The sequence below is a fragment of the Bos indicus x Bos taurus genome, chromosome 18 (genome assembly GCF_003369695.1).
Source record: "Bos indicus x Bos taurus breed Angus x Brahman F1 hybrid chromosome 18, Bos_hybrid_MaternalHap_v2.0, whole genome shotgun sequence".
In the NCBI taxonomy this organism is placed as follows: domain Eukaryota; kingdom Metazoa; phylum Chordata; class Mammalia; order Artiodactyla; family Bovidae; genus Bos; species Bos indicus x Bos taurus.
The window spans coordinates 1,215,899-1,287,152 of record NC_040093.1 but is presented as its reverse complement, the minus strand read 5'-3'; the positions used below and the strand labels follow the sequence as shown (position 1 = coordinate 1,287,152).

The window sequence follows — 71,254 nt, the reverse complement described above, 5'->3', positions numbered from 1 at the left end:
GCTGGCATTCAGGAGTTGGCACTTTAAAAAATGGGCATGTTTAAGGACCAATGAATTTCCAGGAGTATTACTGGGCTCTAAGTGGGGTTGTATAGTGAGGCATTCGCTGATTGGTTGTTACCTTTTAAGCTACGCTGGGGCCTGAACACTCCTGGCTGAATTCTAGAAGGTTGGCACTGTCAATTATTCGCTAATTTCTGGAAGCTTGACTTTACCGGTGTGAGGCTGTTGCTGACTGGTTTTCACAGATTATCTGAAGTTCTCTCTAATAAATTGTGTTTTCTTGTTCAAGATTTTGGAATTTGGCTGAAGGAAGTCTTTGCCTTCCACTTATGAAAAATAAACACATTAATTCTCAGTCCCCTCTTTTGTTCTAACTTAGCCAGACTCTCAGAAGAGACCATAAGGCATTGTTGAGAAGGTTGTTTATGGAGACATGTTTATGAGCTAATGTTGCCCCTAAATTATTTACTTGGCAATTACAGTGAGAGAAAAATAGCTCTAACTGCTAACTTTTTGTAATGTTAAAAAAAAAAAAGGTGAAATCAGAATATTGAGGGTGTTCTGACAGTACCAATACAGGACACAGAGCATGTGCTCTCTACACAGAGCAGCCGGGAGTCTTATTTCCAGTGTGTGTCATGCAGCTGCTCTTGTACCCAAATCCTTTTCAGTGCTGACTGAACACTTATAGGTTAGGATGCTGAAGCAGAAACTCCAGTCCTTTGGCCACCTCATGCGAAGAGTTGACTCACTGGAAAAGACTCTGATGCTGGGAGGGATTGGGGGCAGGAGGAGAAGGGGACGACAGAGGATGAGATGGCTGGATGGCATCACTGACTCGATGGACGTGAGTCTGAGTGAACTCCGGGAGATGGTGATGGACAGGGAGGCCTGGCGTGCTGCGATTCATGGGGTCGCAAAGAGTCGGACACGACTGAGCGACTGAACTGAACTGAACTGAAGTACACAGCAGCACAATTTCTTTATTCATTTTTACCTATCTGGCAACTCTTTAAATATTGTCTTTACCCTTCCCTCCAAACTGTTAATGCATCATGTTTTCAAATATGAAAATAATCACATTTTTAAACCGAACTCTGAGTGTGTCTAAGGTTTCAGCAAGCCTTGAGGTCTTGGCTTCATTTTCTGACTTCTCAGACTCAGTGACTCTTACTCACACTTGATCTTAGCCAAAAGGCCGAGAAGCGATCAGTGACTCTTACTCAAACTTCATTGATTTCTTTTCACCCACTGTCACAAATAAATTTCTCTAGAACCATTTCTGCCACTTCCCTTGAAAAACTATAAAATTATTAATAACATTTAATAACATCCATTTAACAAGTATTTTTCCAAAGACAAATCTCAACTGCCTGTGTATATACTGTTGCAGTAATTTACAGGTGAGATGATAAACCATTTCCCAGCAAGGAGATGAGATCATGGAATCACAAACCTTTACATCAGGGATAAGCTGGCCCCTTTGCACACATGGTCAGATTCTGAGGGGCATACACTGTCCTGGCAGAAGATGGCACGAGATAAGTTCTGCTTCTGTTAGAGAGGTTTCACATTCTTAATAACTGACTATTCAGGCAGGAAAGACATTTTCTGTGGGAACCAGGGGCACCTCATAATCCTTTTAAGCTACTTTGGTGATTGCAAACATCCCTTTTCCACATTTCCCATCCTAAGCCCCTTTGGGGGCTTTTCATATTGTGTTTGAGTGAACCTACTGAAACTCATGGAAAGCAGAGTGTTCATGTTTTTGACAAGAAACAAGACAGCTGACAACTATGAGACGATGCTGAGTAGCATTGCAGTATGATGGGTCCCTTTCTACGTGCAGTCATTGGAAGTTTGCTACGATTCATGCAGTCTGAAATAATAGGTCTCGAAACATTTATGTGACATGCCCTAGATTACATTCCAAGGAACTCTGGGTATAATAAGCCCTTTGAGAGGCAGCAAAACCCCGCTGGCTTTACAGCTTCAGAACCTCCTTTCCCAGAGCCCTTTCCATCCTCCCTTAGCCTTTAGCCACATTCTGGAACTACCAACTTTGAGAAAGTGCAGGTAACTAAGGTAGTGGAAACTACTCTGTCCACAAGGTTGTGCAGCTATGACCATGCACCAGAGAGACTTCTGGGTAATGTAGCTTCCCCCTCTGCCAACACTACCTACCAACACTTGGAGATAAGTCACTTCCTACTGGACCTGTAAAAGCCAAGAGGCACCCTCAGGGACACCAGGAAAAGAGTTCCCTGCTCCAGCCATGGGAGGGCCTTCGGTTACTCTTAAGTGGGATGCTCCTCAATTTGTAGAGTCTTGGAAAAGCCCACAAAGCTTAGGGACCTGTAATTTCAGATAGCAATATATTTGTAATAGTGGTAAAGAACCCGCCAGTCAATGCAGGAGACATAAGAGAAGCAGGTTCGATCCTTGGGTCAGGAAGGTCCCCTGGAGGAGGGCACAGCAATTCACTCCGATATTCTTGCCTGGAGAATCCCATGGACAGAAGAGCCTGGCAGGCTACAGTCCATAGGGTCGCCAGGAGTCGGACTGAAGTGACTTGGCATGTACACACGAACCACATCTAGTTCTAATCTACACACCAAAATGGACACATCGTATGGCACTCTATGTCCACTCATAGCTGTCACCTCTCTTGTTGCCTGTAAAATACATGTAGACTAAGTTTTTAGACACTGTTTTGTGACCTTCAACATGCTAAAGACCCCAGACAGGGCATGAGGGAGAGTTGGAGAAGGGGTATCTTTCCTGCCTTGATAATGAGTGATCGTGGTCCAACCTAGCAAACAACACTTATTGAAATGTTTATTATTCTGAGTTTCTTTCAAAAACTGAAGCCCAGCCCTAAAGGAGAGCAAATTATTGTACACCATTTCCTGCCAGGATACATCACTAAACACTGAAAGATGATAGATGACAAATTTTATGTATATTTCACCACACCAAAATGATTAATGATAAAAAAAATGGATAAGAACTTTTATGACACAAACACATAGCTGAAAAACACTACAAGAAAAAAAGCCAAATAAGAAAAATAAAGAAAGACAGGCCAATGGACGCTTGGCTCAAAATTTTTTAAGATATTAATTTCCTATGAAACAATTTAACTTTCCTTAAACTTCACTTACCCACTTTAAACAACTTTTTCTCAGAGTGATTGTCAGAAAATGCAGCTCTAGTATATAACAGGGCCTTGTTTATTCCTGTACTATGGCATGCTTTTGCACACACAAAATATTAAATATAATACTAAAAATACATTTTAAATATATACAAAAAAATGCATTTACTGAAAGCAGCCATCCTTGAATAACAATAAAGTTCTAGAAAATATAAACTGTATTGGGAATCCCCTGGCAGTCCAATGGTTAGGACTCTGCTGTTTAACTCCTGAGGTCCTGGGTTCAGTCCCTGGTAGGGAAATTAAGATCCTGCAAGCTGCATGGTTTGATTAAAAAAAAAAAAAAATCACACTGTAATAGCTCCCTGGAGATGGCAGGGTGGCTAGGACTGAGAGAAAGAATACAAAGGAGTCAGTGGAAATTCTATAAGTAATGGACATGTTCATTATTATGATGTTGGTGATGGTCCTCTTATGCACTCGTGTGAAAATACATTTTACACTTTCAAGAATGGTTTAATATGTGTCAGTACCTCAGTAAATATGTCAATAAAATTTGGATTTCTTCCTCTACAAATATCTGGCAAAGTATTAGTAGTATTGACTCCATCAGCACCCTTCCCTATGGCTTAGGTGGGTCAATTCTGATTCCTTCTCAAAGCAGAAGGAAGTACTAACAAATGTCAACATGGGGACATTATGCTAAGCTAAATAAGCCAGTTGCAAAGAGATGAAAAATGTATGATTACACTTGTATAAAGTATCCAGAGTAATCAAATTGATAGAGGCAGGTCTGGTAGGGAGGGCATAGGAAGAGATCTTGTTTAATGGGTGTAGAGTTTTATTTTTGCCAGATGACAGGAATTCTGGAGATCAGTTGTGCAAAATGTGAATTTTTACACATACTAAACCGTACAATTAAAAAGGTAGAGGGCTAATTTTGTTACATGTATTTTACCACAGGCAAAATTGAGCAGATATTTTGCTGAAGTCTTTCGCCATTTGCAACAATCTGCTGTGAACTTTTTGGTGCTGAATGAGGTGGAAGTTTTGGCTGAACTTACTTTAAATTGCTGCACAAATAAAGTCTTTCTCCATTGTGAAATCTCTGATGGGCAACAGGGCTAAGTTTCACCTAAAGACTTGTCCACACTCATTGCTCTCAGAAGGCCTTCCTTCACTGTGAACTCTTGATGTCTGAGAGATGTACCAAAAAATTTCCCATGTTTCCTGTACTCTTAAGGTCCACTCCAAATCAACTCATAGGGTGCTTCTCCAGTGTACAGAGTTTGGCGTTCTTGCATGCTAAGTTGCTTCAGTCTTGTCCAATTCTGTGCAGCCCTATGGACTGTAGCCTTCCAGGCTCTTTTGTCCATGGGATTCTCCAGGCAAGAATACTGGAGTGGGTTGCCATGCCCTCCTTCAGGGGATTTTCCACACCCAGGGGTCAAACCAGCATCTCTTGTGTCTCCTGCATTGGCAGGCAAGTTCTTTACCGCGAGGAGTTTGGAGTAGCACCTGAAGAATCTACCATGTTCTCTGAATTCATTAGGTTTTTACCACTGTGAATTCTTGCTCAGTGAGGTTGTTCAGTTCAGTTCAGTCGTTCAGTCATGTCTGACACTTGGCAACCCTATGGACTGTAGCACACCAGGCCTCCCTGTCCATCACCAACTCCCTGAGTTTACTCAAACTGATGTCCATTGAGTTGTTGATGCCATCCAACCATCTCATCCTCTGTCATCCCCTTCTCCTGCCTTCAATCTTTGCCAGCATCAGGGTGTTTTCAAATGAGTTAGTTTGGCCACGCATCAGGTGGCCAAAATACCGGAGTTTCAGCTTCAACGTCAGTCCTTCCAATGAATATTCAGGACTGATTTCCTTTAGGATGGACTGGTTGGATCTCCTTGCAGTCCAAAGGATTCTCAAGAGTCTTCTCCAACACTACAGTTCAAAAGCATCAATTCTTCAGTGCTCAGTTTTCTTTATAGTCCAACATCCATACATGACTACTGGAAAAACCATAGCTTTGACTAGACAGATCTTTGCTGGCAAAGTAATGTCTCTCTCTGGTTTTTAATATGCTGTCTAGGTTGGTCATAGCTTTTCTTCCAAGGAGCTAGCGTCTTTTAATTTCATGGCGGCAGTCACCATCTGCAGTGATTTTGGAGCCAAAAACAATAAAGCCTGTCACTGTTTCCACCATTTCCCCATCTATTTGCCATGAAGTGATGGGACCAGATGCCATGATCTTAGTTTTCTGAATGTTGTGCTTTAAGCCAACTTTTTCACTCTCCTCTTTCACTTTCATCAAGAGGCTCCTTAATTCTTCTTCACTTTCTGCAAAAAGGGTGGTGTTATCTGCATAACAGCAGATTCTCCTGGCAATCTTGATTCCAGCTTGTGCTTCACCCAGCCCAGCATTTCTCGTGTACTCTGCTGTTGTGGTCCTTTAACGGACCGGAACCTGGTGGTCCAGAGTCGATGATAAGAAAGTGAAAGATTGAAAGAAGCTAATATTCCCTGGTTTATGCAGAGAACCAGTAAAACCCTAGAACAGGGCTTGCACCACTCACGAGGCCACAGGGCCCCCCTCTCGAGGAGGTCTTGAAAGCCCAGGCAGGAGAGTGAGCTTGGTGGGTTTCCACGCTCCAGAGAATTAGCCGGAGGGAGGGAGGGAGGGGGAGAGCGAGAGAGAAAGACAGACACGGGGACCCAAGCCTCTGGTGGAGCAAGGGTGCTTTAAGATCTTTCTAGGAGTATATATACAGGCTGTGTACAAGGAATTTCTTTTGACAACGATCAAGATCAGAAAACCACACGTACAGCAACCCTTATCAAGGGAACAAGGGCTTAACAATGGCCAGGAGACAATCCATATCTCAAGAAAGAGGATTGAGACTAAGCCGTTTTGTCGTAAGAATATTTACTGAAGGATTCATGCATGTGTTTCATTCTACGACCTCAGTGCTGGGAGCGGCGTGCTGTTCCACTCATTCCTATTGCCAGGAACTGATAAGGAACAGAGGATTTATGAGAAACAGCACGCAGGAATCCTCTTGTTAAACGTTCCCTGACACTCTGCATATAAGTTAAATAAGCAGGGTGACAATATACAGCCTTGACATACTCCTTTCCCAACTTGGAACCAGTCTGTTGTTCCATGTCCAATTCTAACTGTTGCTTCCTGACCTGAATACAGATTTCTCAAGAGATACCAAGGGAATTAGAGATTAATATTAATGTAATTAAACTAGAGATACCAAGGGAACATTTCATGCAAAGATGGGCACAATAAAGGACAGAAATGGTATGGACCTAACAGAAGCAGAAGATATTAAGAGGAGGTGGCAAGAATACACAGAACTATACAAAAAAGATCTTCACGACCTAGATAATCACGATGGGATGATCACTCACCTAAAGCCAGACATCCTGGAATGCAAAGTCAAGTGGGCCTCAGGAAGTGTCACTATGAACAAAACTAGTGGAGGTGATGGAATTCCAGTTGAGCTCTTTCAATTCCTAAAAGATGATGCTGTGAAAGTGCTGCACTCAATTTGAGAGCAAATTTGAAAAACTCAGCAGTGGCCACAGGACTGGAAAAGGTCAGTTTTCATTCCAGTCCCAAAGAAAGGCAATGCCAAAGAATGCTCAAACTACCGCACAGTTGCACTCATCTCACTTTCTGGTAACGTAAAGCTCAAAATTCTCCAAGCCAGGCTTCAACAGTATGTGAACCATGAACTTCCAGATGTTCAAGCTGGTTTTAGAAAAAGCAGAGGAACCAGAGATCAAATTGCCAACATCCGTTGGATCATTGAAAAAGCAAGAAAGTTCCAGAAAAAACATCTACTTCTGCTTTATTGACTATGCCAAAGCCTTTGACTCTGGGGATCACAACAAGGTTGGGGTTGTTCCTAAAGAGTTCTCCACGTTAAAGGCGCTTATATTGTCCTCATTGTGGGTTTTCTGGTGATGTGGGAGGTGGGACTTCCTAACGAAGGCCTTTTGACATTTTCTGCATGTATAAGGCCTTTCTCCAGTATGGGTTTTCTGATGCTGAAAAAGTATATTCTTGTGGCTAAACACTTTGCCACAGGTTTTCTGATGCTGAAAAAGTACATTCTTGTGGCTAAACACTTTCCCATACTCTCTACACTCATCAGGCCTCTCTTCCATGTGATTTCTCCAATGTTTAATGAAATTGGAGTGGTACTGAAAGAATTTACCACATTTGCTACATTTATGAGGCCTTTCTCCAATATGATTTTGCCAATGGTTAACAAGCTTGTACTTGTACAAGAAGAATTCCCCACATTCACAGACTGGCTTATAAAGAACAAAACAGAAAAATCATAAGGCTTTTCTACAGTAGGAGTTCTTTGATATCCAGTGAGTGTGGAGGTATACCAAAAGAATTTCCCACATTTCCTGCACTCATAAAGCCTTTCAGTGCCATGAATGCTGATGTTTAATGAGGAGGGATGTGCACCTAAATAATTTTCCACATTCACTGCACTTGGCCTTTCTCCAGTATGAATTCTCTCATGCTTAATGAGTGTTGACTTAAAGAATTTCCCACTTTCACCACACTTATAAGGCCTTCTTACATTGTGACCTCTCTGATGTCTGATGAATGTGGAGCTGTACATGAAAGTTTTCCCACATTTGCTTACTCATAAGGGCTTTCTCCAGTGTGAACTCTCTGATATTTTATAAAGTAGGCTTTGTCCTTGAAGCATTTCCCGCATTTGCTGTGCTCATAAAGCTGTATTCCAGTGTGGATTTTTTGGTGCTCACCAAGTATCTGTTTTCAGCTGAAGGCTTTCCCACACTGAGTGCACCTGTAATCACGGGCATGGCTACTAGTAACTGAGCATTGTGGCAAAGGCTGTTTCCAGAGCTGTCAATACCTGACAGCAAACGTGACGCTACATTCCAAGAGCTATATGCATATGTGCAGACCTCAAGGCACCTCATGTACAGGTCAAATGTAGAAGACGCAAAGGGTCCAATGAAATGGAACATGTGACAAATGAAGGCCCCTACTGGTGTGCTTAGAGTGTGGCAACAGAAAGAAAAATGCAGAAGAAAAGGAAGAAGCAAGGTGTGGCCAGTGGTCGTAGCATGTCAATGGTGAACACAGAACAGGTTCCCAGCTCTGACATGACACCCTTTCCCAGGATGTTGCACCAAGCCCGGGTACTTTTAAGTGTCTCCTGCCATCGATGCAGTAATGTCCACACTCTCAGGTACCCAGGGTTCTCTCTGCTGCTCCAGGTGAAAGACAGAAAAAGGAAGGGCCAGCACATGTCCAGAGAGATTCAACACAGGGCATCTGATGTGCAAAACCTGGAAAATCCTGCCAGAATTGGAAGAGTTTGGTTCATGAACAACCACCAACCTCAGGCTATCAGCCAAGGCCTGATACCTGTGCACCCCTGTCCCAGCACCCCATTCCCACCAGATATGACAGAACCAACAGTTCCCTTCACATCCCACCTCAGTATCACTTGCAGCTGTCTGGACATTCTGCATCCTGTGGCCAGGACTCCCTGCCACACCTTCCCCCATCAGTTGTCAGAAATGGAAACATTCCATATAACCCAGGACTAAATATAGGGTTCTGGGCCTGGTGAGAGCACATGGTCTACATATACAAGACAGAAAAAAGAGACAGAAGTCTTGGGACACTACCATTTCCTGAGGGCATATATATCAGGATGATAAAACCAGCAGGTGATAATTAGTATGGGTAAAAGGTGGGACCCCTCCACTCACCTGTACAGGGTCCATGCGCATCTCTGCTACTGCCATGGGGACCTGGGGAGAGAAGGAAGCCACGAGCAGTGGACAGCAGTGGTAGGATCCTACAGCAGAGCTGGACCTCCACCCTGCCAAGCCCTGGTGTAGTGGGATCTCAGCCTGATGGTCTAAGCTCAGTTCCTCAGAAAACAGTACTGTCTCTTACCAGCGGGGAGAAGGACTGAGCCTCAGGAAAAAGAAAATGCTGCGTAAGATATGAATGCTTCCAACCTCACAGGGCTCATCTTGGTATCTAACGTAAGGAAGACACAGCGTGTATCGGCTATGACTGTCCACAGGAACAAGTTTTTGTTTTTAGTATTTATTTATGGTCATGTCAGGTCGTATTTGTAATGTGCGCAATCTTCTGTTGGGGCGTGCAGAGTTCTCTGGTGGCATGGCAGCTCCAGAGCTCGCAGGCTTAGGAACTGCAGTCTCAGGCTTAGTTGCTCCGTTCCATGCGGGATTTTAGTTCCCTGACCCAGATCAAACCAGATCACCTGCACTGGAAGGCAGATTCCTAACCATTGGACCACCGGGCGAGGTCCCGTGATCAACAGTTTTGTACATATTTTCAGTGCAAATGAAGTGGCAGAGTGTTGAAACTTGGGGGTCTTCACTTTTACTGCTAAGATCTCAGAGGATATCATACACGAAACTCTGCATTGTAAGCAAATAATATCTAGAGGTAAATCAATAAGCCAATTATAAAGTGTCTGCATAAATTTAAGAGTGAATAGGCTCATTTCTAATTGCGTGTGTATTTAGAAGAATATTGATTAATTCGTGTTTAAATTAATTTTCACACATTCTTAAGTTAATGGGTCACAGAGGGACCCATTAACGGGGAGGGGCTGGGCAGGCAGGTCACCTGTCAGTCTATTCAGCGAGCAGACCCGTGAGCAGCTTCTTGGGAGCCCTTGACTGAAGCAGAGTTTCATCCCTCCTGCCCTGAGGGGTGAGGTGAGGCAGGTGCTCTCGTCCACGACCCACTGGCTGCAGCAGCCTGGCTGACCCTTCCCTCCTTCCATCGGGGTGTCCCTGAGGGTCAGCAGAGCCAGCAAGCAGAGAATCGACTCCAGCACCCACAGCAGGCTCCACAGAAGGGAAGCTCTTACCTGCTCCGGCCTCCCTTTCTACACAGGTCAGAACCCTTCCTCCGTCAGGTCTCTCTTTTCTGAGAGGCAGCACCAGGGTTGCCAGCACCCAGCCCTCATCCTGCCCTCCCGACCCGTATCACAAGGCCTCCTTGTGATACGCTCCTCCACCTGGTCCCTCCTGGCCCAGTCCACACCCTCCACTCCTTCGATATCTCCAGCCCCACCTCCTTCCTCGGCTTCCAGACATTATGTTCGCCTCCGCATATGCCATCTCCATTTGGTGACACCTCCATCTTGACAGCGTCAGGATCAACATATCCAAATACAACAAGGATCTTCCCCCTGGAACCTGCTCTCTTGCCGACTTCCCCATCTACATATTTTCAGGCCAAAAAATCCCTGAGATGGCCCTTCACTCCCTGCTTCTGCTCACAGTCACACATGGCACATCAGAAAATCCTGTACGCTCTACTGACGAAACCTACCCAGAGTCTCACCCCATCTCCCGCGACCTCCCTGGTCCAGCCTCTCCCATAGTTCTCCTGGGGTCTATCGCGGTGGCTTCCTTAGCAGTCTCCCTGCCTCCATTCGCATCCTTTTCTCCCAATTTTTATCTTCTAACTCTGGACACGGTTTTCCAATCCCCACTCCCTGCACAATCTTCCATGGCTCCCACCCGCTCAGGCTGCCATTTCAGGTGAGTCACCTCGTTCCCTTCTGTCCCAGAAAAAAAGTGACCCCAGGTTTCCCCAAGGCTGCCGACTCGGTAGCATCTGCAAGCCGTGCACCATCGCCCCCGAGGGAACTCTCTCCCTCACCCTGGCTCACTGGCTGAAAGACGACCGCTCGCAAGGCCGGCCTCAGTTCTGGATTCTATGGCTGACCGGCAGGGATCTGAGCGGGCGTTCCTCGGTCCGGATCTGGGACTCGGGCCAGGTGGGGGCCCGGGAGACGAAGAACCCACGTGAGCCGACCTCATCCCTGAGCCTCTCCTCCCGCTTTTTTGCCACCATCACTTGGGTGCCCGACGAGGGACATTTAAGCCTTCACTGTGGCCTGCCAGGCTCTTCTGTCCATGGAATTCTCCAAGCCAGGATACTGGGGAGGGAAGACAGGAAGAACTCCGGAAGTTCCGGCCCAGTGGATGCGCACGCAGCCACTCTCCCACCTCTAACCTCTCATTGGTCCAGCCGCCGCCTATCGCCGGGTCAGTGAGGGTTCAGCAGGCCTATGTTTTCGTCCACATGCATTCAGGAGCCGGGCTTAACGGCTTCTATGAGCCGGCCGGTTTTCGTGCTGTTTTCACCGTTCTTAGGGCTTTTTCTGGGTGGGGACCGAAGTGAATGGATCGCGCGAGGAGAGACGTTGGCCCGCTGTCCATAGCCGACTGTGAGCCCCCCACCCCCACCCCCGGAGCCCACAATCGACGGCGCTGCCCTCGTTGCCGCCCGCGCTTGCCTCGGTCACTGGCCGTGGGGAAAGCCGGGTGGGGAGAGGCGGCTAGGTGGCCAGTGCATTGATACAGAAAATCCTTTAGTTGCAGCTCCACACTCATTAGACATTGGAGGAGTCCCACTGGAAAAAGGCCTTTTTAGTCCCGTTAATGTGGGAACGTTTTGTAGTTAAAACTCCAGATTCAGTAAAAACTAGCGAATTCACGTTGATGTGAGGCCTTTTGAGAACAGCGGATATGGGAACATCATTGCATGCGACTCCGGTCTTAAACATGGTTGAATTTACCCTGGAGAAATGCCTTCTGAGTGCAATGAATGTTGGAAAGTCTATACCAAAACTAGCCAAACTTCATTTAGCTCCAAAAAATTCACACCAGAAAAAGATATTAGGAAGGAAGCAAATGGGGAAATAACTTCAGCCAAAAGTCAGCTCTGATCGGTGATGTGAAGTACGTATTATGTACTTTGTGAAGTACCTATTATGTACTTTGGGGTTTGTTTTCTTTCTTGTCGTGTTAAAACACACATACATAAAACTTGACATCTTAAGAATTTTAGTGTGCATTTAAGTATTGTCAAGTACATTCTTACTGTCATGCAACTAACGTCCAGAGCTCCTCTTCCTCTTGCAAAAATGCAACTCTGTACCCATTAAATAACATGCTCCTCTCCTCCTCCATCCCCTGGCAACCACTATTCTACTCTCTGAATTTGACTGCCCTAACTGCAACATCCGCTGGATCATTGAAAAAGCAAGAGAGTTCCAGAAAAACATCTATTTCTGCTTTATTGACTATCCCAAAGCCTTTGACTGTGTGGATCACAATAAACTGTGGAAAATTCTGAAAGAGACGGGAATACCAGACCACCTGACCTGCCTCTCGAGAAACCTATATGCAGGTCAGGAAGCAACAGTTAGAACTGGACGTGGAACAACAGACTGGTTCCAAATAGGAAAGGGAGTACGTCAAGGCTGGATATCGTCACCCTGCTTATTTAACTTCTATGCAGAGTACATCATGAGAAATGCTGGGCTAGAAGAAGCACAAGCTGGAATCAAGATTGCCGGGAGAAATATCAATAACCTCAGATATGCAGATGACACCACCCTTATGGCAGAAAGTGAAGAGGAACTAAAAAGCCTCTTGATGAGAGTGGAAGAGGAGAGTGAAAAAGTTGGCTTCAAGCTCAACATTCAGAAAACTAAGATCATGGCATCTGGTCCCATCACTTCATGGCAAATAGATGGGGAAACAGTGTCAGACTTTATTTTTTTGGGCTCCAAAATCACTGCAGATGGTGACTGCAGCCATGAAATTAGACACTTGCTCTTTGGAAGAAAAGTTATGACCAAACTAGATAGCATATTAAAAAGCAGAGACATTACTTTGATAACAAAGGTCCATCTAGTCAAGGCTATGGTTTTTCCAGTGGTCATGTATGGATGTGAGAGTTGGACTGTGAAGAAAGCTGAGCACCGAAGAATTGATGCTTTTGAACTGTGGTCTTGGAGAAGACTCTTGAGAGTCCCTTGGATTGCAAGGAGATCCAACCAGTTCATCCTAAAAGAAATCAGTCCTGGGTGTTCATTGGAAGGACTGATGCTGAAGCTGAAACTCCAATACTTTGGCCACCTCATGCAAAGAGTTGAGTCATTGGAAAAGACCCTGATGCTGGGAGGGATTAGGGGCAGGAAGAGAAGGGGACGACAGAGGATGAGATGGCTGGATGGCATCACCGACTTGATGGACATGAGTTTGGGTGAACTCCGGGACTTGGTGATGGACAGGGAGGCCTGGCGTGCTGCGATTCATGGGGTCGCAAAGAGATGGACACGACTGAGCGACTGAACTGAACTGCCTCATGTAAGGAGAATCATACAGATTGTGTCTTTCTGAAGACTTCAGTTAGTATAATTTCACATTTCATCTGTCACTTCATATTTCAGAAGTCCCTTCTTTTTTAAGGCTGAATAATACTCAATAGTATGTGTACACCACATGTTAACGCATTCATCCATTGATGGACACTTATTTTCTCCCCATTATTTTGGCTGTTGTAAAGAGTGCTACTGTGAGAATGGCTGCACAGATATGTCTTTGTGATACTGCCTTCAATTCTTTTGGGTGTATAGCCAGAATTGGAACCGCTTGTCCATTCTGTTCTTGTTCTATGTCCATTCTGTTTTTGATATTTTGAAGTTTCCTCTATTGGATGTACCATTTTATGTTTCCATCAAAGGTTCACAGAGTTCCAGTGTCTCCACTGCCACCTCAACATAATTTTACTTTCCATTTCATGTTTTGTAGTAGGTGTCCGAATGGATGTGAAGTAGTGTCTGATTGTGGTTTTATTTACGAGCATATAGTTCTTGGCCATTTGTGTGTATTCATTTTTAAAACGTGTTTGGACTTTACCGGTGGTTCCGTGGTTAAGAATTCACCTGCCAATGCAAGGGACATGGATTCAATCCCTGGTCCAGGAAGATTCCATGTGCCACAGGGCAACTGAGATCTGCAACCACTGAAGCCTGCATGCCTAGAGCCTCTGTTCCGCAAGAGAAGCCACTACAGTGAGCAGCCTGCACACCACATGAAGAGTGACGCCCACTCGCTGCAACTAGGGAGCCTTGTGCACAGCAACGAAGACTCAGTGCAGCTGTAAATTAAAAAATTGTCTATGTTTACCACTTTTAAGTATTTTTTTAGGTTATTTTTCTCATTCTTGAGTTGTAGCAGTTCCTTATGTATCTAGATACTTACCAAATATACAATTTGTCAATGTTTTTCTTCCATTCAGTGGGTTGCCTTTTCACTGTTAGTTGTGTCTTTGCACAGAACTTTGTATCTTTATTTTTCCTTTTGTTTCCTATGCTTTTCATGTCAACACCAAAAAAACTTTCAAATCCAGTGTCATGAAGCGTTCCCCTATGTGCTCCCCTGCTTTATGGGTTTACGTCATACTGTCAGGTCACTGATCACTTCGAACTCGTTTTCGGCCGTAGTGTGAGAGCCCGACCTCACTCATGCAAGTGCAGGTTCCACTTTCCTCCCGTTTGCTGGAGAGACTGTCCTCCCACTGAAATGTCTCGGCACTCCTGTCGGTTATTTCTTTAAATATATTGGCTTCCAGTTCTGGGCACTCTGTTCTGCTTCCGTGGTCTAAAAGTTTGCCTTTATGACAGTACCACAGTGTTTCATTACTTTTTAAATTTTTATCACAGTATTGTTGACTTTATTAAAATGTTGTTAGTTTCAGGTGTACAGCAAGGTGAATCAGCTGTACATGTACACGTATCCACTCTTTTTAAGATTCTTCTTACAGAGTATTGAGTAGAGTTCCCTGTGCTACACAACAGGTGATTACTAGTTATCTTGAAATGTAATTTTATGAAAATACTATCTTGATCCACTTTGAAGTCCCTGGCTTTATGCTAGTTATTTCCTCTTTTGAAGCAGCTGATTGAGTCCACACCCAATCGCTGTCCATATCAGACATTCACACTCTGGACTGCCATACACCGTCCCTTATGTTCCAGGGCCAGAATACCAGGCAACTGAGACAGCCTCTGTACCCTTTCTCCTTGAAGTTATTCCAACTAGGTCATTATGGGGAGCCTGGGAATCCTAGCTAGCCGCACAGCACTTGCTATATACAGGGTGCTCCCTACAGTGCAGGTTGCTTACCGTGTCTCTGTACAGCCTGTTGTGTGCCCCACCTGATGCCCTTATCCCATTGTAAGCCTAAGGAACACATTTCTGCCTTTTATCTAGCCAAGTGTCATCAAAAACATTTAAATCTTACAAAACGACTGCACACCCAGAAGAGTATTAGGAATGCAGTGAACATTGAAAGTTATTCAGCCTAAACAGTTATTAGCCTAAACTGAAACAGCACTCAGTTCAGTTGCTCAGTCATGTCCCACTCTGTGACCCAGTGGACTGCAGCATGCCAGGCTTCCCTGTCCGTCACCAATTGCCGGAGCTTGCTCAAACTCATGTCCATCAAGTTGGTGATGCCACCCAACCATCTCATCCTCTGTCGTCACCTTCTCCTTCCTGCCTTCGATCTTTCCCAACATCAGGGTCTTTTCGATGAGTCAGTTATTTGCATCAGGTGGCCAAAGTATTGGAGTTTCATCTTCAGCATCAGTCCTCCCAATAAATATTCAGGATGAATTTCCTTTAGGATTGGCTGGTTTGATCTCCTTGCAGTCCAAGGGACTCTCAACAGTTCTCACAACACCACAGTTTCAAAGCATCAATTCTTCAGTGCTCAACTTTATAGTTCAACTCTCACATCAATACATGACTACTGGAAAAGCCATAGCTCTGGCTAGATGGACCTTTGTTAGCAAAGTAATGTCTCTGCTTTTTAATATGCTGTCTAGGGTGGTCAGAGCTTTTCTTCCAAGGAGTAAGCATCTTTTAATTTCATGGCTGCAGTCACCATCTGCAGTGATTTTGGGGATTAAAAAAAAAAAAGTCTCTCACTGTTTCCATTGTTTCCCCATCTATTTGCTATAAAGTGATGGGACCAGATGCCATGATCTTCGTTTTCTGAATGTTGAGTTTTAAGCCAGTTCATCAAGAGGCTCTTTAGTTCCTCTTTGCATTCTGCCATAAGGATGGTGTCATCTGCATATCTAAGGTTATTGATATTTCTCCTGGCAATCTTGATTCCAGCTTCTGTTGCATCCAGCCTGGCACTGTGCATGATGTACTCTGCATATAAGTTAAATAAGCAGGGTGACAATATACAAACTTGAAGTACTCCTTTCCCAATTTGGAACCAGTCTGTTGTTCCATGTCTGGTTCTAACTGTTGCTTCTTGACCTGCATACAGGTTTCTCAAGAGACAGGTCAGGTGGTCTGGTATTCCCATCTATTGAAGAATTTTCCAGTTTCCTGTGATCCACGCAGTCAAAGGCTTTGGTGTAGTCAATAAAGCAGAAGTCGATGTTTTTCTGGAACTCACTTCCTTTTTTCAGATCCAATGGATGTTGGCAATTTGATCTCTGGTTCCTTTGCCTTTTCTGAATCCAGCTTGAACATCTGGAAGTTCACAGTTCACATACTTTTGAAGCCTTGCTTGGAGATGTTGAGCATTACTTTGCTAGGATGTGATATGAGTGCAATTGTGCATAGTTCGAGCATTCTTTGGCATTGCCTTTCTTTGGGATTGGAATGAAAACTGACCTTTTCCTGTCCTGTGGCCACTGCTGAGTTTTCAAAATTTGCTCTCAAATCGAGTACAGCACTTTCACAGCATCATCGTTTAGGATTTGAAATAGCTCAACTGGAATTCCATCACCTCCACTAGCTTTGTTTGAAGTGACACTTCCTGAGGCCCACTTGACTTCGCATTCCAGGATGTCTGGCTCTATGTGAGTGATCACACCATCATAGTTATCTTTGTCATGAAGATCTTTTTTGTGTAGTTCTTCTGTGTATTCTTGCCACCTCTTTTTATTTTTATTTTTTGAAAAGCACTTAACATTTAATGAATTTCCCAGCATGTGGCTTCAAGCCACCAGGACACAAGCCGCACCTACACCCTTAATCTTCTCCTCAGCTCTTCTGCTGAAGAATTTGGCCTTCACGATGACAGGCTGCTTTGGGAGCGTTCCTTTCCCCAGAACTTTGTAGTAACCTGATCGCACCACATCAGTGATAGGAGCAGCTCCTGTCTTGTTCTTGGCAGCATTTACTCGTGTCTGCTCACTAACCAAGGCCCACAATTTATCAAGGTTGATAGTCGGGCAGAAACTCTGGTTCCTTAAAGAGGATCCTGGGTGACACTTGTCGACGTTGATCCCGTGATGATGCAGCCACCAGCATTACCTCGGCCTCCCGGGTGTTTCCGGTGTTTGCCGATGCAGCCGTGGCCGTGGCTCACGTGGCCCCTAAGTTTCCGGGTCTTCCTTAGTCTGGATGGCAGGGCGGCGGCCTAGACGAAAGAGCACCACCTCTTTTTAGTATCTTCTGCTTCTGTTAGGTCCATACCATTTCTGTCCTTTGTTGTGCCCATCTTTGCATGAAATGTTCCCTTGGTATCTCTGATTTTCTTGAAGAGATCTCTAGTCTTTCCCATTCTGTTGTCTTCCTCTATTTCTTTGCATTGATCGCTGAGGGAGGCTTTCTTATCTCTCCTTGGTGTTCTTTGAAACTCTGCATTCAGATGGATGTATCTTTCCTTTTCTCCTTTACCTTTAGCTTCTCTTCTTTTCTCAGCTATTTGTAAGGCCTCCTCAGACAGCCATTTTGCCTTTTTGCATTTGTTTTCTGGGAATGGTCTTGATCACTGCCTCCTGTACAATGTCAGGAACCTCCATCCATAGTTCTTCAGGCACGCTGTCTGTCAGATCTAATCCCTTGAATCTATTTGTCATTTCCACTGTATAATCATTAGGGATTTGATTTAGTTCATACATGAATGGTCCAGTGGCTTTCCCTACTTTCTTCAATTTAAGCCAGAATTTTGCAATAAGTTCATGATCTGAGCCACAGTCAGCTCCAGGTCTTGTTTGCTGACTGTATAGAGCTTCTCCATCTTTGGCCACAAAGAATATCAATCTGATTTTGGTATTGACCATCTGGTGATGTCCATGTGTAGAGTCTTCTCTTGTGTTGTTGGAAAAGGGTGTTTGCCATGACCAGTGCATTCTCTTGGCAAAACTCTGTTAGCCTTTGGCCTGCTTCTTTCTGTACTTCAAGGCCAAACTTGCCTGTTACTCCAGGTATCTCTTGACTTTCTACTTTTGCATTCCAGTCCCCTATAATGAAAAGGACATCTTTTTGGGGTGTTAGTTGTAGAAGGTCTTGTAGGGTTTCACAGAGCCATTCAACTTCAGCTTCTTCAGTATTACTGGTTGGGATATAGACTTGGATTACTGTCATGTTGAATGGTTTGCCCTGGAAAGGAACAGAGATCATTCTGTCGTTTTTGAGATTGCACCCAAGTACTGCATTTCAGACTCTTTTGACTATGAGGGCTACTCCATTTCTTCTAAGGGATTCTTGCCCACAGTAGTAGATATAATGGTCATCTGAATTAAATTCTCCTATTTCAGTCCATTTTAGTTCACGGATTCCTAAAACGTCAATGTTCACTCTTGCCATCTCCTGTTTGACCACTTCCAGTTTGCCTTGATTCATGGACCTAACATTCCAGGTTTCTATGCAATATTGTTCACTGCAGCGTCAGACTTTACTTCCATCACCGGTCACATCCACAACTGGGTGCTCTTTTCACCTTGGCTGATGTCTCTTCATTCTTTCTGGAGTTATTTCTCCCTTATTCTCCAGTAGCATATTGGGCACCTACCTACCTGGGGAATTCATCTTTCAGTGTCAGAAAGACTTCAGAACTTCCAGGGAATTTGACATTGGAGGCCAGTGGGATTTGATTACAGAACTTACACAGGAATGGGAAAAGTCTTGGAGGACACAAACGTTGTGTGCACGAGGCCCCAGGAGAAAGGAGCAGTGAGTCCACAAGAGACTGACCCAGACTTGCCTGTGAGTGTTTAGGAGTCTCTGGCAGAGGCGTGGGCCAGTGGTGGCCTGCTGCAGGGTCGGGGGACTGAGTGCAACAGTGCATGCATGGGATGTTTTGCAGGCAGTCACCATTATCTTCATTACCTCCATCATAGTTTGGTCTCAGGTCAAACAACAGGGAGGGAGCACAGCCCCACCCATCAACAGAAAATCAGGTTAAAGATTTACTGAGCATGGCCCTGCCCATCAGAACAAGACCCAGTTTCCCCCTCAGTCAGTCTCTCCCATCAGGAAGCTTCCATAAGCCTCTTATCCTTCACCATCAGAGGACAGACAGACTAAAAACCACAGTCACAGAAAACTAACCAACCTGATCACGTGGACCACAACCTTGTCTAACTCAATGAAACTATGAGCCATGCCGTGTAGGGCCACCCAAGACGAACGGGTCACGGTGGAGAGTTCTAACAAAACGTGGTCCACTGCATAAGGGAATGGCAAACCACTTCAGTATTCTTGCCTCGAGAACCCCATGAACAGTGTGAAACAGCACTAGTAAATTTAAATCAGGGAAACATCTTAGTTGTGTGGGCCATGTACTTCTTTCCTTGTCCTACATACTCACAGAGCAAGTTCTGGAGGTTAGTCTTTGTGAAGGAGGAATCAGCCAGGAATTGAACTGCAAGCATCCAGACATCCTAGGGAACTTCTCTTAAGTCCCGAGTCCAACGGAGGCTTTCACAGTAACCTCGCCCTTTGGGACCTGCCTGGAATCCTTGCCAATGTGTTAGAGAGCCTTCCCTCCTCCACCACATGGCACGGACGCAGTGCGTGTGAGTCAGTGTACATGTAGAAAGTGACACTTTCACCCTTCCTCTGGAGGGCTCAGCAGCCTCCTGATTTGGGATGTCTCCCTCCCCACCCCCCTCCCCAGTTTTGGGTGTGGTGATATGCAGCCCTGGACCAGATGACTCTGGCTGCTTCTGCAGGCAGCTTGTGGAGACATCCCTTCTTGGTGAGTAGATTTGATTGACTTGTAGTTGTTGGGTTGATTTTTCCACCCTCAAAGTCACCCAGGCCCGGGTTATCAGCAGAGCTCAGAAGGGTCTGAAACTCCTGTCTCCCACATCAAAGCTCTCTAGACACAGGGACCACCACCCTACTCACCTGTCCGGCGACGTCAAGATTCTCCCATTCTCTGGCTCGTGAACTCTGTCTTGGTAACAGAGATGTTTCGTTGCCCGCATCTGCTCTCACGTATGTGTGCCATTCTTAGTGATGCCCTTCTTCCCTGTTCATGTCTCTGGTCCATGTCATCCCACCCCTCAGAGCACGGTGCCTGCTGTGTGGAGCATCCAGACCACCGGCAGCCCCCCTCTGAGTGACCACAGCCATGAAGATGATATAGAGAAAACTGGACGATAGAATGAACCCTAGTGGGCCCTTCACCCATTGCGATGCAGCTCATTCCTAATTCTGGCGCTGGGGGGCCCTGGTCTCTTTACGAGCCCTTGTCCCAAAGCGCTCCGAGGAATGGGAAGAAGAACTCTCTGCTTCGAACCAAGGATCATTTCCTGAGAGTGAATGCTCTGCAATCTCCAACTCATGGATCCCAGGGCTCAGATTCAGGTACAGCTACAACCCAATTATTTTGCGAGGAGCTAGAAGAGCATACATCTTCAAAATGCCACTTTTGCAAAGAATATAGAAACCACGAGCTATTCCTCAGACATTGCACATTTAGCAGGAAAAATGACTATTTTCCCACTAAGAGCTGTATGCGTCCTGTCCTGTATGTGCCAGGACAGAATACCACAGGAGGGTCTGTGCCCTTGGCAGCACAGTGCGCGCATCTGATTGTACAAAAGGCGCCAAGGAGGGCTCGGAGTGAGGACTTGCTGTATTTATATCTCTGTGGACAATACTTTTCTTTAAAACCAAAGGTCACATTGATTATTTCATCCAGTTTTGAAATTAGCCCCAAAGACTTTTCCAGCCATAGGAGGAAATTTGAAAACACCCTGACTGATAAGAGCGTCTTGGGGGCATCAGACTACAGGCGGACTGTGGGACTCACACATGCTACGGGCTCACCCTGGTTTGCCTGGTAAACTTCTAGGCTCTTTACAACACTTCATAGAAACTCCTTTCCTTTTTTTTTTTTCCTGCAAAAAGCATTGTGGTTTCCCTTTGACTGTTTCAGCTTGAGGCTGAACCTTCGGAAGAGAAACGCCCAGTCCAGCCGGGGACCAGCCAGCCTGCGGAGGTTGGTCAGGTGGGCAACCATCTTGCGTTTCACCTGCTTGTGCAGGACGTGGCTCCAGGAATCAGGGAGGGGTGTCGGCAAGGGGAAAGCCCGGGGCCTGGGGGACCCATGAAGGCCTGGTTCAGGTTCTTATCCGTGAGCAGGGCGGTCCCACGGCGTCCGCGGTCTGACCCCTCGACCCCGGACCGCTTCTGCACGTTCTGGAAGAGGGCGCAGCCACAGCATTAGATCTGCATTTTCAAGAGGCTCGGGGACCTCCTGCTTCTCCTCCGTCAATCTGAGGAACCGTGGCCCACCCCCTCCAGAGCCGCCTCGTCGTCGGGGTGGAAAGAGAAGCCCTCAGAGGTAGGGTAGGAGGCCCGTAGATGCATGTTGACCACGTGGGTGACGCGGTCTCCATCTGGGTGGAGAAATTATACCAAATCTGGGAGCTCACAGCTGGCTGGCAATAAGCAGCTCAGCTCAGAAAATGGTGTTGGCTGGTCCCAGAGGTCAAGGACGTTGAGTGGGTGATCCTGGAGGTTACGACTGAATAAAGGTTTGGAGGGTGATCGGAGGCTGAAGGAAGGGGCATCCTGGGTCTGTTCCGACCAAACACTGTGGAAGTTAGACCCGTAGGATCGCCTAGAAACTTTCATGATATTAAGCCGTGAGATTTCTTCTCCGTGTTTGCTTTTCTGAATTTAACAGGAATTTACCCTGCATGCGTGGTTAGTCACTTGTCATGCGACCCTCTTCGCAACCCTGTGGACTGTGGACCTCCAGGCTCCTCTGTCCATGAGATTCTCCAGGCAAGAATACTGGAGTGGATTGCCATGCCCTCCTCCAGGGGATCTTCCCAACCCAAGGACTGAACCTGTGTCTCCCATATCTCCTGCATTGGCCCATGTGTTTTTTGTTTTTGTTTTTGTTTTTTTACAAGTAATGCCACCTGGGAAGCCTGGAATTTAATTTTGCTATGTATTTTACTGGGATTGCTGTAGCTGAAATTCAATACATAGCAAACTTCTCAGGTAGTCTTAGAAATGCTTGTCCACTAGAGAGGAAAGACTTCAAGAAACACCAGGAGGAAGAAAGAATTAGGACTTAGCCAGGACGGCCACACAGGGCGGTGATCATCTCTGCCCCTCTGGGTAAAACAAACCATCCAAACAACGGTTAACACTCCAAACAGTTCTTCCCTTCCCCAAACCGCCCTTAATCCACTGTCCCTGAAACTGACTCGGCACACGCTGGCGCTCCAGTGGAGACCGTCACCTCCCCCAGCCCTGTCGCCGGCTCTGTCCCCTTCAGACTGGGCCCTGACAGCAGGCACTTCCCATAAGGTCTGCTGCCCCTGCGCGTGGGCCGATCGCTCCCGTGTGCAACTGGTCTGCAAACGTGTGAGTCTGCCGGTGAGGCAAGGTGAGCACCGACTCCTGTTCTGAGCGCCGTCAGTGTAGAACCCTAGGCAGAGGTCGCTGGGCAGAATCGGCCCATCTCCATGGCAACCACTGTCGTGGGCCATCTTGTTTGTCATGACCCATACTGTCCCTAACCAGCCAGCTCCCATCTCCATATTAGGTCAAGGGGGCACCAAAAGAGCTCCGACCAATGACTTAATGCCACCCCGTCCATAAGAATTTTCTTTATCCTGAGCCTATAAAAATTGGCCAAAACCCCACAAAGGCGTCGCCTCTCCCTGTCAGGAAGTCAGCCTGCTGTCTTCTCAAGGCCCCTCACGACCTCTTTCTTTCTTTTGCTCTCAGTAAACTCTCTCTTCTAAAATACTATGTCTGGAAACTCTTTTCCAACCCACGCTCAGACTGCCCAACCATCAGCACACCATCAAACCTGCAGGGGCGGCGGTAGGTTGGGGAAGGACAGGGTTGTCTCCCAGCCAGGCCGAGGCTGCCTGGTCACACTCAGTCCATGTGCGTGACTGTGAGCCTGTGTGTGACCCACACACCAGGCTCTGGGGCCTCCCTCTCCCGTGCCTGTCTCCCTGGAGCCTGTGTGCATCTGTGTCCTCACACTCCCATCCCTTCCCATGAGCCTCTGATGTGTGTCGCACACCCTGGTCGTGTTCTTGTGTCTCCCAACTCTCATACACCTCTTCTGTCATGGACATGGAGGAATGTGCGTGTGTGTGCAGGCTTGCGGAGGGGTGTCAGCCTGCAGACCCCACCTGTGTATGTGCACGACCTCCAAGCTGTGCTGAGTGTATCTTCATGTTACTGAGTTCAGCGGTTCCTTCCCTTGGCGAGCATAGCCAGTGAACACGCCAAGGACTTTTGGGTAATTCAGAGGCATTTGTTCCTTGTGACAAGGAGATGGGGAGCTAGCTCGCCAAGCCCTGCACTGGGAAAGAAGTTGTAATCCTGGGGGCATGCATAAATGCATATTCAGGAGAGGCTGGGCCAGGGAAAAGTCACTCGAGTTTGCCACTGTCTGGGAGTCAGTAGGCCCCAGGGTGTTTGTTCACAGTGTCTAATCTTTTGGGATTCACTGTAACCTTCTCAGACCGGTTGGGTATTTGGAACTTCCAGCAGTGGATCTCCTGCAGTCTCTTAGCAAGCCCCTGATGGTAAATTCTTTCTCTGTCCCTTTGAGATACATGGTAAAGCTGTCGAAGTACTTCCCTAGTGGCTCGGAGGTTAAAAAAAAAAAAAAAAAATCCGCCTGCCGATGCCTATTAGGGAATGTTTAACAGGAGGACCCCTACGTGCTGTTTCTCACAAGTCCTTTGTTTCTTTTTAGGCAGAACAGCACGCTGCTCCCAGGAACTGGGGTCATTGTGTGAGACAGGCTTGAATCTCCTTTAGTAAACATTCTCTGAACCACAAAACTGCTTAGTCTCGACCCCCTTTCTTGAGATACGGATTGTCTCCTGACCTTGTGAGCATCACCCTCCCTTGTCCCCTTGGTAACGTTACTGTGCGTTTGGTTTTCTGGTCTTCATCCCTGACGAAGGAAACTCCTTGTGCCACAGCCTATAACTCACAGGAAACTCACTAAAGCACCTTTGCTCCATCAGCGCGTGGGCCCCGTGTCCTTCTCTCTCGCTCTCTCTCTTCAGCTGATTCCCTGGAGCACAGAGACCCGTCTTGCTCTCTCTCCTGCCCGGGCTTCTAAGACTCTCTCAAGAAGGCACTCTGTGCTTTCACCCCCTCGAGAGGGCGCCCGGTGCCTTCGTGAGAGACGCAAGTCCTGTGTTAAGGACTTCGTTGGTTTTCTGCATAAACCAGGGAGTATCAGCCTCTTTCTCTCTTTCATTTTCTTATCGTCGCCTCCAGACCGCCAGGTCCCGGTCCATTAAAGGACCCCAACACCAATGCCAGGTACACAAGAGACGTGGGTTCGATCCCTGGGTGGGGAAGATCCCCCTGGAGAAGAAAATGGCGAACCCACTCCAGTATTCTCGCCCGGCCCATCGACCAGCCTCCATGGGGAGTCGGACAGGGTCTCCCGAGACCGGCCCGACCCGGCCTGCCTGCAGGCAAACCAGAAAACCCCGAGGCTGGGCTCTGCCTCCTTTACCCTGAGGCCCCAGGGTCTGGGACAGCGGGAGGGCCTGGAGGCCCAGACTCCGACGTGCGGGCGGAATCAGGGGCGGCTTGACCTCAGTGTGGTGTTTTTCTTCGCAGGAAACTAGCGGGGTGCCCCAGCCCACCGGTGGCTCAGTGGTAAAGAATCTGTCTGCCACACAGTAGACGCGGGTTGGAGCCTTGGGTTGGGAAGATCCCCTGGAGGAGGAAATGGCAATGCGCTCCAGTATTCCGGCATGTAGGGCTACAGTCCAGGGGAACGCAAAGAGTTCTCACAGCCAAGGGTTCCCCCCCCCCCAATATTTGGAGCCACCTCTTTAGAAAGGGGAACCATCAAGGAAGATGGGGCCTCCAGATCCCTGCCTCCCGGCGCATAACAGCGGCATCATGCTCCAGGATGAGAACTTCTAGCATCCCTCTGGATACAGGCAAGTGGCTCCTCTAGTATCATCTAAATTTCCAGGCACATTCAGGGTAAACTAACAAATGGAGTTTTGTCAAGCCTCCTGTCCCTTGAAGACAAATGAGCGTTCTTCCTGAGTTCCTGCGTGTAATGGGCCTCTAACTGGTAATGGGCCTCGTGGAAAACCACTAGACTATTCATGTATGACCTAAATCAAATCCCTTACGACTATACAGTGGAAGTGACAAATAGATTCGAGGGATTAGATCTGATAGAGTACCTGAAGAAATATGGATGGAGGTTCAAGACATTGTACCCGAGGCAGGGATCAAAATGATCCTCCCCTCAAAAAAAATCCCCAAGAAAAAGAAATGTAAAAAGGCAAAATGATTGTCTGAGGAGGTCTTACAAATAGCTGAGAAAAGAGGAGAAGCTACAAGCAAAGGAGAAAAGGAAAGATATACCCATTTGAATGCAGAGTTCCAAAGAATAGCAAGGAGACAGAAGAAAGCCTTCCTCAGTGATCAGTGCAAAATAGAGGAAAACAATACAATGGGAAACACTAAAGCTCTCTTCAAGAAAATTAAGATACCAAGAAAATATTTCATGCAAAGATGGGCACAATAAAGGAAAGAAATGGTATGGACATAACAGAAGCAGAACATATTAAGAAGAGGTGGCAAGAACACATAGAAAGAAAGTGAAGTCGCTCAGTTGTGGCTGACTCTTTGCAACCCCAAGGACTGTAGCCGGCCAGGCTTCACCAGCCATGGAATTTTCCAGGCAAGGATACTGGAATGGGTTGCCATTTCCTTCTCCAGGGGATCTTCCGACCAAGGGATCAAACCCGGGTCTCCTGAATTGCAGGAAGACTCTTTACCATCTGAGCCACCAGGAAAGCACAAAAAAAGATCCTAATGACCCAGATAATCATGGTGGTGTGATCACTCTCCTAGAGCCAGACATCGTGGAATGCAAAGTCAAGCAGGCCTTAGGAAGCATCACCACAAACAAAGCTAGTGGCGGTGATGGAATTCTAGTTGAGCTATTTCAAATCCTAAAAGATGATGCTGTTAAAGTGCTGCACTCAGTATGCCAGCAAACTGGGAAATTGCAGCAGTGGCCACAGGACTGGAAAAAGTCACTTTTCATTTCAATCCCAAAGAAGGGCAAGGCCAAAGAATTTTCAAACTACCACAGAATTCCTCTCGTCTCACACGCTAGCAAAGTAATGCTCAAAATTTTCCAAGCCAGGCTTCAGCAGTATGTGAACCGTGAACTTTCAGATGTTCAGGCTGGATTTAGAAAAGGCAGAGGAACCAGAGATCAAATTGCCAACATCCATTGGATCATTGAGAAAGCAAGAGGGTTCCAGAAAAACATCTACTTCTGTTTAATTGACTATGACAAAAATTTTGACTGTGTGGATCACAACAAACTGTGGAAAATTCTTCAAAAGATGGGAATATCAGACCACCTGACCTGCCTCCTGAGAAATCTGTATGCAGGTCAAGAAGCAACAGTTAGAACTGGACATGGAACAACAGAGTGGTTCCAAATCGGGAAAGGACTATGTATATCGTCCTGTATATCGTCACCCTGCTTATTTAACTTCTATGCAGAGTACATCATGAGAAATGCCGGGCTGGATGCACCACAAGCTGGAATCAAGATTTCTGGGAGAAATATCAATAACCTCAGATATGCAAATAATACCACTCATGGCAGAAAGTTAAGAGGAACTAAAGAGCCTCTTGATGAAAGTGAAAGAGAATGAAAAAGCTGGCTTAAAACTCAACATTCAAAAAAGAAGATCATGGCATCCAGTCCCATCACTTCATGGAAATAGATGGGGAAACAATGAAAACAGTGACAGACTTTATTTTGGGGGCTCCAAAATCACTGCAGATGGTGACTGCAGCCATGAAATTAAAAGACACTTGCTTCTTAGAAGAAAAGCTAGGACCAACCTAGACAGCATGTTAAAAAGCAGAGACATTACTTTGCCAATAGAGGTCCAGTCTAGTCAAAGCTATGGTGTTTCCAACAGCCATGTATGGATGTGAGAGTTGGACTATAAAGAAAGCTGAGCACTGAAGAATTGATGCTTTTGAACTGTGGTGTTGGAGAAGACTCTTGAGAGTCTTTTAGACTGCAAGGAGATCCAACCAGTCCATCCTAAAGGAAATCAGTCCTGAATATTCATTGGAAGGACTGATGTTGAAGCTGAAACTCCAATACTGTGGCCATCTGATGTGAAGAACTGACTTACTGGAAAAGACCCTAATGCTGGGAAAGATTGAAGGCAGAAGGGGATGACAGAGAATGAGATGGTTGGATGGCATCACCAACCTGATGGACATGAGACAGAGCAATCTCCAGGCGTTGGTGATGGACAGGGAGGCCTGGCGTGCTGCAGTCCATGGGATCACAAAAAGTTGGACACGACTGAGTGACTGAACTGATCCAGTGGACTATTAGCTATAAAAAAGGAACAAAGTGATACCATTTGTAGCAACAAGGATTGACCTAGAGATTGTCATGCAGAGTGAAGTAAGTCAAACAGTGAAAAACAAATGCCACATGATGTCCCTTATATGTCAAATGTGAAAAAGAAGGAAAACAAACAAACAAACAAACTTGTTTACAAAGCAGAAATAGACCCACATATGTGAAAAACAAACTTGTTACTAGTGGGAAAAGCAGGGATGGAAGGGACAGAGAAGTATAAAAATTGGGATTGAGATACACAAGCTACTATATATAAATTAGGGATCACAGCCTTGTCATGGTGAAGTGAAGTGAAAGCCATTCATTCATGTCCGAGTCTTTGCATTCCCCAAGGAAAAAACAGTCCATGGAATTCTCCAGGCCAGAATATTGGAGTGGGTAGCTGTTCCCTTCCAAGGGATTTTCCCCAAGTCAAGAATCGAACCAGGGTCTCTTGCATTGCAGGTAGATTCTTTACCAGCTAAATACCAGGGAATATATATATATATATATTCATGGTGAAGGGGTTTGTATAAGTCAGCAAAGCTATGAGTCATGCCGTGCAGGGCCACCCAAGACAGATGGGTCATAGGGAAAGTTCTGACAGATCACTGTCCACTGGATGACAGAACAGTAGACCACTACAGTATTCTTGCCACTAGAACCCCATGAACAGGATGAAAGGCCAAAAAAGATACGACACTGGAAGACGGGCCCCCAGATGGGAAGGTGTCCAGTGTGCTACTGGGGACGAGGAGAGGGCAACGACCGACAGCTCCAGAAAGAATGGAGTGGCTGGGCCAGAGCGGAAACAGTGCCCAGCTGTGGCCGTGTGGTGGTGAAAGTGAAGTCCAGTGCTGTGAAGAACATCACCGCATAGGAGCCTGGAACGTCAGGTCTGTGAATCAGGGTAAACTGGATGTGGTCAAGCATGAGACAGCAAGAGTGAACATCAACATCTTAGGAATCAGTGAACTCAAATGGACAGGAATTTATTTAATTGAGATGACCCTTATATCTACTACTGTGGGCAAGAAGCCCTTAAAAGAAATGGAATAGCCCTCAGAGTCAACAATAAGAGTGTGAAATCCAGTACTTGGGTACAACCCCAAAACCGACAGAATGATCTCATTTCTTTTCCGAGGCAAACCATTCAACATCACAGTAATCCAAGTTTATGCTCCAACTACTGCTGAAGAAGCTGAAGCTGACCAGTTCTATGAAGACTTAAAGACCTTCTAGAACTAACACCAAAAACGGGTCCTGTTCCTCGTAAGAGATTGGAATGTAAAAGTAGGAACTCAAGAGATACCTGGAGTAACAGGAAAGTATGGCCTTAGAGTACAAAATGATGCCAGGGCAAAGGCTAACAGAGTTTTGCCAAGAGAATGCACTGGTCATAGTAAACCCTCTTCCAACAACACAAGAGAAGACTCTACACATGAACATCACCAAATGGTCATACTGAAATCAGACTGATTATATTCTTTGCAGCCAAAGATGGAGAAGCTTTATACGGTCAGCAAAGACAAGACATGGAGCTGACTGTGGCTCAGATCATGAACTCCTTATGGCAAAATTCAGACTTAAATTGAAGAACATAGGGAAAACCATAGGCCATTCAGGTATGACCTAAATCAAATCCCTTACGATTATACAGTGGAAGTGACAAACAGATTCAAGGGATTAGATCTGACAGACAGAGTGCCTGAAGAACAATGGACAGAGGTTCGTAACACTGTACAAGTCAGTGACCAAATCCACCTCAAAGAAAAAGAAAATCAAGAATGCAAAGTGGTTGTCCAAGGAGACTTCACACAGAGCTGAGCAAAGAAGAGAAGCAAAAGCAATGCAGCAAGAGAAGGATAAACCCAACTGAATGCAGAGTCCCGAAGAACAGCAAGGAGAGGTAGGAAAGCCTTCCTCAGTGACCAGTGCAAAGAAATAGAGGAAAACAATAGAATAGGAAAGACTAGAGATCTCTTCAAGGAAATTAGAGATACCAAGGGAACAGTTCATGCAAAGATGGGCTCAATAAAGGACAGACATGTATGGACCTAACAGAAGCAGAAGAGATTAAGAATAGGTGACAAGAATACACAGAAGAACTGTATAAAAAAGATCGTAATGACCCAGATAACCACGATGGTGTGACCATTCACCTAGAGCCAGACATCTTGGAGTATGACGTCAAATGGGCCTTAGAAAGCATTCCTACAGACACAGCTAGTGGAAGTGAAGGAATTCCAGCTGAGCTATTTAAAACGCCAAAAGATGAATCTGTTAAAGTGCTGCATTCAGTATGTCAGCAAATTTGGAAAAGTCAGAAATGGCCACAGGACTGGAAAAGATCAGTTTTCATTCTAATCCCCAAAACAGGGCAGTGCCAAAGAATGTACAAGCTACCATGATTGCACTCATTTCACATGCTAGTAAAGTCATGCTCAAAATCCTTCAAGCAAGTGTTCAGCAGCACATGAACCGAGAACTTCCATATGCATAAGCTGGGTTTAGAAAAGGCAGAGGAACCAGAGATCAAATTGCTAACATCCACTGGATCATAAAAAAAGCAGGAGAATTCCAGAAAAACATCTACGTTTACTTCCTAGACCACCGTAAAGCCTTTAACCGGGTGGATTACAACAAACTGGAAAATTCTTAAGAGAGACGGGACTACCAGGCCACCTTACCTGCGTCCTAAGAAAACCTATATGCAGGTCAAGAAGCCACAGTGAAAACTGGACATGGAACAACGGACTGGCTCAGAACTGGGAAAGGATTACAAGGTTGTATATTGTCACCCTGTTTGAAAGTCAAAGTATTAGTCATCCAGTTGTGCCCAATTTTGTGACCCCATGGACTTTAGCCAGTCAGGCTCCTCTGTCCATGGAATTCTCCAGGCAAGAATACTGGAGTGGGTTGCCATTCCCTTCTCTAGGGGGTGTTCCCGACCCAGGGACAGAACCTGGGTCTCCTGCATTACAGGAAGATTCTTAATCATCTGAGCCACCAGGGAAGCTGTCTATTTAGGTCACCCTGTTTGTTTAACTTATATGCAGAGTACATCATGCAAAATGCCAGACTAGATGAAGCTCAAGCTGGAATCAAGATTTCCAGGAGAAATATCAACAACTTCAAATATGCAGATGAGACCCCTCTAATGGCAGAAAGTAGACAAGAACTAAAAAGCCTCTTGATGAGGGTGAAAGAGGAGAGTAAAAATATCCGGCTTAAAAACTCATCATTCAAAAAACTAAGATCATGGCATCCAGTCCTATCACTTCATGGCAAATAGATGGGGAAACAATGCAAACAGTGAAAGACTTTATTTTGGGGGCTCCAAAATCACTGCGGATGGTGAGTGCAGCCATGAAATTAAAAGACACTTGCTCCTTGGAAGGAAAGCTGTGACCAACCTAGACAGCATATTAAAATGCAGACATTATTTTGCTGACAAAGTTCTGTCTAGTCAAAGCTATGGTTTTTCCAGTAGTCATGTACGGAATGGAGAGTTGGACCATAAAGAAGGATTAGCCCTGAAGAATTGGTGCTTTTGAACTGTGGTGTTGAGAGGACTGTTGAGAGTCCCTTGGACTGCAAGGAGATCCAGCCAGTCCATCCTAAAGGAGATCAGTCCTGAATATTCATTGGAAGGACTGATGCTGAAGCTGACGCTCCAATACTTTGGCCACTTGATGTGAAGAACTGACTTACTGGAAAATACCCTGATGCTGGGAAAGGTGGAAGGCAAGAGAAGAGGACAGCAGAGGATGAGAGGGTTAGATAGCATCACCGACCCAGTGGATATGAATCTGAGCAAACTCTAAGAGACAATGAAGGACAGGGAAGCCTGGTGTGCTGCAGTCCATGGGGTTGCAACAGTTGGACACAACGTATCAGCTGAACAACAACTATATGTAAAATAGCTGACTGATAAGAGCTTATTGTTTACAGCAAAGAATTCTACTCAATACTGATGAATCACACGGGAAAAGAATCTACAAAAGAGTGGATGCATCTGTCTGTATGTGTGATTTACTTCCGGTACACCTGAAACCAACATAACACTGTAAATCAGCTTACTCTAACCAACATTATTTGTAAAAGCCCTCTAAACGTGTGTATGTGTGAAGCTGTAAGTTTATGTACTGTATAATGAGTGTGTATCAAAATCTACAAATGCAATAGATAAAACATAGGCAATAATATATAATAATTTCATTCATAGAACTAAGTGAACACTAGTAAGAGAGAGCAAAACAAAATTAAAAAGTGGAAATGTACGTTAAAATACAATAATTTTAACACACACATTAGAAAATGCAGGCTGTATATACCCCAGAACACATGGCAGGTATGGCTACAGCAGGAATGTTTATAAATACAGAAAGCAGGGAAAAGAAAAATAAAGAAAAAACAAACCCATAAGCACAGAAGAGCTTTCCACAGGAGTACTTATAAAGACATTTTACTCATATATTCACACCTACAGAATAAAGCACAAGAAAGGAAAAACCGCGTGTTAGGGAACTGTTGACTGAAACTGCCTGCCTTGGCCAAGCACAATGACAACCACTTGTCTGAGCTGCCTCCCAGCTGGGGGTCCTGATAAAGATGGAGGTGCAGTCTATGAAAACTAACTGGGAGATTCCGCGAGGGTCTGAGAGGACGGAAGAGATCTGTCCTGCCTACCTCCCAGAATCCCTCACACTGGAATCCATCTTGGTGGGGAGGTGTGTGTGCCTCCAGGAAGGACCCTGAGTCAGAAAGGTGGGCCAGAGACAACCCGCAAACTGAGCCCATTCCCATAAAACCGGAGCCACGTGGTGGGGCCGTTCTCCTGGGTTCCCTGACCCTGCTGCTTCCCACGCAGGCACCCCTTTCCAATGAAGCCTCTTCTCTGTCAGCACCTGTGTCCCTTGTAACAATTCATTTCCGAGTGTTAGACAGGAGGCCACTCTCAGGCCCAGGAAGGGGTGCCTCTGAGACCCTGCAACCCACATACCAGGACTTGAACTGGCCAGAACCCACATGGGAACTTTTAATTGAGATCACACACCTGGTCTCAGATCTTAATGAAGGGCAGGTTTTTGATGTCTCCTCACAAAAAGAATTCGGTGAGAGATAGGGAAGAAGTGGATTTACTGAGAGAGAAACACTCCACAGAGTGTGGGCCACCTCAAAAGCGAGAGGCCTCAAAATATGATGAGGTTGCTTCTTATGCCCTGGGTAATTTCACAGGCTAATGTGTAGGAGAATTATTCCAACCATTATGGGGGAAGTGGCGCGGATTCTCAGGAACTGGGCCACCACCCACTTTGTGACCTTTCATGATTAGCCTTAGAACTGTCACGGCGCTGGTGGTGTTTCATTTAGATGCTAATGTATTCCACTGAGAACATAACGAGGTTCCAAAGGGCCACGGGAACTCAAATCCTACGCCATCCTGGACTCACTTGGTTCTAACCAGTTTTAGTCACCTCCTATGGATATGTCGTTCTTTTGAAGGCTGCGACCTGTCGCCTTACCTCCTGATTCACCCCTTCCTGCAACAAATGCATGGCCATGAAAAACATGGGTAAAGTCAAACCGTATTGTGCAAAAGAAAAAATTCATAAAACATTCATTTTCATAAAGTTTTAAAAAAGAAAAAAGTCATAAAACATTCATTTTCATAAAGTTTTAAAACAAAAGAGCGACACTAAACAAAAGCGTCAGACGTTCCCACATAACCGGCAGAAGAAGCAAGAAAGGAAAGGAGGGGCTTCCCCGTTGACCCAGTGGTTAAGAATCCGTCTGCCAGTGCAGGGGACACGGGTTCGATCCCTGATCCGAGAAGATTCCACATGCTGCAACTACTGAAGCCTGCTTGACCTACAGTCCGTGCTCTGCAACAACAGAAGCTTGCAGCCCAACGAAGAGCAGCCCCTGCTCTCTACAACTAGACAAAGCCCTTGGGCAGTAAAGAAGACCCAGTGCAGTAAAAAGAAATCAATTAACAAATAAAATAAAGGAAATGTTTACTTAAAATATTAACCAATACATTAGCTTTCTGAAGACAGGCAGAGCTGTTTTGAAAGAACCCCACAGGCAGCTTCTGAGGTCCGATGTATATACCACTTTTGACCTGAGCAGTGAATAGATATTAATTTTACAGCTTATTCAACTGCACATTGAAGTTCTTGGCACTCCCCACCACCGCACAGGTCATATTTCAAAATTAAGAGAGCCAAGGTTTTGGGGGACAAAGAAAAATAACTATAGTTCCCCTGGTGGCTCAGTGGTAAAGAAGGGCCCTGCCAATGCGGGAGACAGCAGTTTGATCCCTGGGTTGGGAAGATATTCCCTGGAGAAGGCACTGGCAACTCACTCTGGTATTCTGGCCAGGAAAATCCCAAGGACAGAGGAGCCTGTGGGCTACAGCACACAGGCCCTAGACTTTTAGAAACCACACAACTTGGGCATGTACATGCTCGAGCTTGTTCAGTCATGTCCAACTCCTTGCCCTCTTCCAGGGGATCTTCCTGACCGAGGCATCGAACCCACACCTCCTCCTGCATCTCCTGCATTGGCAGGCGAATTCTTTACCGCTGAGCCACCTGGGACGCCCCCATGTAATTTAACAAATTAATAAAAAATATTTCCGTCTGAGAATCCTTGGCCTTCTAAAGCATCTTAAAGTTAGCTGGAGGTTGAAAGAAATTTTAGAATCTATCAAATACTTAACCAAGGTAAAAAGACTTCAACAGCAAACACAGATCACTTAAAGGCAAAGGAGCGCACACGCTGTTATCAAAAGCAGTATTCCAAGAAAACTTTGAAGGGAGAAACAGACTCCGGTCTTGTTCTAGTCCCTTCCCAACAAAATCCATTTACCCAACTAGATTTAATCCAACCTAAGAAAATCCTGCTCGTACACAACTCTAAAAACATGGAAACTATCTTCCATAAAAACTTATGGAAACTATCTCAGGGTTGCACCGAGCACCTTCAGTTCCCTAAATAAAATACCTCTTGTCTCCCTCTGTCAAGGGAAGCCAATATTCACTAATTCATATTTCAGTATCTTATTTTCTCCGGGCTTCCCAGGTGGCTCAGAGGTAAAGAATCCGCCTGTCAATGCAGGAGACGCCGGTTCTGGAGAAGGGAAAGGCAGCTCACTCCAGTATTCTTGCCCGGAGAATTCCGTGGACAGAGGAGACTGGTGGGCTACGGTCCAGGAGGTCACGAAGAGTCGGACACGACCGAACGACTAAACAACAGGAGACCCCAGATAAAGAACAAAAGCGCTGGGGAATGAGGAGAGTTGGGGGAGGAAGACGCGGCATTTACCTGAATGGGCTACACCTTCGCCGAGCTGGGGGCCAGCGACGTTTGTTGGCGAAGACGCGGCCGAGCAAAAAGGCACCTCCCGGCCCGAGACAGTCAGCCCACGCCAATCTCAAATCAAATTAAGCAGCGGGCACAGCGTTTCCCAACTCCGGGACCTCAGCGGGCCAGCGATCAGCGGCTCCCCACCAGCGCGCAGGAAGTAGCGCGAGACAACTGGCCTGTAGATCCCGGAAGGCCCGCCCACACCCCGTCCGCTAGAACGGAAGTGCCTCTGTCCCGAGCCGTCATTGGTCCAGAGACGCCGAGGAAAGAGATCCGTATTTTCGTGTCCTGTGGAATTGGCAAGGGGCGAAGCTCCGCACTTGCGGTAAACGTCCCGCCTCAGCACCAGGCTGGCTGAGTAAGAGTCCTGAAGCTCTGAGGACCGGGGTGAGGTTTCACGCTTCCTAAAGAGGATGAACCGAAATTTCCATGGAACGTGGTCTTAGCTGATCACAGAGAGGTGGCCAGACATAATATTTCAGGTGCTTCCAAACCAGCAAAACCAAGTGGGTCCATGATACCAGCTTATCGCTCAGATATAAGGTGCATCCACTTACGCTGTTGTAACTTTTTGTGACCGCATGGACTGCAGCATGCCAGGCTCCTCTGTTCTCCCCTGTCTCCCCGAGTTGCCCAAATTCATGTCCACCGAGCGGGTGATGCTATCTATCTCATCCATGCATAGCTGGGATCTGATAGACATGGTGTTATTGCTCTTCCAGTGGATGTAGGCTAAAGTTTTAGACTCAGTTTATGAGTTGCATTCTATTAGGTCAGAGTCAAGAGAAAAGACTCCAGACACGGTCATGGTGAACAATACAGAGGAAGGATGTGGGGCGACAAGAAGCCGGTGGACCATGTTTTTCTGGTTCCCTCAGAAAACAGCAGAGCCAGTGATGGTGTCCCATTCGGGGAAACCATTTTTGTATCTGCAAAGAAACGTAATGCACACACCAATTACCTCACCTTTTTGCTAACTGACCACCTGTCCCCACACCTAAAAGCACGCTGTCTCTTTGTCCCCTAAATATCACAAGCACCTGGCCTCCAGGAAGGTGGATATGAGACTGTCTCCTGGCTTGGCTGCATTGTGAATGAACTTCCTCCCCTGCAACCCTTTGTATGTCAGCATTTGGTTTCTTCCACCTCTGTTGCAGTAAAAACTTAATATTCATAACATGAAATTGCCCACAATTGGAGTGCTCATATCAGGGAAATTGATATGACCATCAAAAGTGGGGTGGGTATATTTTTTAATACACGTCTAGACATAAAGTAATGAAAACTGTGTTAATAATGAGGACTAGGTAAATAATATTGTGAGCACAAATATTTATCCCATCCAGCAAAGTCACTGAAGAAAAGTTCCAACAGATTTTTGCTTTCTCAGTTACTAATTAAAGACTCACATTATATCATAGACACATACCTGGCAAATGAATGTAAGAAAGAATCATTCGGGAACTGCAATCAGCATAGTGAGATACAGCTACATTTTATTTTTGGCTTCACTGGGTCTTCACTGCTGCACAGTCTTTCTCTAGTTTCAGAGAGGAGGAGCCACTCTTGATTGAGCTGTAAGGGTTTCTCATGTTGCAGAGGACGGGCTCTAGGTGCGTGAGCTTCAATAGTTGCAGCAAACATGCTCAGTAGTTGCATCACGTGGGCCCTAGAGCATGCGAGCCTCAGTAGCAGTGGTGCACTGTATTTAGTTGCCCCACATGAATAATCTTCCCAGGCGAGGGATCAAACTCATGTTCCATACACTGGTAAGCTGACTCAACCACCAGACCACCAGGGAAGTCGACCTCTAAACTTTTTAATGAAAGTGAAAGTGAAGTCGCTCAGTCATGTCCGAGTCTGCAACCTCATGGACTGTAGCTTACCAGGCTTCTCTGTCCATGGGATTTTCCAGGCAAGAATACTAGAGTGGGTTGCCATTTCCTTCTCCAGGGGATCTTCCCAACCCAGGGATCGAACCCGGGTCTCCCGCATCGCGGACAGACGCTTTACCATCTGAGCCACCAGGGAAGCCCTTTTTGACGAGGTAATACTCAAAATACTGGCCATACCAACCAACTGCTAGTGATAAATACAAGAAAACTGGGATGCTCCGATATCGATGGGATGGCAATAGGGTATAATCATTGACTTCAGAGTATGAAGCCACATGGTCATATAATTTTATGTGTATCTTCATGTTAAGTTTATCTATAATAACCAAAATCCCACCCTTTTAAAGATTAATGGAGGGACTTCCCTGGTGTCTAGTAGCTAAGACGCCACACTCCCAGTGTAGGGAGCCCAAGATCAAACCCTGGTAAGGGAACTAGACTCCCCGTGATGCATCTAACAGGTCCCATGGTGCAACTAAATACACTGTGTGCCTCATTTAACACCAGGAACAACAAAATACATAAAAAAAAAAGACAGGTAAACAATCAGTAGGTGGTATATCCAAATAGTGTATTTTTCGGAAAAAAAGAATTACTCGTAACAGCAAATCATTCTCCAAGCAATTATGCATCATGAAAAAAGATCAAAACCACTATGAGGTACCATTTCACACCAGTCAGAATGGCTGCGATCCAAAAGTCTACAAATAATAAATGCTGGAGAGGGTGTGGAGAAAAGGGAACTCTCTTACACTGTTGGTGGGAATGCAAACTAGTACAGCCACTATGGAGAACAGTGTGGAGATTCCTTAAAAAACTGGAAATAGAACTGCCTTATGATCCAGCAATCCCACTGCTGGGCATACACACTGAGGAAACCAGAAGGGAAAGAGACACGTGTACCCCAATGTTCATCGCAGCACTGTTTATAATAGCCAGGACATGGAAGCAACCTAGGTGTCCATCAGCAGATGAATGGATAAGAAAGCAGTGGTACATATACACAATGGAGTATTACTCAGCCATTAAAAAGAATACATTTGAATCAGTTCTAATGAGGTGGATGAAACTGGAGCCTATTATACAGAGTGAAGTAAGCCAGAAGGAAAAACACCAATACAGTATACTAACGCACATATATGGAATTTAGAAAGATGGTAACAATAACCCAGTGTACGAGACAGCAAAAGAGACACTGATGTATAGAACAGTCTTATGGACTCTGTGGGAGAGGGAGAGGGTGGGAAGATTTGGGAGAATGGCATTGAAACATGGAAAATATCATGTATGAAATGAGATGCCAGTCCAGGTTCGATGCACGATACTGGATGCTTGGGGCTAGTGCACTGGGACGACCCAGAGGGATGGTATGGGGAGGGAGGAGGGAGGAGGGTTCAGGATGGGGAACACGTGTATACCTGTGGTGGATTCATTTTGATATTTGGCAAAACTAATACAATTATGTAAAGTTTAAAAATAAAATTAAAAAGATATAAAAGTAAACATTAAGACCCCAATGATATTGTCTAGAAATTACATAGGAAAAAAGCAAATCAATACTAGTTGCCTGGGACTTCTAAAATGGATGTTAGAAGGTGCATATGGGAGTGATGGATATTTGTAATAATGATGATAGTTTTGTGGATTTACACATATCAAAACTTACCAAGGTGTATATTGTAGGGATTTTCATTTCAATGCATACCAACTAAACGGCACAATTTTAATAGAAATTGGCACCACATAAAAATCTGAGTTTTTTTTTTTTCCACAGATGGGTGGCTTGCAGGTCTTAGTTCTCTGTCCAGGGATCAAACTCAGGCTCCTGGAGGTGAGAGAGCAGAGTCCTGACTGCTAGGGAAATCCCTGAAACTGATTCTGAATCTCCTTTTGAGTACCACTCTGGCAACCACACATTAACATCATCACGTCTCCTTGTCTCATGTGAGGGAGACAATCTTCATTGTCTCCCTGTCTCCCTTGCAGTAGCAATGAAGATTGGTGAGCAATGTAAGGTGTTTCCACTTGCGCTATCCAGGAACTCTGCCTGGGTCCTAAAAAATCACATGACCGGACTACAGGATTTTCACTTGCCTTCCCCAGTATCTTGAATGTGCAGAAATGGCTCTGCGTTAACAAGGCTTCCCTTGTGGCTCAGCTGGTGGAAGAATCTGCCTGCAATGCAGAAGACCTGGGTTCGACAGATCCTCTGGAGAAGGGAACAGCTATCTACTCCAGTATTCTAGCCTGGAGAATTTCATGGACTGTATAGTCCATGGGGCTGCAAACAGTTGGATACAACTAAGCAACTTTCACCTTCACAATCTGCAGATACTATGGGATGCTAAAACCTTTAATCACTTTGACAGACTGGGACCTCTGGAGGAGAGAAACAGCTCTGTAGTTCTGAAAAATTTCTGCAAAACCCTGATTATAAACAGCCAAATTCACATTCTTGGATGCAGCTTTAGAAAAGACCCTTTCATACCTGTTTTCTAATCTCTTACTCCCTTTTAATGCCCTGATGGTTTCAGTATGAAGTATGACTCCCTGCTAATGTTTATAACCTAACACTCAGCAACACCAGCCTACCACATTGTGGATATTATGGCACATGACTCTGCTCCACCTACAGAACTTCTTCCCTTGAACTATACTGGGGACAGGATATGACATCCCATGTGAGAAAGAGAACAGTTTATGCTGCTCCAAAAAATCACTGGTGGCTTTCACTTGTCTTCATCTCAGGATAAGTTCAGGACACACCTAAAATTCTCACCCAGGTCTCAACATTAGTCTCAAGGAACCCTGCAGTCCACCCCAGAAGGCTTTGGACAACAATGCAAAGTAGATCCAAACTAGAGTGAACACTATTCTGTCATGATACTATTCTCAGTGAGGAATACAAAGATAGGAACACACACAAATGCAGTGGCTTAAAAAAGTTTTTATTTATTAAAAGAAAAGAGAATTGCTTAGAAAAAAGCAGTTGTCAAGCAGGGTGACTTGAAGATAGAAACATCTGTCATAAGTATGACATGACTCAATGCCAAAGAAAGTAAACCTCTGTCAGCAGCCATCAGAACCCAGAGTGCATGTGCAAGGTCAAAGCTGCTTAGTTCCTTTCCTAGGCAGTTGATAGGATCTAAGAGCATGACACCACCCAAGTGCTCAGGTTACACGTGCTTTCCTTCAGGGGACAGGAGAGCACAAAGGTCTACCTACCCTGATGACACTGAGGGGACTGACGCCCAAAAGAGGATCTGTCACTTGGCAGAAGAAACTCACAATGACCAGAAGTCTGGCAAGGCTGCTGCACAGGTTAGGAAGTAGACCTGAGCTTCTGAGAAGCTTCCAATGAACCAGGTGCCCAAAGGCCATCTCCATACTAGGGCTGTGCAGATGGATGGCATTCAACTTCCAGGTGATGATTCCCGTACGGAGCCTGTTCAGTAAGATGTATTCACTAAGAACACAGCTCATTTGCTGTCTCCTCTAGTTTGAAGGCCTTTCTCAACTATGAACTTTGTGGTAACAGAAGAGGTTAGACCTTCAGTGGAAACTTTCCTACACGCTCTGTATTCTTGGCTCTACCTGGGCTACGATGGTTCTGGTGCTCGGAGTAGAGTTTTGACCAAACACACACTCACACACACACACACACATACACACTCACACACACACACACACACACACAGACACACAGACACACACACACACACACAAGTTTCCACACTACTGTACTTGTGAGCCTTTCTGTGGTGTGAAATTTTCTTTTCAGGTGCTTTGGCTTAAGACTTCTCCACATTCAGTGCATTTAGGTAGCTTTTCTCCAGTGTAAATTCAGGTGCTTAATGAGACTAGTTCTATCCCTAAAGCATTTCCCACATTCACTACACATATAAGGTCTTTCTTCAGTGTGGACTCTCTGGTGTTTAGTAAGAACAGACTTTTGGCTAAAACATCTCCCGCACTCACTGCACTCAAACGTCTTTGCTCCACTGTGAATTCTCTGGTGGCCTTGAAGGTGGGCCTTTTGCCTAAATGACTTCCCACATTCACTACACTCATAAGGCCTTTCCCCACTGTGAATTCTTCTATGCATAAAAAGGCTGGAGAAGTACCTAAAGGCTTTCCCACACTCACTGCACTCATAAGGCCACTCTCCCGTGTGGACTCTCTGGTGTTGATCAAGCATGCGTTTACAGTTATAAGTTCTCCCACATTCTTCACATTCATAAGGCCTCTCTCTGGTGTGCACTCTCCAGTGCTGATCAAGTTTGGTTTTAGTACTAAATGTTTTCCCACATTCACTGCACTCATATGGTCTGGCTCCAGTGTGAATTCTCTGGTGCACAACAAGCTGGGAGTGTTGCCTAAAGAATTTTCCACATTCTCTACACTCATAAGGCCTTTCCCCTGTGTGAATCCTTCTATGTATAGCAAGGCTGGAGCTGCATCGAAAGACTTTCCCACATTCGCTGCATTCGTAAGGCTTCTCTCCGGTGTGGACTCTATGGTGCTGAGCAAGCCTGGACTTCCGGTAGAAGAGCTTCCCACATTCATTGCACTTGAAACGCTTTTCTCCATTGTGAAACTCTGCTACAAACTCCATCATTTGTGGTTTAACCTGGTGCTGGACATGGTCAGAGGTACCAGGGAAATCCTTCCTCGCCTCCTGGCACATAAAAGCCTTCTCCAATGCATGGACTGTGCAGTTCCTCATTAAGGCCTTACCCAAATCTCTTCTCATGAGCTTCTCTCCACCGTGCTGGTGGGATTTCACATCTGTCCCACACAGTGTCTGGCCAGGGTTTGTTCGCAGGACCTCGGGTCCACACAAACCACCTTCTAAGGCCAGGTTACCCATCTCCCAGGGACAGACCTTCTGGCTGGACAGGTCTGTCTTTTTGGTATTTCTCTGTGGCACTTCTACAGAAACATTCTGCTCAGAAGGTGTCTGTTCATCCTCTGCTGCATGCCAACACCCTGAAATTTAAAAAAGAAAGAAAAAAAAAACCTGGTAGTGAAGTTCATGGAGAAAAATGTAAAAAGAGGAAACCCCATCACAAACTTATATCTGACATAGAAAGAATAAACCCAACAGGAAAAACGCACTGTGGGCAGGACAGGAAAGCCCCAGTCTGCCGTACTGGGCCTCTGCAGGTCACGGAACAGTGAAGATTCACCAGGCAAACAGACAAAGATGGGAGGCAGTGCACAGAAGAGCCACAATCAGACAATACACTCCTACAGGAGCAGTTTTCACCAGGGCCTTGGCTGCTGGTGACACATGTGTGCTATGTGGAAAGCTATGTCCAGGCCCAGGATATTCTGACTGTCACTGAACAGCTGGTGTGCAGGACTACTTCAATGCTAGATGCAGGCCTCGTGACACATTAGCACAGGTGAGAAATGGAAAGCATGAGAGTGAGGATGCTGAAGAAGAATGAGGAGTGGAAGACAGAGATGTGAGAGACAATCCTGGGCTGGAAGCTAGAGTAGACATCACAGAAGGAATCTGTCAGGAACTGAGGAGAAACAGAAATGAGATAATCAGCCACTGGTCGTGGACTGCAAACAGCGTTGGGGCCAGGGGAGGCTTCAAATCTGATTTGAACCTAGCCATATCATTTCCTCCCTGTGCTGCCAATCACCAGGGCCAGACCCATTTTGAGCCCTTCTTCCTGTCACTAGAATCACGTCCACTTTGGGTCCTATATAACAAAGATTCTCCACTCAACTCCAACTGGACAATAACATGGGACCTAGAAGATGCAAGTGCTAAGAGAAAGAAAGGACGGGTGAGTGGTCAGTACTGGCCCAGGAGTCCAAAATAATAGTACAAAGAATCTTCTATGATGGTTTCACAGAAACAGCCAAGAGTACTTCCTAAATAGGGACCACGTTGGATCCCAACAATTCCTGGAACAGTGAGCCCCAGGAAATGTCAGCTGGAAGGGAAAAGACTCTGGAGCACAGAGGTGCAGAGGTCTTACAGAATCAACTTAGCAGGCAGTGGTTGAGAGGAATGGAACTCACTGAGCTGATTCAAATCATCTGACCTGTAATAGCTTCACTGAGAAAATTTCAGAATGGCTGGCATGGGAGCTACTTGTAAGCACTGAGAGCGAGGTGCCCACTGTCCAGCTGTTAAGACAAACAGACTTGCCTTTGGAGAAAGGGGAAAGGCAGAAATCGGGTCAGAATGCCAGGACAGGGGTGAGGGCCTTACCCAAGGATGCAACCAGTGCGAAGTTCTCTAGCATAACATCGTGGTACAGGAGTCTCTGGACCTCATCAATGAGCCTCCATTCCTCTTGTGAAAAGTACACAGCCACGTCCTCAAAGGTCACAGGACCCTGGGATGATGGGGACAATGTGTGCATAAGCAGCCTCTCTCCCCAGGACCCCGTAAGTACCCGAAGCCCAGTCCATACTCTGGGGTCATCATCCTCCCCAGGTCCCTGATTCAGAGAGAAGTGCTTCCTTGAACACCAACTCCAACCCCCAGCAACAACACACAGGTCTAAAGACAGATGACTTCTAGGCTGTGGGCCTGGCATGCAGGACCCCTTCCCTCTCTAGCAAGACAACAGCCTGACAGTCCCCAGGGTGATCCACTCCAGACACCAGCAACTTGAACCCACCCTCCCTATTAACAGGGCCCTGGGTCAACTAGTTCAGACACCTTCCCCACATGCATATCACTCAGTGGACCACCTCAGACATCTGACCCCCATCATCACCACCTGGACCACAAAGTTGGCATATCTCCTGTCTCCACATATACCCTTCTGCACATGGCAACAGAAAATCCTTGTCAATGTAACAGGTTCCCAGCATATCCCAAGTCTTCACTGGGAGCTCCCCAGCCCTGTTCTGAAGGTTTCCCCACCAGCCCTTGGTCCTGACTTTATCCTCAGTCACAACACGCGCATCTAGATACCCCTGGTCCAGTTACACTTCCATCCTGCACATTATGTCTTTTCAACAGTTACAATCTTTGTTCATATAACACCCATTTAAAATGATGTTACACGAACATACCTGCTTAACACATCTTCAGTAAACTCATCTGACATCCTGTCACAAACTTTCCAAGTTCCACTACAAAAGCCTGGTGAGTCACAGGAGGGGAAATATGCACCAGCCTGACTTTGCTATCACTTCATCTCCATTTCTGCTTTCCTTCTGCATCAATTTCAAAGCCATTCCCCCAAAGAAACCTGACCTACTATCTGGACTTCCCCTTCCCTTCTTGCTGATGACCATTCCTCTTGTCTGTCTTGTGACAGTACCCCGTCTCCTCCTCCGTCCCCTAATGGCATCCCAAAGCCTCCCCAGCACTCTAGATCTACATGTTCAGCCATCCACTTGTCTCCTACAGTTGGAAGTCACTGGAACATCTGAGGCTCAACAGGGCTGAAACTCAATTCCTAATATTCTTACTGAAAACCACTGACTTTCCCAAATCAACTGATGACACTTCCACTCTTCCAGATGCAAATAAAAAGACTTTGGAGGCATGTGACCCCTCCACATTGGTAAATCTGGTCAGCCTCTACTTAAAAACCAAATATTTCTCCTACCTTCACATCCACCACTTTGATCCAGCTATAACCAATGCAAATCTGGAAAATTAAGATAGTCCTTTGATTATCTCCTTGTCTTCCTCTCCCCGAAGTGGTTGTGCACTCTGCAGCCAGAGGCAGCCTCTTAAAACCAAAGTCACATCACTTTTCCTTTCTAGTCCAAAAATTCCATTTCCACTACCATTCTCAGAACAGAAACCCATCTTCGCATACTACCAGTCTACCCTAACTCTGGTCCCCTTGCGCTCTGTTTTTACCAGACATTAACAGAGACATACAAATTCTAAAACACATCCACCTCAACTGCATGCTCAAGCATCTGTATGGACTTCCCCGTGAACTTAAGACAACTTTTCACATCTCAGTCCAGTGGCTGCCCAAAATGGGAATCTCTTCAGGTTATCTCTGACCTGGACTTGTAAACCTGGGCTGAGGGTTTCTGAAGTTTCCAGGCACCAAGTCCAGGAAGAATAGCAGCAAAACACTTCCAGGACCCCTGACACTCACCAGTGAACAGTCCATCAGTGGCTCTGCTGAATGTGGAAAAAGCAGGGCAGTGTAACTTTAGTTCCCACCAGCTACACAGACAAAAAAGATGATTAACGAGTGAGCCAGCTAACATTTAAGGCAAAGACAAATCCTCAAGTGAAAGCGAAAGCATGTAAAAGATAAGCTATGGAGTTATGCAATAAAGTCATGTGGATATCTTGAGAAAAGGTTTTCCAAGAGTGGGACAAACAAGTGCAAAGCCTATCAGTCATGTCTGATGTGCCTGAGTAGTATCCATCAGTCTAGCAGACTGGAGCTCAATAATCCAGAGGAATGAGGTATCGGGTTGCAGATGAAATGCTGGTGAAAGCTCATATACGACTGTTACAGCTCTGTGTATGTGTGCTCAGTCACTACAGTCGTGTCTGACTCTTTGTGACCCAATGGGCTCTAGCCCTCCAGGCTCCTCTGTCCGTGGGATTCTCCAGCCAAGAATACTGGAGTCAGCTGCCATGCCCTCCTATGGGGCCTTCCCTACTCAGAGATCAAGCCTGCGTCTCCTAGATTGCAGGCAGATTCTTCATTGCTGAGCCACCGGGGAAGCCCCTATTACAGCCGTAAGCCAGGTATTAATATATTAATATATCAAAATAAAGTATATCTGTTTCTGACACCTCCATTTGACTGCCTTCTATTTTCTCCCTTGCCAATAAAACATTTTTCATAGATTACTGCAGTTTGACCTAAATTCTGAACAGTTTATGATTCCTTTTCCAATTTTACTTTGGTAATCTTAAAAATTGTTTTTAAAAAAATTGCTATACACTAAGTTCTGATCTAAAATTATTAGAACATTATATAATAGAATTCAAGACTTTCAAACAGACTAATACAGAGTTATAAGAAAAAAATGAGACCAGAAAATTAGTCTGTGATAAAGGGGTTGTTGGTAGAATCTAAAACTGCTTGGCCTCCAACAGCTTGAGATAACTGGACATCACTGATGACTCTTCAAACCCAAAACAGAGAAAAAAACCTATAGGACCTGACCTTTATTCCACCCTCATTATATAAACATGGAAATATCTTCTTGAGTTCTAAACATCTTGATAGGAATTCCAAGCATTATAACATTCTATCATCACAATGATTAATTTAGTCTCCCTGAAAACAAATATTTTAACAAGATATGTTAATAATTTTCTCTTTCAATATTATCAGAGGACGATGACTTAATAGTAAAATAAGTATTACTAGCAGGGTACAATCACCAAAAAAAGCAGAAAACCTCCAAGTGGCTGTATACTGTAAAACTGTTAACTTTACGTAATGCATGAGAGTGTATGAAAATACAACTACAGGATCCATTAATAAGTACAATCATCTCATTCAAAGAATTAAGCTAAAATTAATAACATGGAGCAAAAGATCAAAAAGTGGAAACATTCATTTAAATACACACTAACATGTCCTTTATACACAACAGAACACATGGAAGGTATGGCTGGAATAGCAATGATTATAAATACAGAAAGCCGAGAGAGAAAGAGAAAAAAAGCCTTCAATAGCAGGATTTAGAGACATTTTACTCACTCACTATGCAAAGTTACAAAAAATGAAAAATTAGCGGATAGCTATGAAAAAAATGGGAAAAGTCACACCATCTTACTTAAGTGAAGAAAAACATATAATAAATATATGATTTCAGCCAGAAGTTTTAAAACTGAGCAAAGGGAAACTACAGTCGTCGAATATTTTCCACACAGCTGGCAAAACTATCAAGAAAGTCAAGAGATGCTCACCTGAAGCATCAGACAACACCATAACATTTGGGAGACAGGATAATTGTTTTGGAAGGACCTCCACAGACGGCTTTTGGGTCCTACTTGTATCTCGTTTCTCGACTAGACCAGTGAATGGCTATTAATAACAGCTGCTTTTTCAACTGCAGGTGGAAGATCTCAGCAATTTTTTTCTCCCACGCAGTTTTTTCAAAATTAGAAAAACAGAGGTTTGGGGGAAAAAAATAAACACACACACACAGGACACTAGGTAAGAGAACACAGGTAAGAACAAAAATGCCGCAGAGTGCTAAGAGTTGGCTGAGGGCCCGGAGAGGGCAGCGCTTACCTGAAGCAGATCTGTCAGCACGGCCGTCCCGGCAGAGTCTGAGGGCGGCGGGGCCCGGGCACGGCGGCGCTGTCCCCGACCCAAGTCAGAGTCAGGCCAGATGGCGCCACGCAGAGCCTCAGACCCTCCTCAGAGCAGCGGGCACAGCATCTTTATCTGGGGACCTTTAAGGCCCAAACTTCCCCAGCGACTCCCAGATCCCGCCGGAAGACCCGCCCGGACGCCGTCCTCGACAACGGAAGTGCCTCAGTCCTGCGCTTTCAGTTGACCCAGTGACCCCGACGCACCGCGCCTTGCATTCCGGGTAATGTAGTTAACATCGCTCTAGGGCGCTGCAAGGGGCGGTGCTACCGAAGTCGGAAAATTCAGCCTCACTCTCTGCTCTGGGTAACCAGTAAGCAGTTCCCTAAGGCTCAGAATACTGGTGGGGTTCACCCTTCTTAAAGGGGACGCAGCCAGATTTCCTTGGAACACACTACTTAAAGGGGACACACGTAGAATTCCGTGGAATGTAGTCTGTACTGATCAGAGGGAGGAACCCAGATATTGGGACTTCCCTGGTGGCCCAGTGGTAAAGAATCTGCCTTGCAGTGCAGGGGAAACTGGGGTTGGATTCTTGGTCCTGGAAGATTCCACACGCGGAGGGGCAACTAAGTCCATGGTCAGCGAAGTCCACATGCCACCACTAAGACCGGAGGCAGTCAAAAAAAAGAGAGAGAGAGAGAGAGGAACCCAGACACAGTATTCCCCATGTCTCCCAAACCTAAAAAGCAAATGCGCACACGATACCAGGTTGCCACTCAGACACAAAGTGCATCTAACAAACTGTATCTTATTGCTCTACCAACACCTGTATGCTGCAGCTTTAGATTCATGCTTTAGATGTATGAGTGTCACTGTGTTTGGTCATGGTCAAGGAAGCAGAGAGTAAGACAGAGCCATAGCAAGCAAGACAGAGGAGAGGTGAGGGGTAACCAGAAGCAGGCAGGCCACGTGCTGTGTCTCTGGTAGTCTCGGAAGAAATGTAAACCAAGTGACACTGTCCAATCGACACATATTTCTTACTTCACATTCTGATGTGTCTTCAGTACTTTTCCAGCAGCTAAGGTCTACCTATTTGAAAAGTGACTTCCTGCGTGCTACTTTCTCCCCAGACAGTGACTGTATAGTCTCAGTCCTAGTTTATCCAAAGGGGGCAACTGAAGCCTGAGATAAAGGATTGGATTACAAGATCCTCTTTCCTGGCTGGGGACAATATAATTTCACCAGCAAGTGCAGTAAAAAATGCAAGAAGAGTTGAAAATATTCGTGAAGTGTTAAACTGCTGAAACCAATCATTATTTAATTACTCAGTTAGTGGTCAAAATCACTTTTCACCATGTGAATGTTTAGATCTCAGCGAGGTCCCTAGACACAATAACTTTTGAGAAGTGAGAGAATGAAGCAGAGCTCACAGTTACCTAGGAAACTCTGCTAACCTGTGATTATACTTTTGTAACATGTGATCTATTATTAATGTATTAAAAAAATGTTTAAGTACACCTTGAAGGGCTATGACAACAGAGCAAATAGCTTTTCCAGAATACTTAAAAACAAAGTATCTATAGCATCATATTTACTCCCTCTTGAAAAAAGAAAACAGATATTAATTATCTGTCCCATTACAAGTACTATTTTGGCTGCATGGCACACATCAAGGGCCACAGAGTCAAAGACTAAAGCCTTCATGAGGCTATCATTCAGGTTAAAGGCAATGGACAGTAAGAATTAATGACAACATAGTCAATTACATAATACTTTTATGTACTAAGCATTAACCAAAATTTCAGAAATGAAGACCTAATTGACCTCAACAAGCATTTATTGAGGGCTTGTTAGGACGGCAGCCCAGGAGACAGAGATGCCAGAAGCACTTAAATTGTTTGACCTTGAACTGAAAAATGGAGAAAGCTTATAATGGCAAAAAATAAAGGCCCGAGTTGGTTCCATAAGTTATTTGCCAAGAATTAAAATTGGAGCTGGCAACAATCAACAGTGCTTCTGTTTATTGATTGATGGCTTCGCTGAGTCTTCATTGCTCTGTGCGGGCTTTCTCCAGGTGTGGAAAGTGGGGGCTATTCCAGCTGTGGAGTGCAGGCTTCTCACTGCAGTGGCTCTCTTGAAGAGCGTGAGCTCTAGGGCATGGGCTCAGCAGTGGTGGCTTAGGTGTTTAGTTGCAATCTTCCTGGAGCAAGGATCAAACCTGTGTCCCCTTCATGGGCAGCCAGATTCTTAACCACTGGACCACCAGGGAAGTCAAGGGTACTTGTAAAGCAAAGACTGGTTTGGGTCTGAAATGGCTGTACAGTTACAAGGGAGAACGTTGAAACTGCAAAGTTGCAGCTAGCAGATATTTTAAACAGTCTAGTGTGTTACTGAACTGAACCTGTTTGCACTCACCTACTTCCTTCTGATTGGTTGGCTTTAAGTTAACAAGGCAATGCTTCAGGAATCTTCATCAGCAACCTTCTGGTTCCAGGAAAGCTCAGGCCAATGTGCTTGTGATCAGCATGTACTCATCATCTTCAACCTGGGTACAGGTTTCTTTCTGCAAAACACCATAAGAACATGCATTAGATTATTGTTTACATCCCTTTGGGAAGCAGTAGACTTCCTCTGATTGCTTTATCACTGACTTATTGTTCAATGTGTCATAACTTTTTTTACTTGACTGCTTTTCCTTTTTTCTGGACTCTTAGAATCTCTGCTTAGGAACTGCTTAAGACTGCTCTTTGCAACCAGGGAATGTCTAGGAAACTGGAGCCTTTCTCTACAAACAACAAATGAGGCTGGGTGGGAGCAGGGTGTCCCTGCTGGTCCAGTGATTAGGTGATTAGGACTCCAAGCTTTCACTGTTGTGGTTCAGTCTCTAGTTGTAGGTTCAGTCTCTAGTCAGGGAACTAAGATCCTACAAGTTATGTGGTGTCAGGGAAAAAAAGAAAAATGAAGGACAAAGATGGACGTGGGCTGGCCACCAAGTCGGTTCTCACCAAATGGTTCTCAACACGCATGTGGCTACTGGTGACTAGTGAGCGCTGTGCTGAGCATTGCTGACGGATGTAGACACACCCGATTCTCAAGAGCAATGCCTCGCTTCAAGGACTGTAAGGATATGTACAGACTTCATAACATCTAACATGGAGGTCAAAAGTGAAACACCGTAAAGGGAGCAAGGAAACAGCACATGTGACCAGTGAAGGCTGCGCAGGCGTCACTGGAGTGTAGCGACAAGAAGAAAAATGGGGGAAAAATGATTTGTGTCCAGTGGTCAAAGCATCAGGACAGGCACCCAGCTCTGTCACCACAACTTTGCTAGCAACCTCTCAACAACATCATGTACTTTTAAGCACCTCCTGCCACCTATATAGTGATGTCCACACCATCACGCACCCAGGGTCCTTACTGCTCCACTGATGTGGCACCTGAAGGAGGTCAGTCCTATGCGAAAGACAGAAAAAGGAGGGGCCAGCAAACACAGCAAGAGATCAAACACAGGCCATCTAGCATTCTAAAATTCTGAGAACTTAAGAACATGAAATTGAGAATGTGGCAGATCCCAATTAGGTACAGGACTCAATAATGTCAACATTTTGGAAAAAAATTTAAAAGGTCATACTTAGAGATTAAAGGTAATTATTCAACAAGTAATGTTTATGGCAGCAATGAAATTAAAAGACGCTTACTCCTTGGAAGGAAAGTTATGACCAACCTAGACAGCATATTTGGCACCCCACTCCAGTACTCTTGCCTGGAAAATTCCATGGACAGGGGAGCCTGGTAGGCTGCAGTCCATGGGATCGCGAAGAGTCAGACATGACTGAGCGGCTTCCCATTCACTTTTCACTTTCATGCATTGGAGAAGGAAATGGCAACCCACTCCAGTGTTATTGCCTGGAGAATCCCAAGGATGGGGGAGCCTGATGGGCTGCCGTCTACGGGGTCGCAAAGAGTCGGACACGACTGAAGTGACTTAGCAGTTAGACAGCATATTAAAAAGCACAGACATTACTTTGCCAACAAAGGTCCGTCTAGTCAAGGCTATGGTTTTTCCAGTGGTCATGTATGGATGTGAGAGTTGGACTATAAACAAAGCTGAGAGCTGAAGAATTGATGTTTTTGAATTGTGGTGTTGGAGAAGACTCTTGAGAGTCTCTTGGACTGCAAGGAGATCCAAACAGTCCATCCTAAAGGAGATCAGTCCTGGGTGTTTATTGGAAGGACTGATGTTGAAGCTGAAACTCCAATACTATGGCCACCTGATGTGAAGAGCTGACTCATTGGGAAAGACCCTGATGCTGGGAAAGATTGAGGGCAGGAGGAGAAGGGCACGACAGAGGATGAGATGGTTGGATGGTATCATCGACTCGATGGACATGGGTTTGGGTGGACTCCGGCAGTTGGTGATGGACAGGAAGGCCTGGTGTGCTGTGGTTCATGGGGTCGCAAAGAGTCGGACATGACTGAACAACGGAACTGAATGTTTTGCATCATGACTGCAATGAATATACTTTAAAATAAACACGTTTTCAAAAGACTCAGACCCAAAGTGGCAGGCTGATTAATATCCCCAGAGACAACTGGGTCCTCATCCCTGAACCTCGTTAACTGTTACCTTACATGGTCAGAGACTTTGCCAGTGCCATTAGGGATTTTGAGATGAGATTGGCCTAAAGTTCATGTTTGCCCTGGGGTGTACTCACAGGTCTTCTCATAAAAGACAAGCAGAGGGAGACGTACTCTGCAGAGGAAGGCGATCTGATGACTGAAATGCTGCACTGCTGCTCTTTGAAGATGAAAGAAGTGGTCTTGAGTCAACAAACACGAGGAATGCAGCTCTGGAATTTGGAAAAGGCAAGGATGGCGTTTCTGATCACTAGAGCCTCTATAGAGACCATGCCCCTACCAACACCTTGACTTCACCCCTGTGAAAGTGACTTAAGATTTCTGACTCCAGACCAATGAAATAATTAAACAGATGCTGTCTGAAACCATCAACTTTGAGCTTATTCATTACAACTCCTTTCCTACAACGGAATTCGATTTAGTAACGTAAATTACAGGTTGCTCCTGCCATTCTGAAGCACAGCTTTCCTAGAAAATGTTTCATCAACTGAGATGCCATAAAGCAGGAGTATACCCTTCTTTCTCAAAGTTCTGATTCACCACTTCAGTTTTATGGAAGAACCTCCATTCATACAGTGTAATGGCTTTTTTATAAAAGTGACTAAAATCCTTTCCAGGTTTCTTTCGATTTTGTGAAAATAAGTACTAACATAAGTCTTTTGAGACAGGACAAGGCTAGGTGTTCTATGTGAAAATGACCCATAATGTGAGAATATGAATGAACAATACCCAAGAAATTATCAGTAATGGTGGAAAATTGCAAATTGGTTCACTGGGCATCAAACAGGGCCCTTCTCATTTTTGTTATGTTTGAAAAATATCTATTCCAGAAAGGATTTTCACGTTTGTATTTTATAGTTAAAAGGGGGACAACTCTCAAATGGCATGAGAAAACTTTTGGCTTGAGAAGTATAAGCATTGGAAAAATTTTATCAAAGCCTGCACTGCTAAAATGTTTTACATCAATTATCCTTAAGAAAGCTCTTTAAAAACAGAATTATGTTCTGGAATGCCCAAGACCACCCTCAGATTCCATAGGACTCACGGAACTCATGGAAGCTGTTTAATTAAGGCCTATGGCTTATTACAGTGAAGGATACAGATAAAAATCAGCCAAGAAAGATGGCACGATAGAACAGAGTCCAAGAGAGATCACATTGCCAGCTTCCAGTTGCCCCCTGCCACTCCACTTCAGTCTGACATCGACATATGGCAATGCACATCTAGTATTGCTAACAGGGAATGCCATGCAAGCCTAGGTGTTGTCCAGGTTTTCTGAGTGTCTGTCACACAGACAAGGGGCACCTGTGTGACTGACCTGTTACTCTCTAGCTTCTCCAAATGTCAAACTGGTATTGAGAGCCTCAGCCTCCCAGTATCCCAGTACAGTATTAACATAAACTTCTCAGCCCAGCACAAGGCCCCAGGTAAACAAAGACACTCTTATTGAGCCAAATATGTCAAGTGCTTCGAGGTTATCTTCCAGGAGTTGGGCAAGTCAGTGCCAGACATTTCTTTGGAATGAAGAGGTTGCACAACTCAGGCCTGTATGTCTTCCTTTACGCAGGCCAAGTGAAAATATTCAAAACTCGTGCCATTCCTATTTTACTGCATTTTAACATTATCCGAGTTCTCAAGGTTAAGTCATCTGATAATGGAAATAGAGTACAAAGGTGTGCTACTGCACCTGTCTTCCCACGTCCACATCGGGTGGCCTTGAAACATGCCCCAAGGGTGAACAGAAGCTGACAAACAGCAAATTCTTGGGCTTGTATTACAGAACTACAGAAAAGAAAACAGCATGTTAAAACCCTCCTGCTTGTAAACTGCCTTCACTGATTAAGCTTGCTCTGGGGACCTCCCATCCCTTTTAGTTGTACACAAGTTTCCCATGGCCAAGGTGCTATCACAAGAGGTGACACCTTAACATACCCTAGAGGTGACACCTCTGACATATGGGTCACTACAGAAAAGGAATCTCAAGGTCCTGGGAACCTGGATCAACTCTTTTCTTGAGCAGGCTACAAATGATCGAAACTACCAACCCCTAAAACTGGGCCTGCCCAGGTGTCTGATGAATAACTTTTTGACATCAGATGGCTAAAATTCCATGCTCAGATCATGCAAAGTGCCTATTTATGAACATGCATCTGTGACGGAGCATGTAATGCACACGCCAGTTAACTCACCTTTTCTCTGATTGCTTGTCCCCACACCTCAGAGCAGGCTGCCTCTTCATCCCCTAAATATCACAAGCACCTCACCTCCGAGAAGGTGGTGGTTCTGAAACTTGTCCTTCTGTGTCCTCATGTGGCTGTCTTGTGAAAGAAAATTCCCCCCAGCAAACCTCGGCATCTCAGCGTTTAGCTTGCTGCGCCTCTGGTTCAGTAGCAACCACACACACACAGCATGAAATTGCCCACAGTTGGAAGCCTCGTGCCAGGAAATTGGCAAACACAACAAGGAAAGGTCAGTTGCCTTTTTTATGAACTGTCTAGGCCTAAAGTAATAGAAGTATGTTAATAATGAGGAATATACATGGTGAATAATGTTGTCAGTACAAATATTTATGCCACTCAGCAAAGTCAGTCACTGAAAGAAAGTTCCCACGTATTTATCATATTCTCAGTCACTAATAAGAAAACAGACATTATGTCAAAGAAGACATACACCTGCCAATAAATACGAAAATGGTCAACATCATGAATCAGTAGGGAAATGAAATCAGATCATAGGGAGATACATCTCCACAGTTTTCAAACAGGTATATTTAAAATACTGACCATACCAACCAAGTACTGGTGAGGAATACAGGGGAACTGAATACTACTGAAGGGAATGCAAATGGGTACAGTCATTATTTTAGAATATGAAGCTGGACGTTCATATAAAGGGTTTTATGTATGATGACAGTAAGCTAATCTGTGACAAGCAAACTAGAAACCACAAAACCCCATTTTTTAGAGATGAATGGATTAAAAAATACAATGAAAATATATCAAATAGTATATTTATCAGGAAAAAATGAGTTATTCACATTGGCAACTTAGATGACTCTCAAAATAACTGCGCGTGGAGAAAGAAAATGACAACTACAAAAGTAATCATTTAGACTTCAACGATATTGCTGTGCTTAGTCCTGTTCAACTCTGTGCAACCCCATGGACTATAGCCCGTCAGGCTCCTCTCTCAATGGGAATTCTCCAGGCAAGAATACTGGAGTGGATTGCCCTGTCCTCCTCCAGGGTATCTTCCCAACCCAGGGATCAAACTCAGGTCTTCCTAACTGCAGGTGGATTCTTTACCATCTGAGCCACCAGAGAAACCAATGATATTAGAAGTCTGGAAAACACTAATTTAATGAGAGAAAAATCAGTCAATAGTAGTTGCCTGGGATCCTGGGAGGCATATGGTAGTGATGGATGTTTGCTATGATGATGGTTCTGTGACTTTCCAAGTGTTAAAACTTACCAAGCTGTTACGTTTGGTAATTCAGCTGCAGTTATGCTCAGAGCATGGCAACTGTACATCTCAACCAAATTGGGATAGAAATTGGCTTCACATAAAAATCTGAATCTCCATTTTGGAAAAGAACTCTGGCAACCACACCTCAAATCTACCACCTCTCCTGGTCTCATAGAAATTCTGTCACAGTAGAAATGAAGATTGCTGAACAATAAAAAGGTGCTTACACTTGAGTTATTTAGGAACTCTGCCTGGGTCCTAAAACTCACATGCCTGGACTACAGGACTCTCACTCTCATTTACCCACTGCTTTCACTGTGCAGCAATGGCCTTAAGATTTGCAGATGCTATGTGATGCCAAAACCTTTACATTCTTCAGTCACTGACTGCAGGCTCAAGAGGAAGAGAAACACGGCTGTAACTTCTGAAAATTTCTGCAAAAACCTTATCATCAACAGCCACAGTTATGGGAACATTTATGAATGCCCTTTTAGAAAAGGTGTATCCCTTCCTGTTGCTAGATTCTCAGTTCCTACTAATCCCCCATTTCTGAACCAAGTATGGTCCCCCCCAATGTCTGTAGCCTAACACTCAGCAACACCAGCCTGCCACATTATGCACATTATGGCACATGGCTCTGTTCCAGCTGGACCTAGAGAACTTCTTCCATTGAACAGTACTAGGGGGATGATGTGATATCCCACGTGAAAAGAGAACAATCCACACAGCTCCAAAAATCACTTTGCTGCTCACAGTCCTCATCTCAAGGTGGCCTTGGGACCCATCAAAAATTCCTTCAGGACCCATCAAAAATCCTAACATCCAGGTCACAGCATTAGTTCCACAGAGCCCTGGAGTCCATACCAAGAGCCCTTGGACAATGCAAATTAGACCCAAACTAGACTTAACACTATTCTCTGTCATATTCCAACTGAGGTATTATACAAAGTCTGAAACACCCATAAAACTTTTTTACTCTTCATCTTGACAGTCCAGTTTGGTTCTTAACAGCAGTCTGAAGGTGAACAAAACCCAAGATGCATGTTGTCTTAAACAACAGTCTTTATTTTTACACAAAGCAGTGCAAAATGAGGCAGTTCCCCAAAGGGTGACTTGGAGCTAGAAAATCCATCTTGAACATGACACAACCCAATACCACCAAACAAAGTAAACCTCTATGAGCTGCCAGTAGAACCCAGACTGGATGCCCAAGATCAAAGCTGCTTAGGCCATATCCTAGGCAGTTGACAGGATCTAAGAGCATGACATCACCCAAGTGCTCAGGCTACACATGCTTCCCTCTAAGGGACAGGAGAGCACAAAGGTCTACCTACCCTGATCACACTGCGGGACTGACAACCAGAACAGGAATCTGCCATCTGGTAGAGGGAAGAAATTCACAGTGACATGAAGTCTGGCAAGGCTGCTGCACAGGTTAGGAAGTAGATCTTAGCTCCTTAAAGCTTCCAGAGAACCAAGTATCCACAGGCCCTCTCCACACCAGGGCTGTGCACATGGATGGCATTCAGCTTTTGGCTGATGATGCCCTCATAGAGCCTGTTAAGTAAGATATATTAATTAAGGAGACAGCTCATTGGCTTCTCTCTTCATTTGGTTTGAAGGTCTTTCTCCAGTATGAACTTTTTGGTGACCAATGTGGTTATACCTTCAGCTGAAAGCTTTCCTACATTCTCTGCACTCCTGGGTCTGGTGCTCAATCAGAGCTGACCTGTGACAGAAAATATTTCCATATTTGTTGCCCTTCTGGGGTCTTTCTGTGCTGTGAACTTTTCAGCTTTTTTTTTCCTTGTTCAAGTGCTATAGCTAAAGAAATTCTCCACATTTGGTACACTCAGGTGACTTTTCTCCAGTGTAAATTCAGGTGCTTAATGAGAGTAGATTTCTGGCTAAAACATTTCCCACAATCACAGCACTTATAAGGCCTTTCTCCAGTGTGAACTCTCTGGTGTGTAGTAAGAATAGAATTTTGGCTAAAACATTTTCCACATTCACTGCACTCAAAAGTCTTTGCTCCAGTATGAATTCTATTGTGGACTTGAAGGTGGGCTCTTTGCCTAAAGGACTTCCCACATTCATTACACTCATAAGGCCTTTCCCCACTGTGAATTCTTCTATGCATAACAAGGCTGGCCATGTATCTAAATGCTTTCCCACATTCACTGCACTCATGAGGCCACTCTCCAGTGTGGACCAGCTGGTGCTGAATAAGCATGCGTTTACAGGTGTAGGTTCTTCCACATTCTCCACATTCATAAGGCCTCTCTCCAGTGTGGACTCGCCGGTGCTGATCAAGTTTGGTTTTAGTACTAAATGTTTTCCCACATTCACTGCACTCATATGGTCTGGCTCCAGTGTGAATTCTCTGGTGCACAACAAGCTGGGAGTGTTGCCTAAAGAATTTTCCACATTCTCTACACTCATAAGGCCTTTCCCCTGTGTGAATTCTTCTATGTATAGCAAGGCTGGAGCTGCATCTAAAGACTTTCCCACATTCGCTGCATTCATAAGGCTTCTCTCCGGTGTGGACTCGATGGTGCTGAGCAAGCCTGGACTTCCGGTAGAAGAGTTTCCCACATTCACTGCACTTGAAACGCTTTTCTCCATTGTGAAACTCTGCTACAAACTCCATCATTTGTGGTTTAACCTGGTGCTGGACATGGTCAGAGGTACCAGGGAAATCCTTCCTTGCCTCTTGGCACTTAAAAGCCTTCTCCAATGCATGGACTGTGCAGTTCCTCATTAAGGCCTTACCCAAATCTCTTCTCATGAGCTTCTCTCCACCGTGCTGGTGGGATTTCACATCTGTCCCACACAGTGTCTGGCCAGGGTTTGTTCGCAGGACCTCGGGTCCACACAAACCACCTTCTAAGGCCAGGTTACCCATGTCCCAGGGACAGACCTTCTGGCTGGACAGGTCTGTCTTTTTGGTATTTCTCTGTGGCACTTCTACAGAAACATTCTGCTCAGAAGGTGTCTGTTCATCCTCTGCTGTATGACAACACCCTGAAATCAGAAAAATGCGGGTGAACTTAATGTAGGAAAAGGTTTTTAAAAAGGCAGATGTTTTGCACCATATGTGTCTGACATAGAAAGAATAAATCCATGGGACTAGTTCAGGACAAGGAGCTGTGGGCAGGTAAGGAAAAGCCCCAATCTGTAGAACTGGGCTTCTACACATCACAGAACAGGAAGGACTCACCAGGCAAAAGACACAAGAGGGTGGATATTAAATGGAGGAGCCAGGGGTCCACAATGCACTCCTACAGGAATGGTTTTCACCAGGGCCTTGGCTGCTGGTGACACATGTGTGCTGTGTGGAAAGCTATGTCAAGGCCCAGGATATTGTGTCACTGAGTAGCTGGTGTTCAGGACTATTTTAAGGAGAGGTGCAGGTTTTATGACACAGTAAGCATAGGCAAACAATGGAAAGCATTAGAGTGAGGATGTTGAGGAACAATGAGGACTGGAAGCCAAAGAGGTGAGGGATAATCCTGGGTTGGAAGCCAGGGTAGAAATCACAGGGGGAATGTGTCAAGAATGGAGAAGAAACAGAAATGAGATAACAAGTCACTGGTCTTAGACCACAAACAGTGTTGGGGCCAGGACATATTCAAAATTTGACTGAATCCAGCCACAACGTCACTGCTCCCTCTGATGCCAATCATCAGGACCAGACCCATTTTGAGCCCTGCTTCCTGTGCTTAGAATCATGTCCACTCTCTCCTATACCTAAGGTTCTCCTCCCAGCTTCAACTGGACAACAACATGGGACTTAGAAGATCCACATTCTAAGAAAAGAACAAGACAGTTTCCCATGGGAAAACAACCAATCTCAAAAGAATTCAAGAAAAAAATAATGATAAAAATAATCTTTGAATCTCATAGCTATATGCACCCCATAAATGGTGACCATGCTGGGTCCCAACAATTCCTGAAACAGTGAAGCCCAAAGAAATGTCAGCAGGAAGGAGGCAGAAGCTGCACAAAGGTACAGGGGTCTACAGAGTCAACTTGACAGGGAGAAGCTGAAATGAATGGAAATCACTAAGCTAACTCCAAGGCTTATGATCCAGAAAATTTTTGCTGAGAAAACTTCAGCCACTGGCATTGGGGCCACCTGTGAAAGGAGGTGGAACACACACTCACTCAGGCTTGGTACCCACAACACAGAGGACAGGGAAGAAATAATACAGAGGTGCCCACTGTCTAGCTGTGAACAGAACAGACTTGCTCTTAGAGAAAAGGGGAAAGGCAGAGACCTGTCCAGGATGCTGGCATAGGGGTGAGGGCCTTACCCAAGGACACAACCAGTGCAAAGGTCTCCAGCATGACATCGCGGTACAGGAATTTCTGGGCCTCACCAAGGAGCCTCCATTCCTCTTGGGAAAAGTAAACAGCCACATCCTCAAAGGTCACAGGGCTCTATGATGATGGGAACAGATGTGTACATGAGCAGCCTCTTTCCCTAGGACCCTAAGAACACCCCCAACCCTAATCCACATTCACTCTGGTGTCATCATCCTCCCTGGCTCCCTAATTTAGAGGGCAGTGGTACCCAAAACTCTGGCTGTGGGCCTGGCATGCAGAGCCCCTTTCCTCTCCTGCAAGACAACAGTCTGACAGTCCCCAGGTGATCCACTCCAGACACCAACAACTTGAACCCACCCTTCTCAAAGTCCTACTACAGAGCCCTCAGTCAATTAGTTCACACACCTTCCCTACATGCATATCATATCACTCAGTGGACATTCTCAGACATCTGACCCCCATCTTCACCACATGGACCACCAAGTTGGCTTTCCCACCAGGCCTTGATCCTGACTTTATCTCAGTCACAACACACAAAATCTAAATACCTCTGGTCAGATTCCATTTCCATACTGCACTATGTCTCTTTAACAGTTACCATCTTTGCTCATATAACACCCATTCAAAATCCACACCCACTTAACACAGCCTAAAGAAACTGTGACATTGTGTCACAAGCTTCCCAAGTTCTACCACAAAAGCCTAGTGAGTCAGAGGAGAATAAATTAGCACCAGCATGACTTTGCTATCAATTTATCTCATTTCTGCTTTTCTTCCACATCAGTATCATAGCTTTTCCCCACAGAAAGCTGACTTACCAACTGGCCTTCCCCTTTCCCTTACCTTCTTGCTGATGACCACTCTACTTCTTTGTCTGTCTGTGTCTCCTCTGTCCCCTAATGGCATCCAAAAGCCTCCCCATTACTCTAGATCTACATGTTCAGCCATCCACTTGTCTCCTACACTTGGGAGCCACTGCAACATCTGAGGCTTAACAGGGCCAAAACTCAATTCCTAATATTCTCACTGAAAAGTCCTCTTACCAGACTTCCCCAAATCAGTTGATGGCACTTCCACCTTTCCAGATGCAAATGGAAAAAACTTTGGAAGCATGTGATTCCTCCACATTGGAAAAATCTGATCAGCCTTTACTTAGAAAAAGTAGAAACCAAGTAGTTTTCATATCTCCACATACACCACTTTGGTGCAGCTAGAGCCATGTACATCTGGAAAATTAAGACAGCTTCTATGTTTCTTTGTCTTCCTCTCCACCAGGCTGTTGTGCACTCTGCTCCCAGAGGCAGCCTCTTGAAACTTAAGTAATATCACTTTTCATTTCTATTACAAAAATCCCATTTCTGCCATCAGTCTCAGAACAGAAACTCATCTTATCAGGCTACCAGTCTAGCCCTGACCCTGGTTCCCTTGTTCTCTGTTCCTACTGCATAAACAGAGACCCAACAGTCCTAAAATACACTCATCTCAATTGCATCCTCGAGCATTTGGACATAGTAACCCCTATACATACAATCTTGCACATTTCAGTCCCCTGGTTGCCAAATTTGGAATCTTTCCATATACCCTCTGGCCTGGACTTGGAATTCTGCACTCAGGGTTTCTCTAGGGTGTCCAGACACCAAGTTCACGAAAAGCAGCAGAAAAATCTTTCAGAACACCAACACTCACCAGTGAAGAGTCCATAAGTTGTTCTGTTGAACATGGAACCTGTGGGAAGAGTAGTGCCATGTAACTTTAATTCCCATCAGCAACAAAGACAAGAAAGATTAATGAGATAACTATTCAATATTTCAGGTGAAGACAAATTACTCAATAGAAAACTAAATCATAAAGAGGGCAGAAAATGTTACGGAGTTGTGCCATAAGGTCATACGTCTGACTTCAGAAAAGGTTTTCTAGAAGTGGGACTAATAAGTGCAAAGCCTTTCTATTAGATTCATGTCTGATGTGTCTGAGTAGCTCCATGAGGCTAGTACGACTGGAGCCCAATGATCCAAAGAGTAAGCTACCTGGTTAGATAGGAGATGCTTGTGGCAGGTCATACAGAGCTATTACAGCCCCAAGCCATGCATATAAAAATTAAGCAGAGCTCTTTCTGACATTGCCATTTGATTCCATTCTTCCATTTCTCCCTTGCCAATAATAACTTTTTCCTCTCATAGCTTGTAGCTGGACCCAACATTTGGACAGGAGTTCCTATACTCCTTTTCTAATTTTACTTTGGTTATCTTAAAGATTGTTTTTTAAAAAACTTATACTTGAACCATATTCTTTAATATATCCAGTTTTTCCCCCCATAAATGTTCAAACAGATTAACTTCCTACAAGCTTTTTTCTCCTGTTGTAGAGAATGGAAACACCACTGACTTCGCTTTGAAAATGGATCTCAGAATTCTCTGGCTGCCCAGTGGTTAGAATGTGCTACTTTCACTGCAGTGGACCTGGGTTCTATACCTGGTTGGGGAACCTAGACTCCACAAGCCAAGCAGTGCAACCACACACACACACACACACACACACACACACAAAAGAGAGAGAGAGAGAGAGAGAATTACAAGAAGAAAATGTCTCCAGAAAATTAATCTGTGAGAAAGGGATTATTGCTAGAATCAGAGTAAATGTGTGTGGCTTCCAACAGTTTGAGATAACTGGACATCACTGATGACTCTTTAAACTTAAGACAAAGGAAAGAACCTATATGACCTGATCTCTGTTCAATCCTCTTTAAATAAACATGAAAATACCTTCTTGGGTTCTAAGTATCTTGGTAAGAATTCCCAGCATTATAAGTTTTTATTTTTACAATGATTCATTTAATCCTCCTTTTAAAACAAGTGTTTTACAAAATAATCATTTTCTTCCGAAACTACCAGAGGAGCATCACGTAACGGTGAAATAAATATTAGCAGAGTACAATCACTGAAAGAGAAGAAAAATTCTTAAATGGCTGTATACTGCAGAACTGTTAAGTAGGCATAATGCAAAAAGAGAGTGTGAAAATACAAACACGGGATCCATTAAAAATAAGCATAATCATCTCATTCAAAGAACTAAGTTAAAATTAGTAAGATGGAGCAAAATAAGATCAAAAGGTGGAAATATTCATTTAAATACAATAATAATTTTAACATATATGCTAGACAGATATGTCCTTAACACACAACAGAAGGCGAAGAAGTTATAGCTGGAATAGCAATGGTTATAAATAAAGAAAGCTGACCAAAAAAGCCTTCAACACTGATTTTATAAAGACATCTTACTCATATAATGTATGTGCTCAGTCACTCAGTCCTGTCTGATTCTTTGTGACACCATGGACTGTTACCCACCAGGCTCCTCTATCCACGGGATTCTCCAGGCAAGAATACTGGAATAGGGTACCAGGGGACCTTCCATATCCAGGGATCGAACCTGCTTCTCTTGTGTCTTCTGAACTGGCAGGTGGATTCTTTACAACTAGCGCCACCTCAGAAGCCCCATAGACTATACACTCACTATATAATACTGCAAAAGTAAAGAAAATTAGCGGATCGACACGAGAAAATGGGTGAAGTCACACCATCTTCTCCAAAAGAAAACAAAAACAGAAACACTTAATACTTATATGATTTCAGTTGTAAAAGTTTTAAAACAACTGAGCAAAGGGCAACCACGGTCCTCGAATATTCTCCACACAGTTGGCAAAACTATGTGTGTGCGCTAAGTCGCTTCAGTCGTGTCCGACTCTTGGCGACCTTACGGACTGTAGCGCGCCAGGCTCCTCTGTCCATGGGATTCTCCAGGCAAGAATACTGGAGTGGGTTGCCACTTCCTCCTCCAGGGGATCTTCCTGACCCAGAGATGGAACCCACGTCACTTATGTCTGCTGCACTGGCAGGCAGGTTCTACCACTAGCGACGTGTAAGAAGCAGAACAATCAAGAAAGCAACAAACAAACAACAACAAAAAAACCCGCTCACTTGAAACAAAAGACAACATCTTAACATTTGGGAGACGGGACAATAGTTTGGGAAGGACCTCCACAGGCGGCTTTTGGGTCCTACTTGTACCTCATTTCTTGATTTGAGCATTGAACGGCTATTAATAACAGCTGGTTTTTCAACTGCACGTAGGTCAGAAGCATTTATTTTCTCCCAAGCAGGTCATATTTCAAAATTAGAAAAACCTAGGTTTTGGTTAAGAAATGAAAGCATACACAGGATACTTGAAAGAGAACACAGGTAAGTACAAAAATGCCGCAGAATGAGAAGAGTTGGCTGAGAGCTCGGAGGGCGCAGCGTTTACCTGAAGCGGATCTGTCAGCACGGCCGTCTCGGCTGAGCCTGAGGGCGAAGGTGGGGCCTGGGCACCGCGGCGCCCGTCTCTGTCCCAAGTCAGAGTCAGGTCGGATGGCGCCGCGCAGGGCCTCAGACCCCCCTGAGAGCAGCGGGCACAGCGCCTTCCTGCCTTCCTTCACCTCAGGCCGGCCAAATTCTGAAGTTCCACACACGAAATCAGGCTGGAGTTTAAAAATGTCGCCCGCGGGACCGGCCGGAAGACCCGCCCAGACGCCTTCTTACAGAACGGAAGTGGCTCAGCCCCGGGTTTTCATTGGCCCAGTGACCACACGGGCTGCGCTTTGTTTTCAGGGAAATGTAGTGAACTCCGCTGTCTGCCACGGCTAGGTTCGGTGCTCCAGACTGCCAGGAAAGTTCCGCCTGACCCTGGTGGGTGGCTGGGAAGCAATTTTCCAAGGCTCCGAGTTACTGGCGGGGTTCACGCTTCTTAAAGGGGACGCACCCAGATATCCGTGAAACCACTCTTCTCAAAGACAGAAAAAGGAGGTGTCAGCACGCGTAGGGAGTCGTGCCACACAGGGCATCAAGCATTCTAAAATTTTAAGAACTTGAAATTGAGAATGTGGTACAGGTAGAGGACTTAGTGACGTCAACATTTTGGAAAAATTATGAGGTCATACATACTTAGAGGTCAAAGACATTTATGATACACACCTACAAGTAATATTTTGCATTATGATTGCAATGAATATACCTGAAAACAAACACATTTTGAAGGACTTAGACTCAAAGCGGCAGGCTGATGAATATTCCCCGAAGACAACTGGGTCATCTTTGAAACTCATGTTACCTTATATGGTCAGAGACTTTGCCAACTCGATTAGGGATTTGGAGAGGAGATTACCCCAAAAGTATGTTTGTCCGGAGATGGACTCCAAGGTCTCCTCATAAAAGACAGGTAGAGGAAGGCGATTTGATGACTGAAATGCTGCACTGCTGGTCTTGGAAGGAAGTGGTCTTCAGCCGTCAAACACAAGGAATGCAGCTCTAGACTTTGGAAAAGGCAAGGACAATTCATTCCTAGAGCCTCCAGAGAGACCAAGCCCCTAGTCACACTTTGACTTTATCCCTGTGAAAGTGATTTAGACTTCTGACGTCCAGAAGAGTAAAATAATTCATGTTTCGTCTGAAACCATCAACTTTGTGGTTATTCATTATAGTAGCCATAGAAAATGAATATGGTTTAGTGACTTGAGCTTAATTACAGATTGCTCCTGCTATCCCAATGAACAGCTTTCCTAGGAAATGTTTCATAAACTGAGATGTCATAAAGCAGAAATATTCCCTTCTTTCTCAAAATTCTGATACACCACTTCGGTTTTCCCAATGAACAGCCATTAATATGGTGTTATGGCTTTTTTCATAAAAGTGATTAAAATACTTCGGAAGTTTCTTTGGATTTCATAAAAACATGTACTAATGTGTCTTTTATAAAACACAAGTGATGTAATCTGAACTTTGGAAAGCAGGAGATTCCTGTATTTGATTAAATTATGAAAATTATGAAAAAGTGTCAAAGTCTGGAAATACACTTTGAATTATTTAAAAGTTAAATGAGGCAGGGTGGGGCTAAATGTCCTATGTAAAAATGAGTTAATATTTTTATGTATGTCAAGTATGTTAATTATTAGGAGTATAAAGTGGCGAATAATGTTATGAGAACCTAGCCAAGTCATTCACTGAAGAAAACTGAAGTTCCAACACACTTATTGTCTTCTCAGATTATCTGGCAAATGAAAAAAAAATGTCCAACATCATGAATTAGTAGGGAAATGCAATCAGATAATAGTCTCCATACTTTTAAAACAGGTAATATTTAAAATACTAACCATACCAACCAACTACTGGTGAGGAATAACGGGGAATTGAACACTGTCAATGGGAATGCAAATGGGTAGTCATTCATTTTAGAACATGAAACCAAGTGTCCATATAAAGGATTTTATTTACTTGTTTGCTTACTTGTGGCAGGCAAACTGGAAACAAACCACAAAACCCCATCCTTTAACAGATGAATGGATAAACAGTTAAACGATGGTCTACCCAAATAATATATTTATCGGAAAAAAATTATTCACATTGGCAACTTGGATGATTCTTAAAGTAACTATGCATGTAGAAAGAAAATGACAAATAAAAAAGTAAACATTAAAGACTCCAATGATATTAAAGTTCTGGAAAACACTGAGTTACTGAATTGGAGATGTACCCACAGGCCATCTCCACACTAGGGGTGGGCACACAGATGGCATTCAACTTACAGTTGAGGAGTCCTTTACAGAGCCAGTTCAGTAAGATGTATTAACTAAGGAGATAGCTCATTTGTTTCTCTTCTCATCTCATTTGAAGGCCTTTCTCTAGTATGAGCATACTGGTGACAAATGAGGTTAGACCTTTGGATCAAAGCTTTGTTCACATTCAGCACACACATAGGGGCTCTACAGGTAGTGATGGATGTTTGTTATGATGATGGTTCCATGGGTGGTTGAAACTTAGCAAGTTGGACAATTTAGGGATGTTCTATTCAGTGCAGACCAACTATACATAAGCTCAATTAAATCTGTATAAAAATTGACTTCACATAAAAATCAGTATCTTTTTGGAAAAGGAGAACTCTGGCAATCACACCTCAAATCCATTCTCTCTCTTGGTCTCATGGGAGGGATTCTGTCAGAGTAGCAATGAAGACTGGTGAGCAATCAAAGTTATCCAGGAACTCTGTCTGGGTCCTGAAAATCACATGCCTGGACTTCAGGATTTCTGCTCTTATTCCCCACTGTCTTCACTGTGCAGTAATGGCCTTAGATAAACAATCTGCAGATGCTATATGACACCAAAACCAGTTCTGTAACATCTGAGAATTTTGGCAAAAACTTTATCATAAACAGGCATGGGAACATATGTGGATGCAGCTTTAGAAAAAGTGTGTCCCTTCTTGTTTGCTAGTCTCTCAGTTCCTATTAACTCTATGCCTGTTTCTGCAACAAGTATGATTCCCACCCAGTGTCTGTAAGTTAACACTGAGCAACACCAGCCCCAAGTTGTGGACATTGTGGCATGTGGCTCTGCTATGGCTGGGCCTAGGGACCTTCTTCCCTTAAACAATACTGGGGGCATGATGTGACATCTCATGTGAAAAGACAACTTATGCAGCTCCAAAAACAAAACAAAACAAAACACTGGTGCTGCTCACAACTATCCTCATCTCAGGGTGACCTGAAGACCTACCCAAAATTCTGACATCTGGTCACATTAGTCCCCCAGAACCCTGCAGTCTACCCCAGGAGACCTTGGAAAATTAGATCAAATTAGACTGAATACTGTTCTCTGCCATCATCATTCCCAATGAAGCACACAAAGTTTGGAACACCCACAAAACTTGTTCCTCTTCATCCTGATAGTCCAATGTGGTTCTTAACAGCAGTCTCAAAGTGAACAAAACCAAAGACGCATGTTGTGTTAAGCAATAGTCTTTATTTTTACACAAAGTAGTGCAAAATGAGGCAGTTCCCCAAAGGGTGACTTGGAGCTAGAAAATCCATCCTGAGCATAAAATGATCCAATACCACCAAATAATGTAAACCTCTATGAGCTTCCAGCAGAACCCAGACTGGCAAAGCTGCTTAGGTTGTGTCCTATGCAGTTGACAGGACCTAAGAGCATGACACCACCCAAGTCCTCAGGCCACTTATGCTTCCCTCTAGGGTACAGGAGAGCACAAAGGTCTACCTACACTGATCTCACTGTATGTGGATCTGCCACTTGGTAGATGCCCAGTATGAGGATCTGCCACTTGGTAGAGGTAAGAAAGTCACAATGACATGAGGTCTGTCAAGGGCCCTGGGAGGTCACAGCCTAGCTCCTCAAAGTTTCCTAGGAACTGGGTACCCACAGACCATCTCCACATTAGGGCCGTGCACACAGGTGACATTCAACTTACAGTTGAGAAGTCCCTCACAGAGCCAGTTCAGTAAGATGTATTAACTAAGGCAACAGCTCATTCTCTTCTCTCCTCATCTCAGTTGAAGGCCTTTCTCCAGTATGAGTGTTCTGATGACAAACAAGGTTAGACCTTCGGCTCAAAGCTTTTTTACATTCACTACACTACTCTATGGGCTGTTAGGTTCTGGCGCTGAGTTAGAGCACACATTTGACAAAAAATATTCCCCCACTTGCTGTGCTGGTGCTGCACTTCTGTGGTGTGAACTTTTTGGTGTTAATTAAATTGGGTGCTTTGGCTAAAGACTTCTCCACATTTAGTGCACTTGTATGGTTTTCCTCTGGTGTGAACTCAGATGCGTAATGAGAGTAGAGCTTTGGCTAAAACATTTCCTACATTCACTGCACTCGTAATATGTCTTTGCTCAAGTATGAATTTTGTAGTGCACTTTAAGGTGCGAGCTTCGCTTAAAGAACTTTCCACAGTCACTACACTTGTAAGGCCTTTCTCCAGTGTGAACTCTTCTATGTTTACTGAGGCTGGATATGAACCTAAAGACTTTTCCACATTCACTGCATTCATAAGGCTTCTCTGCGGTGTGAACTCTCTGGTGCTGAACAAGTTTGCTTTTAGGGGTGAAGCCTTTCCCACATTCACTACAATCATATGGCTTGGCTCCAGTGTGAGTTCTCTGGTGTACAACAAGTTGGGAGCTTCGGCTAAATAGCTTTCCACACTCCCTACCTTCATAAGGCCTTTCTCCTGTATGAATTCTTCTATATAACAAAGCTGGAATTACATCTAAAGACTTTCCCACATTCAGTGCACTTGTAAGGCCTTTCTCCAGTGTGGATTCCCTGGTGCTTAAAAAGTATGGGTTTAAAAAAAAAAAAAAAAAAAAGTATGGGTTTACAGGTAAAGGTTTCCCACATTCGCAGCACTCGTAAGTCTTCTCACCACTATGGACATGGACTCTCTGAGGCTGAGTAAGTCTGTATTTGCAACAGAAGGATTTCCCACATTCACTGCACTTGTAAGGCCTTTCTCCGGTGAATTCACTGGTGCCATACAAGTACATGTTTGTCACTAAAAGCTTTCCCACGTTCACTGCACCCATAGGGCCTTTCTCTAGTGTGGACATTCCAGTGCCAAACAAATATATATTCATAGCTGAAGGCTTTCCCACATTCAGCATATTCATAAGGCCTCTCTCCAGTGTGGACTCTCTGGTGCTGAGCAAGCTTGGACTTTTGGGAGGTTTTCCCACATTCGTGGCATTTACGCTGCCTTTGTCCATTATGAGAAAGTTCCAAAAACTCAGTGCCCTTTTGCAATTTAATCTAGCACGGTGCTGCATGCTTGGGGCTGGTGCACTGGGACGACCCAGGGGGAGGGTATGGGGAGGGAGGAGGGAGGAGGGTTCGGGATGGGGAACACAGGTATACCTGTGGCAGATTCATTTCGATGTTTGGCAAAACTGATGCAATGTTGTGAAGTTTAAAAATAAAATAAAATAAAAGATGAAAAAAAAACAATCTACTGCTGGAAATAGCGAGAGATACCCGGGAAATCCTTCCTAGCCTCACAGCACATAAAAGCCTTCCCCAGGGCATGGACTGTGCATCTCTTCATAAAGGCCTTACCCACGCCTCTTCTAAAGAGTTTATCTCCACTGTTCTGCTGAAATTTCAAACCTGCTCCACACAGGGTCTGGCCGGGGTTTATTCCCATGTCCTCAGCTACACACACACCACCTTCTACATTCAGGCTACGCATGTCCCAGGGAGAGGCTGGGTGGAGAGGTCTATCTCTGAGGTATTTCTCTGTGGCACTTCTACAGAAACATGCTGCTCTGAAGTTCTCTGCTTGACCTTTATTCCATGCCAACAACCTGAAACCAGAGATATGAGGAGGAATTTCACATAGATTTTGGTAGAATGGGCAGCCCCATCACACATATGTGTCTGACACAGAAGGAATAAAACCATGGGACTATTTTGAGGACAAGGGAGCTCAGGCAGGTTAGAAAACCAGTGCTGTGCAATAATGGACCTCTCCACAGGACAGTCTGGCAGCAACAGCCAAGTGGACCCCACAGATAGTCCCACCTTGGTTCCAATACTTCCTGGTCAGTCAGGCTCCAGGAAATGGAGTTGGATCAAGGCAGAACCTGGAGCACAGAGATGCAGGGGTCAACTGAGTCAAACTGGCAGTGAGTGGCTGAGAATCCAGTGAATTTATCCCAAGTCTTTTGACTTAGACAATCTTCACTGAGAAAACTTCAGAGCCACTGGTATTGCAACTACCTGTGAAAGGAGGTGGGACACACACTCACTCAGCCTTAGTACCCGCAAAACAGAGGACAGGGAAGCAGTACCAGACAGGCAACCACGGTCCAGCTATGAAGAGAACAGATTTGAGCTTGGAAAAAAGGGGAAAGTCAGATACCTGCCCAGGATGCTGGGACAAGGGTGAGGGCCTTACCCAAGGATGTAACCAGTACAAAGGTCTCCAGCATGATATCATGGTACAGGCATCTCTAGGCCTCATCAAGGAGCCTCCATTCCTCCTGGGAAAAGTACACAGCCATGTCCTCAAAGGTCACAGGGCCCTGTGATGATGGGAAGAGATGTGTGCATAAGCAGCTTCTCTCCCCAGGACCCCATAATCAACCAACCCCAGCCCACCCTAACTCTGGCATCATCATCCTCCCATTTCCTAACATAGAGGGCAGTGGTACCCAAAACACTTCATCCTTCCTTGCACACTAGGTACAATCCTCAGTGACTACAGGCAGGTGGATAGACAGAGGCTATCTGTGTGGTGGGCCTGGCATGCAGGGCCCCTTCCCTTTCTTGTAAAACAACAGCCACAGTTCCCAGGATCATGTCTCCCAGACACACAGAAACTTAGGCCCACCTTTCTCTCAGACTCCTAGTACCTCAGGAAGTTAGTTCACACACCTTCCCCACAAGCATATCACTCAGTGGACTATATATCTGACCCTGATCACTGCCACCTGGTTCACAAAATTGGCATGTCTCCAGCTTCCCCTCATCTCCTGAACATTCAGAAAGTGCCTGACAAATACAACACAACCCCACTGTTCACCCACTTTCCACCGGCAGCTCCCTAGCCCTGTTCTGAAGGATTCCCCACTAAACCTTGTTCTTGACTTTATCCTCAGTCACAACATTCAGATCTAAATATCCCTGGTCAGTTTCCACTTCCATACTGCACATTATGTCTCTTCAAAAGTTACAATCTTTGTTCACATAATAATCATTCAAAATCCACACCCAGCTGGCAGATC

General features: G+C 44.9%; 3 protein-coding genes and 1 pseudogene across 18 annotated transcripts; all 4 read right to left on the bottom strand.

Annotated features, from left to right (window-relative positions):
- Positions 1–16,999: 16,999 nt before the first annotated feature.
- LOC113875787 lies at positions 17,000–17,471 on the bottom strand (annotated as a pseudogene).
- A 22,432-nt stretch (positions 17,472–39,903) lies between these two features.
- LOC113875542 (zinc finger protein 525-like) lies at positions 39,904–64,037 on the bottom strand. Of its 8 annotated transcripts, none has more exons than XM_027514023.1 (6): positions 53,540–55,042; positions 51,930–52,064; positions 49,630–49,777; positions 45,079–45,149; positions 43,212–43,338; positions 39,904–41,965 (listed from the first exon to the last, which is right to left on the bottom strand). In XM_027514023.1, the coding sequence occupies exons 4-6, from the start codon at positions 45,091–45,093 to the stop codon at positions 40,794–40,796; spliced, it is 1,314 nt and encodes a 437-aa protein (XP_027369824.1). In that variant the 5' UTR covers positions 45,094–45,149; positions 49,630–49,777; positions 51,930–52,064; positions 53,540–55,042; the 3' UTR covers positions 39,904–40,793. The 8 variants fall into 8 exon arrangements, with proteins under 8 accessions (XP_027369824.1, XP_027369823.1, XP_027369822.1 ...); XM_027514022.1 differs by having other exon boundaries at positions 51,967–52,064; XM_027514021.1 differs by lacking the exons at positions 51,930–52,064; positions 53,540–55,042 and adding an exon at positions 63,949–64,037.
- LOC113875545 (zinc finger protein OZF-like) lies at positions 56,362–70,512 on the bottom strand. 9 transcript variants are annotated; one of them, XM_027514032.1, is made up of 4 exons: positions 70,426–70,491; positions 61,333–61,371; positions 59,634–59,760; positions 56,362–58,341 (listed from the first exon to the last, which is right to left on the bottom strand). In XM_027514032.1, the coding sequence occupies exons 1-4, from the start codon at positions 70,489–70,491 to the stop codon at positions 57,170–57,172; spliced, it is 1,404 nt and encodes a 467-aa protein (XP_027369833.1). In that variant the 3' UTR covers positions 56,362–57,169. The 9 variants fall into 9 exon arrangements, with proteins under 9 accessions (XP_027369833.1, XP_027369836.1, XP_027369835.1 ...); XM_027514035.1 differs by lacking the exon at positions 70,426–70,491 and adding an exon at positions 63,949–64,205; XM_027514034.1 differs by lacking the exon at positions 70,426–70,491 and adding an exon at positions 63,949–64,035 and having other exon boundaries at positions 61,333–63,168.
- Positions 67,456–70,419, bottom strand: LOC113875552 (zinc finger protein 329-like). The gene is made up of 2 exons (XM_027514051.1): positions 69,482–70,419; positions 67,456–69,285 (listed from the first exon to the last, which is right to left on the bottom strand). Exons 1-2 carry the CDS (start codon positions 69,552–69,554, stop codon positions 68,366–68,368), a joined length of 993 nt encoding a protein of 330 aa, XP_027369852.1. The 5' UTR covers positions 69,555–70,419; the 3' UTR covers positions 67,456–68,365.
- Positions 70,513–71,254: the final 742 nt, after the last annotated feature.

Coding starts and splice junctions, on each gene's coding strand:
- LOC113875552 (XM_027514051.1), bottom strand. CDS start 69,554: ATGCCCTGGGGAAGGCTTTTATGTGCTGTGAGGCTAGGAAGGATTTCC. Junction 69,286..69,481: donor ATCTCTCGCTATTTCCAGCA/GTAGATTGTTTT, acceptor TGCAGCACCGTG/CTAGATTAAATTGCAAAAGG.
- LOC113875542 (XM_027514017.1), bottom strand. CDS start 43,542: ATGCCAGGCCCACAGCCTAGAAGTCATCTGTCTTTAGACCTGTGTGTT. Junction 41,966..43,211: donor CGCACTGGTTGCATCCTTGG/GTAAGGCCCTCA, acceptor TTTAAATTTCAG/GGTGTTGGCATGCAGCAGAG.
- LOC113875545 (XM_027514032.1), bottom strand. CDS start 70,491: ATGAGGCCTAGAGATGCCTGTACCATGATATCATGCTGGAGACCTTTG. Junction 61,372..70,425: donor TGTACTGGTTACATCCTTGG/GTAAGGCCCTCA, acceptor CTCTTCCCACAG/GTTCCATGTTCAACAGAACA. Junction 58,342..59,633: donor TGCACTGGTTGTGTCCTTGG/GTAAGGCCCTCA, acceptor TTCTGATTTCAG/GGTGTTGTCATACAGCAGAG.